We start from the raw sequence: 66,156 nt of genomic DNA, 5'->3' as shown, positions 1-66,156 counted from the left end.
CCCCCCCCCCCCCCCCCCCCCTCGCCCACTCTCTTTCTTTTTCTCTGTATATCTCTGTCTCGCTTTCTCTCTTTACGCTTTGGGCCAGAGATTACGCTCGTAATTTATATACGCGGGCTAACGCCCTTGGTGTCTGGGATTTTTGTTACACGATGCCCCTCGATCGCTCGAGCGGAAAGTAAGACGAGTTTTAAAAGAGCAATTTATCGTCGATTTCACCGGAAACATACAGAGTCAATAATTTCGACGTTATTTCGCATAAAATAGAATACCACTTTATAAATCCTAAAGTCTATTACACTGCCTTTATGAATTGCGTCGCCTGCAGCGGCGTCCTTGAATCGCCAGGCATTTCGATACTATCGGATAAACAAGTACAACGGAAATGGAGATAAGTAACGGGTAATAGCAGTTTATTCGCGATTATTGTTATCACTTTTACGCGCGTCACAACGCAAGGTTTATTCGTAATGAGCGGCTGCGTTTCGCAACATCATTTCTGCGAAGAGACTGGTAATTGTCCTGTGACTGGCCGCGCGCAATTAGATGTATCGATATATAACGAGCAACGCACATAATCGTGTGTTTTATAATATATAATTAGTTATCCTTATTAGCTTTATTTCTCCTAGAGCGGTTACTTATATAATTGTTAACTTTACATCTTAAATATCATAAATGCAGACTATGATACTACGTGGACTTATTGTGACGTAGACTTTGGAACAGATTTTCTTATGAATAGCAAATACTGACAATTTTTACAAGTATATACAATTAAGAGGTTCATCGTGACAAAAAAGAAATGTCTTTCCTTAAAATATATATGAAATACTTTCAATTAATAATTTCAATTTAAAAAAAAGTGGAGAATATATATGTATATATAAATATATTTAAAAAATGGAATATAAGGTACAATGTAATTAATAACAATTTTGACATTTAACTGACTAATCTTTTTTGAGTCATTTTTGTTGAAAGTATTGGCTAAACAGTAAGAAACAATACGTTGCGCACTGATAACAGAATCACAGAGAAACGCGAGATACGAAAGGCGGCGAAGACGCGAGAAGCAAGAAGACGATAGCGGAAGAAGAAAAGAGAAGGGAGGTGAGAAGAAGAAGCGAGAGACAGGGCGAAGCTTAAGGGCCTGGTCGGACCCACCGCCGTGTTCCGCGAGGCTCGTAATTACGCGGCAAGGCCGCCGCGAAAGAGAGGCGTCAAAATCGCCCTACGGTCCTCTCTCCTTTCCCTCGCCCTTCTCGCTCGGCCTCGCGTGATCCTTCGGCTTGGCGGCCATTATCGAAATTGATATTTTATTGATGGCCCGCACCATAATCCACAGGGCCTTTATTGAGTTATTTCCCGATAATTACGAATCAATAACGATAATTTAACGGTGTCCGAACGTTAGAGCCCGCCATCCAGCCCCTTTTGCTCTCTCTTCATTCACCTTTCTTCTTCTTCGTCTTCTTCTTTCTTTTACTGTTGCTGTTGCCTCTCGTCGTTTTTCCTTTATTTCCGTCTGCTCTCGCATTGCGCACGCGACGTAAAACACGTATCTCAAAATATCTTCGACAATTAATCTGGTAATTTCGCCTTTAAATCCTCTCTCTTTTCTAGAAAACGTTTACCTTATACATACGTAATCTCTTTAATTATATTATGTTTAGTAAATAACGATACTTTTCAATCCAATTAGATGAAAAAATAACAATTTTCAACTGATGCTACAGCAAAATCTGTCTATTCTTTGCCTAAAGAAACTTTTGATTAGCTAGTCAAAAATTATAATATACTACAGTTTAAGTCAATTCCATCAAGAGCCAAAAGCCTGTGATTTTGTACGAGATCCTTTTTAGATACTTTAACTTAAAATGCTTCTTTCCGTACACGTTCACCATTAAGTTTTATAGAACACAACAAAAGTCTCTTTTGATGCCAACATTAACTTTAACACTAATGTTTATTATTGACAATAAAAGAAATTTTTTTAAATCCCAAAATTAGGAAGAATTTGTTCTGTTTACGTCGTTCAGGATTAACCGTGAAATTTCAGGTAGTATTCTATACGACGAAAGAATAGCACCAGTGCGACGTATCGATGAGAAAACCGCCGCATCGAGAAACCGCAGGTGCTTCCTCTGCGCTTCTAGCCGATAGGGAATGTTTATTATAGCAGCCGGTGGAAACGCCCTCTCTCCTCTCGAACGCGTTGGTGCTCATAAACGGGCCCGTTTTACGATCCTCCCGGTGGTTTTTCGCTGCGCTTTTTGCTTCATGCCGGGTCTTGCGGAAGGTTATCCGTATAAGAGGGGAGCACAGAGGATGAAGGGGATGAGGGGCCGCGCGATGGAACACCTACCGCGATAATTACGTGACATTTTGTTTTGCGACCACAAGGGATTTTTTCCTCGCCTCCGTTCCGGCCTCATGGCGGACCCGTTGGTCCTTCTCCATGAAAGAGATCTTAGCCTCAGGTTTCGAATCGTTTCGTGTCTGACGAAGGGCAAGCGGCGAGATTGGGGCGTGAATGCAAATGAATTTATAGTATTGAAATCACGGTGGGAAAAATTTACGAACGGCGAGTTGTAATTTGCATGCTAACAGGATGCGTCGAATCTGCTGAGAGTTAATTCGATAGAATTAAGTGGAGAGATGGAATCAGAAAGTACATTCTGATAAAATCGCTGTGAGGATAAAATAGCACAGCTTTTGTAAAGTTAAACGAAGTTACTCAATAGAAAAGATATTTATATATATTCTCTTTGTTTACACGTGTAACTTATATTTATATGTACGATTTTTAACTGTCACCTATGTCTTTTATACAATCCTAATTAAATGCTTGCCTAAATGCGATCCTCGATTTGAATGATCAAACATTTTATCTGACGACGAAACTGTTACTAATTCATTCGAAGAATCATGAGAAATAATTTTGCTGAATTTTGGTACAATTAACGAGTGAGTCACGAGCAAATTTGGTGTACAATGCTAACAGAGATCGGTTATTGACGCACAGTTTTAACAGTCTTTAAAGTTGTTTTTCCAGGCAGCCGAGCGTGTCCCGCACGCTCAATTGAGAAGCGTCAGCGATGGCGACAGCAACATCGACAGGAGCACCAGCAACCGTCGACCGGCGACACTGATGCTAATTGCCGCAGCTAACTAACCGCTCACTTAGCACGCATCGATGATACGTCACTACGTTCAACGATGCGTGCATTCTATAAATGTACAAGAACAATAGAACGAAAAAAGTAATCCATAGATTGTATCAATTTTTAATATTATTGGAAGGAATAATATATTACGATCACGTATAATTTCTTCTATTTCTATTATAATGTACATTATATTCACTTATCAATTTGTTAATAATTGACGGACGTTTACCTCAAAAATCAGACTTTAACATCAGATATATAATAATTCCTGATTTTTGCTCTGCACTTTGTAGGTCATTGCAGATATAAATAAAAAATAAGAGTTACTGTTAGAATTAGATAAAGATTTCATAATCAGATAAGTTATTATATATTCGCAGATAAATTACAGGTAATTGAAATCACAGTTAAGTATATATTTCTTATTTCCTTAAACTACGATAAGCATCTCGAAGATTAAATCCTGCGATGATTTTCTACTCTTGTAATTAATGAAGCTTGCCACTGATTCGTTACTGGATTAACATCTTGATCTCTAAAACATAGACTCTATCATATATACATCGAGAATCCGCAATAAATATACCGAGATTCCAAGACTCGACCTGATCAATCCGGCTATTAATAATCCACTCGTCGAATCCTTAAGGAAATATCACAAATTACTAGTATATTATATCGTATATCATTGAGCTCACTGTTTACGGTTAATTAGCGCCAATTATAACCACAAATACCCTTTCACTGTTTTGAACTTCTTCCGCTTTCGCTTTTTCTGACCTTAGTTATATCTAGATAAAACTTCTTTAAATTCAAAGAATTTCTATAAGCGATTTTATGACATAATCAACTATAAAATTTAATTTTTTTTAATTTAAAATAACAGTAAAATTTCGGAATAACGGAATTACTTTACATAGTTTCTTAGAAATCTAATTCTTAATTGAAATTTAGAATATATACATATATAAATATATACTATCAATAAAAATTTATAAGACACAAACTTTTTGATATATAAAAATTATTTGATACACGGAAAAAGGATAATTTAGCTAAAGTATCTAAACATTTAGCTAGATATAAATTTGAAAATAATATCATTGAATCGTCACAATAATTATTTAGAACGCTTAAACATTACTGCAAAAATGTTATATTCTAGCCACCAGTTTGATCGTCCTATACATCATTATTTTGATAGTCTAAACAATATATTATTTTAAAATCTATATCTAACAGCTAAATGTTTAGATACTTTAGCAAATTCTCGTTTACCATGTAAAATGAAAGAATTATATAAAAAATCTTACAGTAAAGAAAGCATGCATCCAATAAACTGGTCGCAAAGATGACAATGTTTTTCAATATGCTCATTAATTAACAACACGTCGTAATAAGTCGCCGTGTGAGATTTACGATCGCTCCCCGATCGACTTTCATCTGCGGAGCCACGCTATGGCGAGATCGTCCTACCACGTGGGTGGTAGTTGACTATGTGCGCGCGTGCGTATGTTACATTATGTTACTGTCCGCGTATGTAATGGCGACGCGACGCGGCCATTCCGTATAGCAGCGCGATGATTCAGGACCTTCCTGCGCAGCGTCCCGTCGGCTAAATGCTTGCATCCATATTGCGGTCATCGTGGGTGGACGCGCGACATGAACGAGAGGACGACGGGACAAGTGCAGGACATGCCGCGCCCATCCCTGTCGACCCTCATGAAACGACCATTTAAGGAACGAGATGGAGGGGTTAATTAATATCGCATTCCGCGAGATTGAGCTGTCGCCTCGGACTGTCGTTGCTGCTCTGGGCACAGAGAATAATCATTTCTATGAGGTATGGTGAACACTTTCAGTAACATTTAACAGTTCTAATGCAGCACTGAAGTCGAGCTCATCATGTAATATCAATATTGTATTTTTTATAATTAGAAACATCTTGTGAATTTATAAAAAAGATAATGTTCTCCAATATTACATCAGTAATATACTCTGACGAGATCATTAAAAATCTAAAATGCATCACTATAATTTCTGAATTTATATTTGCAAATGTTGCAACATATTAAAGCTTCACAAAGGAATCATATAGTCACGAATAAGCAGAGTGGATACACTAGGATACCAAGAAATCGAAGGGATTGTCATCGGACCTGACGCGGCATTGTCCATGCACGTTAGTCTCATGTAGAAGTGCTCATTGTAATTATTCTCATATTAATGTCTGTTATACTATCATCCCGCATCGTCATGACATGGAGACATCGCGGCTGATAAATGGTTAATCACGACCACGAGAAACTGCTATCAGGCTCATTGATCGTCGTGCATGTACAATCCGCGGGGGTGCACAGTCAACTCCGACGAGCGTCTCAATCAGAAAGACAACCAAATGCGATCGGATAATCTAAGATAGGAGAAAGAAAGAAATAAAGAAAGAAGGAGAGAGAGAGAGAAAAAAAAGAAAAAATAAGAGACGATAGGGGATCGTGAATTACGTCCGAGTTTCATCGAGACGAAGTTCTCGAGGATCGATAGCCGATCGCGAGCCTAAACGCCGATCTCAGATCGAGTCTTGCCGATAAGAGATCGATCTTTCCCCCTCAGCCACCGGCGGGACGATGGTGGGCCCGTTCACCAAAACGGCTTCATTAGGGCTCAGCATCTTTCGAATGCCCCACGCAAGGATGTCCACTATACGCTCTCGTTACTGTCGACCGGTTGTACTCACGTTAGCAAACGTCACGTGAACGTTGTACAACGAATGTATCGACTCATGCTGTCTTAAAAAATGATGATGGTAGCGAGTGATATAATACCGAACAGAATATTTTCCGCTTCGATATAGTATCTTTAAAGTTCTTATGAACAAGAACTTTAATCATTTATATTCGTTTCGTGATCGTGTTAAATTTACGTTAACGTTTAAAAAACATGTCTCCAATATTATGTAATTATAATTCACAAATATTGCATGAAGATTAAAAGTTCGTTTTATCTTGTAATATAAATATATATAAATTATATATGTATGTATATGTAGTAGTCATTTATGCGCTTGGAATCTTATATGCATAATCATGTTTTATGGATTCTTAGAATAATAATTAAAAAGGAAACTTTTAGACTAATTCTAAGCAAAATCGTAAGACCTGTAACTTATTCTCGTAAGATTTGTAAGAACTTACGACTGAAATGCTTAACTGTTTCTTGCTAGTCGTGTAAAATTTACGAGAAAGATAGATATTTACGAATGATCATACGTTTTAAAATATGCATGGAGAATTACAATTTTAATTATAACTTCTTCCAAGTTTTACGAGAACAAATTACGAGCCTTACGATTCTGCTTGAATTGACTTATTAAATTATGTTATACATGTATACATCTCAACTCCTTAAATTATTATTATTTTTATTATTATATTGTATAGTCGTGTAATGCACAATATTAAAATAAAAAAGCATTACAAAGAAATATGTAATGCTGCTGAATACATATGTGTGTGTGTTCTATTATAAATTATACAAAATTATATAGTATAATAAATAAAATTTAATTATCCTATATTTCTTTATTAGATATGTAGATATACCTGATCTATATCTCCTGAATTACAAAAAACTACACGTGAAAACGTACCCCAGAAAATGAAGTCGTCGAACGAGCAGTAGCCGAGTGCGAAGAAATGACATAATTCCCCCAGGACCAAAAGCGCGCGAACGGTATATGAGAGAAAAATAAAGGAAAAAGAAGAGACACAGAAGGAAAAAGAAAGAAAAGAGAAAGAAGAGAGACGGAGCTGGGCCTAGAGGCCCCGATAGCTCTCTTTATCTCATGCTCGCATCGTTCCATCGTCGCCCCACCTTAATTCACAGCCAAGCTGAGCCATAACTCGCGTTTTACCTCGCGGTGTTTATGTACTTTTAATAATGCCTGATATCTCGTGGATAGGCGCTGCTCACTCGCCCGCACTGCCCCCTCCGCGGTACATCCCCCGGCGCTGCGCCGTGCACCCCGCTGCGAGTCGATGTGTGGTCGTAATACAGACCGGACCGACAAACTTTGGGCCTGTGCGGACGAAGAATCGATATTGTCTCGCGATTACAGCGTTCCTCTCTTTCGCATTTATATCCTACTTAGCACGTTTGAAAAACACGCACGGCGTCAACTATCACGTATAGAATATTATTACAGCAGAAATACACCACGTAGAATAGAATGTATTGTAGATTGTTATACACTTTTTTTTTTTAAATTCTTTGGAAGTCTTACTCTAAAGAATAGAAATTGATTTAAACGTCATACAGTTCTGAATGAAAAAAAAAATCAAATCTAATTTTTCAGCTTGATCTTTTGGTGGTATCCTTTAATATCTTTCACACGATGAAATTAGGATCACCAAGCTTGAACTTTCAAATCTGATTTTGTTCAGAGCTGTACCATGTTTAAAATTTTGTATTACCTCATCCCATTCCATTCCATTTTAATTAAAACATCCGACATCTACGCAGTTTCTTTTGTGTAAGACTTACAATGTTAATTTTTTTTATCACATACATCGATTAAGAACACATCGATGATTTTTGAGGGCAGCAATAGTTTTCCTGTCATGATGAATTCTCTCCGCCCACGTTCCCACCCTATCATGCATTCCCTCGGGCAACCCCGTCTCTCTTCCCACCCACTCTGGCACATGTTAACAGGACTTTAAAGTTTTATTAATAAGGATAAATCAGAGGCGCCCTGCGGATGAAGTTGTCTGTGCCGCGGTCCAGCGCGTATAATCTGGCATCGGGTACACGAGAAGGGTCAAGGGGGGCGCGACATGAGAGCGCGGAAGAGGGGCACGAACATGTCGGTTTACGACCATTGCCCACAATGTCGTGCGCGCTTGCAACGTGCAGCGCATAAAGATATTTATCGTCCTGCCTCGCGTATATGCGCCGGAGACGCGTCGTGCCGACTCGCCTCGCTCTTGGGTCGCTTCTTTTTTAAACACCCCTTACGAGCATCTCGCGCGGTGTCTCAAAGACCATACAGTGTACATTGTCGACTCTAGGTTTCCAAACAGTTTTCAAGCGATTAAAAAAATAAAAGGTAGGAGCTCTCTTACAGTTTAATCTTCACTAATAAAGAACGAGTAATGTGAAACACCTTATTCTTCATAATCAAGTTTTGATTAAGATGTACACGTCGATTTCAACTTGAATTTAAATCTTTGAGATATAATTAATAAAATTGGAACTTATTTTGACATTAATATACAATAAGATACTTAATGTCAAATTAAAAATCATGATAAATTAAAGAACATCCGAATGTACATCACAATTATCAAAAATCTCTAAATAATTGATTTATGAAAAATTCCGGACGCATGTTAGAAATTAATGCGCACTTAAAGCTATCGTATATCTAGAAATCGATGTAAAGTGTATTTAAATGAAAGTACAAGTATATAAACCACACGAGTTAAACTAGGAAATTCTCAATACATTTTATTGAGCATTTTATCATTCGAGATATATATATTTCACTTTTTACTCAGAGATTAGATCAGTGTTAGTATATAGCTTTAACGAAGCGCTAGTGCGTCCAATCGAATTCGCTATTAGGCAGCGAGTTCCAAAGTAATAAAAGTCGACTTTATTAGACAACCAATCCTATTAAGAGACAAAAATGTAAAAACTTAACAACAGGCAAGCAAAAACAAGTCTCAGTAATATAATCCATTCTCCAGCACATGAGGACGCATTCAATGCTCGCGATGTCCCAAAGGTGTACCGGTCGTAATATAAAAGATTATGCTAATACTTTGTTAAAAAGGAGGGTCCCTAGCTTCGTCGCTGACAGTTTCGCGTATGTCATTTTCGACAGGTTCATGACTATCCCGAAATTTCGCTAATTATCTACGTGAAGGGGCCCCACGTTAAGAGGCCCAGGTCATTCAAAAGACGCGACGCAATCTCGTCACAAAGGACGATACCTTACGCTCGACTTTTACGTCATATAGTCGCGTACCTCGCGGATATTGAGGGCCTTAATTAACGATTCCCGGATGGGGCATGAAAGCGGTGTGTTCGACCGGTCTGGCCCCGGCCGCCGAGTAAAATAGAAAATCTCGCACGGCGTGTCGAGTCCAATTAGCGTAACATACGCGGGATATTGATAGCATGGCACATTTAATGCTCGTAGAACCTACCTATTGCGTCGTATCGGTTTACTACTCGCTAAGAGAACATTAAGTCGTGTTTAGCAGCATAATAACCTTTCGGTTATTAGAGCGTGGCTATTAACTATACAAGCAACTCTAATCCGTGCGTTCCTCTATCTGAATATTGCCTAAATAAAATATTAAAACAAAGTTTAAAGTCTTTTGCATTGCATAATTTGGTACAACTTGCTAATATAAAGGAAAAACAAGTACCGTATGGCGATTACATGTTGTCGAACAAGAATCAATTTGTATAAAACGCGTAATTTAATTCGATAAATAAATGATCGGTCTAATAATTGTGAATATTATCTTATAATATAAATTATATGTTGTCGAGCTATGTCAAGCTTATATTTATAAATAATACAATAATTTATATCATGTTATAATTTATTACAAATATTGATAAAGTAATTGCTTGAAAGCAAAATATATTGGTTGGTTAATCCACGTATATCATATGTATAAGTAGCTGTATCTCTGGCAGATTCAACGTCAGCTGCACGCTTCGCATAAAATGTGCAACTGCAGGTGCACTTATGCATGACTCTAACTTTAAGATCGCTGCTTACCTTCACGTAACGATTTTACAAGAGTGCTATACGATAAAATGGCATTCTCGATTCACGACACTGTAATTTTTACAAATATAAAGTATATAATATTATGTGCCTTGCGACTCTGCGGCTCTCCTTGAACTAATTGAAAAATGTTATCTCAAAGTAAGAATTTGTCTGCTAATTTTGTTTTAATAAAACACTGTTCGTACATTTATCTACCATTAATTATACACTTTCACTAACCTAGATAATTATTTACTTTAAAGTAGGTATTCTAATAAATCTTTTCTGATTTCTATGTACGAAATTAAAAACGGCTCTCTCCTTTTCTCAGCTTCCTCCATCTTTCCCTAACTTGTCGTTTAATTTATTATTTATTTCAAAAATAATTTTAGAATTGATAATAATTGCTGATATTAGTTAAAAACATTAATTAGCAATTATTTATAAACAATTTATCTCCGATGTGTAGAAAATTTAATAACACTGTATTTATAATAAAAATTTTTTCAGTATTTTTTTATCTCGCAATTGATTATGTATTATTAAAATAATATACGTATAAAACACTAATTATGATTTTACATTCGTTAAATAAAAACATGATGACAGTTCTGTTTTCATAAGCCTAAGGCTCGACTTGTAATGCCTTAGGATCGATGATGCGATAGGCGTTATCACTGCATTATCATTCTTTGCACTTCCGCAGTTGCGGGTGCACCGTCCTACTACGAGAATTAGCCTAATCTGTCTGGAGAACGCGGAAGGTCGCCTGGAGGAAGCGCTAAGTGCTCCTAAACGCTACTCTAACGAGCGCAAATTGCTGTTTACGTAGCATTGCTGCATATAGAATATACCAAGACTCTTGTGCATCGAAAGTAAACGTTTTATAAAAGAAGCATTACAACGTTAATAAATGTTTTCAAAATAATATCGGATCTGTATCATTTTATTATATTACACTATAAAAAGTACGGTGTTTAAAATGTTTACGTTTAAAACACATTTTTGCAAAAACAAACGTTCAGTGATAAAAGATATTTCAATTTTAAACGTTTCAATGTTTTAAATCACAACACATAGTGTTTTGATTATTGAAAAAGTTTAAAACAAAAACGTCTTTCAGTTTTTAAAAAATGGAGAGACAAGAATAAAACATTTTAATATCTTATAAAATTAAACATTTTTTGTATAGTATAATAATTATACCTAAAATAAAACCTTCATATCATACAATATATTCGATCGAGTGAAATTCATTTATCTGTATTTTTAGCTATCTTGTATTTCAAGACCATCAGAGATCCAGCCATACATTTCCTTTCTCAATTACTGTGATGTAGAGAAATATGTATACATATATAAAGCGTACATTGCCATTTAATTTGCAAATCCTTTTTGCTGAAAAATCTTATCGTCCCGTACAGTAAAGGAAAATTACTCGCCCTGTCGAAAGACGCTGCAACTTCTCTCTCACCGCGCGTCACTCGTTTCTTTCTTCTTCGCTGATTTGCCCGAAGATAGAGGGAGCAAAGAAGAAAAAAGCGCAGGTAGATAATTACGCAAGACCAGTGTATATCGGTGACGTCGAAATTCCGAGAAGCTAAAGAAACCATAAAGATTTCAATGACCTCCTCCAACCATAATCGGTATTCCTTCGAGGTGTGCTTCTGGCACTCCTCGAAGAAGCAGGAAGAAGAAAGAGGGAGAGATACGGGAAACGCGAAGGCGAGGGAGAACACAAAATGGACATCGGAAGATCATCCCTGGGGAGAGCAAAAACGAAGAAGCGCAGCGGCGAAGGACATTGTAGGTAATATCGGAGTGAAATCGCAACGACGCGACGCGACGCAGCGGAAGAAGGTGGATCCACAAGGAGGACCTGTCGCGAGAAAGAAGGCCCCGCGCGACGTACCCGGTGGCCCGCACACTCGGTAGAAACGGCGCAGCGGCTTAAGGCCCGTGGAATTATCCTCCTGTAAACACCTACCTAATTAAGATTGGAACATTTTAACGTCCCGCTCGGGGACCCCAATAAACCGCCTAACGTATGGCCAGTTTGTTAGGCGCTTATGGGATCGTTTAATTAATATTGGCGTCGGAGCAGCGCGCCCGGCTCGAAACGGCTGACGACCACCTCCGGCGCCTCGGTATCTTTGCCCCCGTACACTTGCAGTTTTGCGACTTGCACGTGTAATCTCGCGTACAACGTCCGATTCGATTCGTTCGCGCGTGTGTGTGCGTTCGCGATGGGCGCCTCGGGTCCGGGTATATTAGTCCTGGGACTGATGGTCATTTGCTGTGTCGCGACGGTACACGCTCGATGGTATCCTTATCGGACCCTCGTCCTCTGCACGAGTGCATTCTGTTTGCTTCGCGCGAGCACGCAAACACTTAATCGATCGCGGGAATATTCGCGCGCGGTTATATGCACGTTTTTTCAGTTTAGCTTTCGAACGAATCATATATAATTTTTTAATAGAAATTTTTTTTATATCAGATTTCTAATTATTAAGTATTTTTAGAGTTTTATTCCATTGTATTATTTTACCGAAAGAAAGCTGTTTACAACATGATAATGTGTGTTCTTTTTTTTCATATCTTAATATAAATGTTCATAATCTCTTTATATCATCGCAATGTGACGAAGCGTCTAACAATAAGATCTATTCATAGACGCTTCTAATATATAAGAATAGATGTGCAATTCTATAAAACTGTCATCTCCGTTTAGAAAGAGTGACATAGCTTAAGAATATTTACTGTCATAGTTTCTTTATTCTTCTATAATTATGAATTTACTACTAAGAACGGGAGCATTTTTAAATTAACTAATAATTAAAGATACTCTGGCTAAAAATAAACGAACCAGAAGATTCTAATTATATCACAATCAGAATTTCAATTATCTCAACTAGAATTCTAGTAGAGTTAATAAAAAAATTCTAATTCGTCCATTTTAACTAGAATTCCATTTATACATACATCTGAACTTTATTATGTTTTTGCATATATTGTGTGTATAATATACTCATATATTTCAATAAAAAGTAAGTGCATAAAAAATGTAACGTATATATTATCTGCATTTTAAAGTCTCAAATGTAGTTTCGAATCACATAATATAATATATAATCATTGGATTCGCGTTGTAAGTCTTTAACGTTGCCTCCGTATTACATCCAGTAAACGAACATTCACGAAAGATGCGACGGAGCTGTTGCTGCATCTAGCCAAGAGGCGCGAGGAAGGATACAAACGGACGCTCGTTGTCGTGGAAATTTATCATCGGCTCCCAGAGAGACGTGGAACGAGCGAGTGCTCGCGCATTAAGCGCACGCTCGCGGGAGGGTTGCTCGAGTGAGGCATGAGGCCTCGGAGAGAAGAAAATAGAGTCAGTACGGCGTGTTCCCGTAGTACGACGTGTTCTTGCGCGAGCGAAGAGGGCGGCCAGGGCCGATTAATCACGGTCGCATTTTGCGGTTTTGTCGCGCGTCACGACCCACGTGCGTTCCGCGGGCTCCATTGTTCCGCGCCTAATCGTTCCGGGAACGGTGTCGGACAGTCGTACGCCGTGGGAGAGTTCCCGTCGTACGTAAAACTCGCACGCGCGCGCGCGTATGTGCGTTTTGCGAGAGCCCATCTTCCACACTCCATCTGAAGTGCGGTCTCGAGTCCGGTTCACTTAAGAGCTACAACTTCAACTTAATATATTTGTTTTCTGGTTTTCTCTGTCTACATCAGGTAGAACGCGATAAGCAAAAAATACCAAACTAGACTTAATTAATCCAGACCTTAATTAGCGCAATTTTAAAAGTCTCACGATTCCATCTTAATTTTTATGAAATATCTCTTAAAAGAAGGATAAAATAATTTTCACATATTAACTCCCCTCTATATAATTATCGCGGTGATTTTCTTAATGCCTGGTATATTAAATAAATCAATAAAATTATTGTATATCATATAAAATTATATCATTTCATTTCGTCCTCTCTGATAGTTGATGGTAAAACCAAGACCAAAACCGCATTCTCACACCGTTCCTGATGATCCAATGTTTTCATCAGCGCGTAATAACCGGTGTACCGCGTTTTTTTCCTAAAATTGAATTACCGGGAGGCCTCTCCTCTTTCTCTGGAGGAGTCTCCGTTCTCGGCCTCGGGGAGACAAGGATCAGAAATACGGAAGGAGGGGACGGTGAGGGCAAGGTGGAGATTCTAAAAATGGCGTCGCGGACTGACGGCACACGGTAACTCCAGGGCCAATTTCGAGGGGCCATTTTTCCCCCGAAGGGGAACGTCGACGGCAGCCGAAAATTACCCCGCTCGGACCACCCAGTCGTCCCGCGGCAGACCAATCTCCTGGCCATGGGCTAATCGAGTCCAGACAGTCCCCCTTGGTGGGGCTAATTGCGCCTCACCACTTTCGTACCTCCGAGAGATCGACCTCTCTATTAAGAGACTTTTATCCGGACGCGCTCGCACGCCGCGCCGTGCCGCGTCACGTATTAAATTGGAGGGTGTAAGCTCGCCTCTCTAAGAGTCTTTTCTTTAAAGAGGGTTTTTTTTAGGAGGGGGAGGGAAGAGTAGCCTGTGTGGGAATGTATGGAACCGTTGGTGGTAAATCGCCGTTGATCAAGTAATCTTGGACGTTCGTGATATTATGCAGGAAACGTCCTGTAAATATCCAGTTAGATTGCGATTTAAAGAATGCTGTATATAATGCATAAAAATATATATTTTAATAAATTATATACACAAAAAAAACTTTAATTAAAATTTTAAAAAATCACAAATTAAATAAAATATTCTTCCAAAAAGGAAATCCATGAGTTTCATAAGCTGTTTCCTGCTAAAATTATTTATTGTTTTGAATATTCAATTAAAATAAACATCGAAAAAACAATCATTATCAATATTTAATGCTTATTAATTTAGCTCAATATTAATCGCAAGTATTCTTCTATAATACACATTTATGAATTAAAAATATATAAAAATATGAAGTCTGTTAATTCTCAAAAATTTACAATCAGGCAAACTGTCGCGCCAGCAGACTGGAAAATATAAAAATGAAATAAAACAAGGGAAAGAAATTTTTTCAGTTTATGGCTTCCGCTATCGCCGAGAAACGATGGATGCACGCGATATGGCGCGAGCCTTCGGTAACCTTTATGGTTATGCGAAATTCCTCTTGATGGTGGCCGTAAAACTATTTTACAAAAAATGGCAGTAGTCCTTTTTACTGCCCGTGTGACTGTCGTGTATAAACCTGAATTACAGGTAAAAGCCCGTGTTCTACACGGCGCCTTGATATACGAGGCCTCCTAATTCTCGGTGTTTCCTTAATTTATCCCTATTATCACATCTCCAAGCACGAAGGGACAAAAAATTCCTCGTCGTGTGAGAACGTGTCAAACATCTTTCGAGATTAATCTTTTAGCACTCTTTTTTTATTCCAAGTTTGAACAAAAATTTTGGAGTATCCTATTCAAACAATAATCACCATTAAAATAAGAAAGAATGAAAGAAAAGTAAACTAAGTGAATATTTAACGTCAACAATAAAACTATAATGTGCAAACAGAATAATTTTATATAATGCAAATCTTTACAAACTTTTATTACTTTCGCAAATTGTCTTCTATATACATTTAAATAAAAATAGTTATTATTTAGGTATTTGTTAGATATTTTATATACTGAAATAATCACATATTATTATCGTATACCTATACACAATATATTATTTTTAAATAAAAAAATGTATAATACTTACCTGTTACCTCAGTAATGTGAAGGAGATCACATAGAGAATAATTCATTTGAAATAAACTTGGGTTGAATAAACTGGAATTTAAAATACAATTGTTTATATATTTGTTCTTTTCATCCTAAGATAACTCGTCACTGCAGATGAATTGATCAATCTTAATAATAACAAACGAGATTCATCCGTGAGTATAATTTTATCTGTACCTAAATAGATCAGTCTTATATACACAAACGAGAAAAATAAGCTCTGTAACGAGGTATAGCTTAAAAATTTATAAGTATTTATCCAAAAATCGAGAAAATGCGTATATCTCAATAGACGCGCAGTAAATATTGATCGATCGAATCGTAACGTATGGCACAAGCTTATGTCACGCGAAGGGAAAGCAGTGTAATTAGATACGCGTGAAACGAAAGCAAAGTCCCGAGTTCTTTCTTGGATATAATAAAATAGAAAGTTTGTACAAAAATTCAATTCGATACCATTGAATTATTTCCGATGCTCTAAAATCGAATTTATCACTTGGGACTTCGCTCAAAGTCGCAGCGATTTAAGCAGAAAAGCAGGCATTGCTATATGAATAACGGTGCGACAACTTTGACAAATATGCGTTACGTAAATTCATTACGTTATCTTATGTATATCTTAATATGTATTACGAGCACTGGAGATACGTGGAAAGCCCGAAACATGATCGCCTTGCGCAGAGAGAAAGCGTAGGCGATATTAATAACAACTATACATGGAGTCGATTCTACATACCAGAAAGTCCATCAGGCTTTGTCAGAGCGACGTGTTTTTATCAAAAGATATACAAAAACGCATAAAAACTAGATTTCCATTATTATATTTTTCTCAACAATACTTATTGTTAAGATAATTCAAACGTATAATATTTTGTTAAGAAAAACATTTTTATACATATGATGTAACGTAAATTCTTTGTATTATATTATCAGCTTAAAGAAAATAGCAATCTCATATCGCGCATAACAAAAGTCTAGAAGGCGACAAGCATCTAGAACCGGCCCTGATTACAACAATAAAAATCTCTTACCACAATCTATACAGCCAGCGTTGATAATTGCCACGCTTTGTGTCAAATATAAAAATAAATATACGCGTTCAAAATATCTAGTTTTACAATCATAGATATATAGTCAACGATATATATTCTTTCGTAAAACACGATAAATCCCATCTAGCTATATTCGCGACTCGCGTCTGACTTGGCTCGCGCATGCACTACTGACATCCTTAATCCCACTTCTCGCGTTTACACACGTCACGCACAATAAATCTCTTCAGAAATCTTACATTCGTATTTCTCGCTAGCCTAGATTTAATCCAGCCCTGTGTGATCACGATAAATTGTAAATCACATATCGTCTGAATATTCGTCCATGAATATTCACGATCAAATCATATTCTATTATAGAAATTGATATATTACAAATGCTATTACGTAATAGGGCATTATCACGAACGTGTCGGAAGAAAGAAACGATTGAGTCAACCACTGATAGTGATGGCAACGATAGAAGTGGAAAAGTTTCAATCGCGCTAAACATCGACACTAAACTATCTCAGAACACAATGAATGCTAATAAAAGCTAACCGTTTTTCGGCAATTATTAAAAAAACAAACGAGAGAAGGTTCGAGGAACCTAATACTCCTCTCATTATTAAAAATGTATTTTAACACCACAATTCTCTACTAAATTCTATAGAACTTTTAAAACTCTACGAAACTCTTCAATTTACAATCTTCTAGTCCATCGTTATGGCACACGTCAATAGGACTTGCGCAAAGAATATAATCATTCCACTCGGCATTGTCTCCTTAACTTTCACTCTAATCCACTAACACATACAAGACAAACCATCGCACTAACTTGATTCTCGACACTGTCATATATCGATATAAGTTTTTCATTTACGTCGACACTAGCGACAAGTGTTGACAGTCTTCTTGACGAGACACGTATTGCACGTGACCTCGCAACACCACCGGAACCTGCACTGACAATTAACCTTCTCCTTGACGATTCTGGTGTCATAGCCTCTACCGCAGCAGAGGAGCTCACAGCCCTCGACTCCAGGACTAGTCGAATTACATTGACGACCTGTCGTACCTAAGGAGCCAGTCTTCCTATTCGGCTTGCAGAAATCCGGCGAATCTTCGCTGTAGATCAAGTCGAATCTACCGGGCGGCTTGATCGTGGGACCCTCAGTAATAAAACTGTGGCCGTCGTTGCTGGGAATGACTTTGGCCGCGCCGTCAAAGGATTCCTTCAGGCGGTTGCCAACTTCCCGAAACGGCGGCATCTTGCGCCAACAAGTGCGCACCGTACAGGAGCCAGACAGCCCGTGGCACTTGCATTCGGTCCTCATGAAGTTGCGTACGGCCTAAGGAGCGAATGTACATAGCGCATCGGGTAGAAACATATGTACCTATGTTATCTTTCTAACAAAGGCTGTTGATTTTTACATTCTAACAAAGATATACAGAAATCAAGCCCAAATATATTAAAGACTCAATAATTAAAACAAGTATTGACTGCAGCGTCCTCATTAAGACAAAGCCTATTAACTATAATGATATTAAAACATTTAATTTTGTTAAAACAATGTTTACTAAAATCTTGAAGATAAACGTTATTGAGAACAATGAAATTGGAAGACAATTGATTTGGATTTAAAATGCAAAGTATTTCGAAGATTATCTTATACATAACAGAACACGGTTCTTCCGGTGTTGAATAATTGTGCGCAAGATTGATTGCAAAATTAATTTTAATTATCACGTATGTGATGAAAACATGACGATAAAATCAATTAAATGAAAACGCATGCATGTATCAAAAATTAGAAATATAAACAGAGAATAAATATAAAAATAACTTACCAGACGACCAGCGTCGTTATTGTGAAGCTTTACCAACGTTTTAATATCGCTTCTTTTACGATACGGAGCATCCATGAATTCCCGGGATTTTTTAAAGCCAAAGTTTACGTTATCGCCGCATCCTCCCCATTCCCAGTCTCCTTCCGTCGGCAAACTTTTCTTTGCTTCGACCGTACGAGCAAATTTAGCTAGACGATTACCTGCGAAAATCGTTTCCTCCTATTTTTAAAATGTTAATCGCGAGGAATATGATATAATTCGGAATTTTTGACGTTTAAAATAATTTTAATTTACGCACATTTATATTTCAATTTTGAAGAACTTACGAAAGTAATGTCACGCTAGTATTACGATTTTTCTCAAAATAGGTATAAATGCACCTTTTAATTTATGTAAAAAAAAAAAAAAGTAATAATAACTTCAGTATTAATGGATTTTTAAAAGCCTATAAATTACTGTAAATTCCGATGCGAAATTAATGGGAAATCGATACGCGGATTAAATCACAAAGAAAGACTGAGAGAGAGTAAGCTTTTACCCTTCGACGTCATCTTATCGCAGGAGCATTCCACGAGGTCACCCATAGTGCAGGCTCTGGTAACCGCATAAGTAACTCCAGCGGCGGTGATGGCGTTCACGAAACCCGTCTCTCGCGTATCTGCAGGCACATGGAGGGGAATCCGAGATCAATTAATGGACTATTACCGTGGTAGCGTGGTCCGCAACGTAAATCACCGATCGCGAAACAAGAAGAGGCGCGTCCGGCGCACATATGTGCGCGGTAAGCGAGTGGTAATAAAAAAATCAGCAAGAATCTTCCCGGTCGCAGGGAGTCTCAAACGAAGGAGGATGTCGGAAGATAACGTCGGCAAGGGTTAGGCGAGGAAAGTTGAAGAAGGTCGCGCGCAATCAGATTGCCCGAGAAACAAATCGGATTACGCGTCAGCCGGCGAATAAGACAATTTAGAACCTTCTTACATACGTGCGTGCCGGAGAGAGAGAGAGAGGAAGACTCTTGAAATACATTAATTAATGATATCGTTCCACACAACATCTGCCTAAAAATACTTGACTCGATAAAATAATTTCGTGACATTCTTCTGATAAAATTTATCACTTCTTTATATAGTTTTCATAGTATGTGAGATATATACTTAATCTTTCATATGTATATATACTAATAAAAATATACATATTTGCAATAATATTTTTAATGTATATGTAATTGGTTGTTTATCTATTTAATACATGCAGTATGTGACATACATATATAATAAGTAAATGATAGAGAGAGAGAGAGAGAAAGTGGTAATAATCTAAATTATTACTTAGCGGATTACTTCCCGATTAGACTTCGGTTTTAGAAATTTTTAAGTAATATCTTAATAAAAACACATCTTATATAGAGGTTGTATAATCTAGTTGGTTGAATAATCTAGACTACTTAATTTGTGAAGGCAGATCTGTAATTACGACAATATTCAATCGCGAATAGTTTTATTGAAAACTGCCAATTCATATAGTTGCTAGATCTTTGTGCATCGTTACCTGAGTGTTAAATATGGAATGGACTAGCGATAGAAGGTATAATTTAACATTAGATACAGTATGCATGCAATAATATAATTACTTATAGAGCAACGTATATAGGAAGTCGGTATATGTCAATTAATCGATAGAATGATGCATGATTAACGCTTCTTTAGTTTTTTCTAGATATGGAGAGAGAGAGAGAGAGAGAGAGAGAAATTGCTATTTGTAACTACGAACATTTACAACACATTTCAATAGTGTCTTGATTTCACTGAATTTCTAATGATTATATAGACTATTAAAAAATCACCTAACTCTAAAGTTGAGTTTGTTTGTTATATATATGTGTGTGTGTGTGTGTGTGTGTGTGTGTGTGTGTGTGTGTGTATACTGGTTAAAAATATAATATAATTTTAATACATACCTTATACACATATTAAAATTATTATACTATATCTTTATAACCAGCGTTTGACTATATTTTCACTAAATTTAACTTTGCGCGATAAAAAGTGCAATAACCGATTATTACCCTCAATATATCTTTCCTAAGAAAAAAATTTATTTTAAATTCATTAAAAAATTTGTCTTTATAGAATTAAGATTAGTGATTTTAGAACGCCCCATATATGTATATATATATATATATATATATATATAAAACAAATTTTCTAAGCTTCTTTCAATCATTTTACCTCGAATCCGTACACAACCCTCGTCTAAAAATATCGAATTGCAAATTCTATCTGGTAGTTTCATGAGATGTGGGTGGTGCCGATTGCCAATAGGCCATACGAAAAGTTCAGCTCGCCAGTATAAAAGGGGTATCGTCAATGTTGAAGGTCTTAGGAGTAAACGCCCATCGGTCCCATAATTTGGGCTCACGCTTGTCTGACTGCAATAGGTGTACGACGGCGACTCGCGGAGACTCACGCCCGGGTCGTCTGGTGCAATTCCTCGTGATGTGTGTGTGTGTGTGTGTGTGTGTGTGTATTCGGTTTCACTTGTCATGTCTGCACTCAATCATTAAGCGGACAATGCACACAACGCGGAATTTCCCCTTTTCAAAACGGAAGATCGCCACCGCCCCGGCCGCGGTCGGTCATTGTCTCTTATACAGTCTTTACAAGCATCCGGTTTTTGCAAAACCAGAGGCTGTCTTTCTCTTTCCGCGTTCTCTCCAAATGTATTTTATTTCTTTAATTTTTAGAGAAATAATTTTGTAAACTATTCTAAATAATAATATTTTTCTTATGTACTGTAATTAATATATTACAATTAATGTATGCATATTATAATAATTATGTGTTTAAAGATTAATTTATATTTTATCTTGATAATTATAAACAAGCGAATGTATAAATTGTTCGTTAATTATATTCTGAAATCATTCAAGTTTCTGTATAATTACACACCCAACGTTTTCATATAAATACACCAACCAATAAGAAATAAAATCCATAACGGTCAAAGCTGGGTCTTTAATTCCATTATTTCCTATTGGTTGTGTATCACGGTCCAACAAGATTCTTGTTGTCTTCATAATAATTTTATAATATACTGCAAATATCATTAAGATCTAAAAAACGAAATAATTTTTAATTTTTTAAATATTCAATTACATATCAATACGTAAACATCGTATTGATATACATATAATGGAAGCCAAAGGCAAAATCCAAAAGGAATCCGTCTCCTCGTTAAACTGACGATATCGTCATTCATTTTATCTTATTGCGAAATGCCGGTCGAGAAAACCAAGATCGTCTTGTGTCGATCTTTGCGTCGATATGATCTCTGCCGATACCAACACGCCGGAATTAACTCATAACGTGGAATGCCCGCCCAATTACGGATTCCATCGAAAAGGGGAAGAACAGAATCGGTAGCTATCGTGAATATCGAGCAGCGAAGCATCGGCAATGCAAAATCACGCCGCGAGATCGCATCTCATCCTTTTCAGAAACTTGATGCGCGATCTTCTGTCAATTATCCCAATATAAACAGTGATGTCGATAATATAGGCGTTGTGTGCCGCCAGAGAATAATAATATATATATTGTTATCTTTTTACTATTTTATTTTTACATCTCATTTTTATTATGTCGTGCTTTTATCGTACATTTTATAGATTTATGTTAATCTAATAAAAATTTCTTACGTAAAATCTGTTAAAATCTTTAGATTTCTAAACCAAATGATACGCTTTATAATCCAATATTGTCATAAAACAATAAAATAAGGAAAGAAACTCGAACAAAAAAGAAAAAATGAGCATATATGTATCGAGGGTAGAAAGCCGAAGGGAAACGCGGAGATGAGGCACAAGAGGTCTGGGTGGTGGGCCCCACTGTGACGCCAGGGAGGGGTTATACGCGTTAAGCCTGGTTCTCTGTGGTTCCCATGGATTCCAGGCGGGTATCTTCAGCGCGGATCGACAGCGCGGACGGAACAGGAGGACGCAGGCCAAGGAAAGAGAGGAGGCTGCCTGCCATCGCTCGCGTATCTTCTGATGCATCGCCTCACCTTTCAGTGCGTATTTAAACGATACGATAGTTTTATACGAGCGATCTGATATCGGAGCTTCGAGAGCGGGAGAGAGGCCCAGCTAGCTCTCCTCTCTTGGCTCCCGGCGTGGTCGCATTCACCGCTTCTTCGTTCACGAGCGGAGATCGATCGCTCGCTCTATCTCCGACTCCAACCTTCGCCCGAACCGACGCATCGGCCCTTTAACATGACGGAAGCATCGAACTCTTTCGAGCTCACACGGCCGGATCGTTTACGAGAGTCCCGTAAACTGCTCTTTTTTTCGCAGCCTCCGGACCTCGAGGCGCCATTAAGAAATCGGTTCTGAATCTGAATAACTCTAAAGAAAAAAAAATACTTGCCAAAATCACGACTGACAGCAGAAATTATTTATTTTCAACATCAGGAAAATTATTGTAATTTGTTAAATTACCGCGCATTAATTATACTTTAGACATCTGATCCACATTTCTGAATAACATTAATTGAAGAGCAATACTAATCCGCATTTTGTACAAACTGAGAAAATAACTTTAAACAGATGGAAACAATAGACTAATCCACAGTGGAATAATCCACATTTTTTATAACTTTATGCAGTAAACAATTTTTTCACAAAAAGGAGAAAAAAGAAATAAAGAAAAAGAGGGAATTCTTGATTCTAATAATAAATTTCCAATTTCAGTCATTTTCAGCAATCGGTCTTAAAATTATGCTTTGTACTACTACTACTATAGTTATAGCTTTGCTGAGTAATCTATGTGTAACCATATTTTATCTTTATATATATTTACATATAATGATTTTAATGTTTTGACTGAGGCAGACCTCGGTCGTATTTAACAAAAATTTTTGTGGAAATACAATTGATTACAATTACATACGGTCAAAGGCCGTTCAATTTCGCATCTTGTAATATTTTCCATTGTCGAATAACAATCCGTCTGAGTATTTTGATGATCGCTTCGGTGCTCGGAGAATGCCGGAGGTGCAGAGGAACGGCAGATAATATAAATCACTTCGAATCAATTAAACACGAGGGATCGCGAGCCGATGATCTCGCGATGCCGTGCCGCCAGCTGCACCTGTGGGCCCTTCGTCTCGGGTCGTCCGGACGGTTCAGCCAATTATCAGCATTCCAGGGCATTATCCTCAGAGCGGGACTTACGCCGTGTTTAATTGCAAGAGGTCGTCTTCTTCTTTTTCAACCCCTTCGTGTCTTCTTTAGCTCCCCCTTGCAATATTCTCTTCTTCTCTCGTTCTCATCATTCCAGATGAGGAAATAACTCAGCCGACAATAAAATGCAACCGCATAGCGGATCATTTTATTTCCTGAACTCGGAGAACATTTTTCCGCGAGTTTTCATCGTTTTCTTTAAACGTATAATCATTTTAAATTTCCTCATATCATGTTGGTTTCGTAAAAGAGTAAAGATAGTAACACGAGTAACGTCACAAAGTATAATAAACGTAATAATAAATCAAAAGAAATTAAATGTTAATAATTTAATATAGCATTAAAATTTGAAACATACAAATAATTGTAATAGTTTTGCTGTTTATTTGCGACACGCGTAATATCGCGATAACAAATATGTAAACATCGTTTTTCGAGACGCAATGATCGGTATGCACTTTCCAGCTTTATAAACCTCTCGTAATGCTAATAACGACGGGCGTACCCAAACCTTTTAATGAGGGATCAAAACAGCGCACAGAGATCCCGTTTATAGGTAAAAAGAGATTGCACCGCCTGTCTCGTGACACGCGTTGCATCAGCGTTGCCACCTGACGTACGCATAAATACATGTACACGGTGTATCAGCGTTCGGCGTTCTTTCAATATTGCTGCATCAAAGCAAAGAATGTCGCGAATGAACGTTCCACTTACCGCGGACATATACATGTCATGCCGTCGAAATGATCGTAATACATTTGCTCGTAAATTATGTAACGTCGGTCGTGGATCGCGTAATGTCCTCGTACTACGCACCGCATGCTTTTATGCTTATAGATACTTATGCGGAATTTCAATGTGGCTCAGTAAGTGATCTTGAAAGAACGATAAACTAATAGTAACAATACCTGGTAATAAATATGCTAAGATGAATTATAATTCGACAACGAATTCATGGTGGCGTTGAAATAATGTGTATGTGTGTGTGTGTGTGTCGTATTTTAAGGAATACAATAAATATAATAACTCCTTGCGTGAAATACAAAAAATACAATAAAAAAAAGATCAAATTACAGCAAATCTTATTTAAAGAAAAATAAGATTTTAAAAATAAATCCCTGCTCTGTAAAATTTAAACGAAAACTCATTCTTTATTTCCTAGATGATTTATAATCCAGTATGGTAATCCTCCAAGGAAAATTCTAAAGAACTTAATTCTAATTTAAATTACAAATACTTTACCGACTTTGTACTTTAAATTTTCCATTGAAAAATAATTAAATAAATTAATTTGTAATATAATTTAAAAAATAAGATTGTTTCAATGTATCTTTTATAGAACGTTTAAAAATTAAAAACCCCATAATAATATATTCTTTATATGGCGTATTAATGCATACCCTACCAATATCTAATATACATATATTTATAGAATACGCAAAAGTAATTGCATATATATATATAATAGCTGAACACGTGCATTTTTGCATAGGGTTAACAAATCCCTTGTAAATCTCGCAGTGATTAATCGATCGGATTATGCAAGCAATTTGCGACGATGCGTCGGACCGCCATTGTAGGAATTACGTCGCTGTTGTGCTCGATCGACGCACGTAGATGCTATCGATCGTTCTCAATGCTACAACGGGGTGATTTGTTTAGCAGTGAAACAATCTATCGAGCCGATTCATGCACCGATTCATGTGCAGTAGATCGTACTTAGTATTGATCTTCGTTTAAGTACACGTTCGCCTTTCTTACTTACAATTTGTCCTTAACACATTTATCGTAGTTTTTTCGAAATAAAAAAAAATTAATTTAAGAAATATCTTGAGGACAAGTTAATAAAATTATAGAGAAATTTTTCTTAATATTTGCAATTAATAGAAATATTATACCTTGCACCACTATATATCTATTTATTTTAGATATTTGATTATTTAATCTAATATATATCTAAACATTAAAGAGTCGCTAATTAAAAGAGAGAAAAAATATGGCATATTCTTTTAACATAATGTTAATGTAGAATATTCTCATTTACGATATCTTTATTTATAGAATAGCTTTTGCCATATTTCCTACATATGTGTGCATCATTTTCGTACCGCGTAATATCGTAAAAGTACGATGTACCAGAGGGCAATGCAGAAGAAGAAAAAGAAAAGGACGGGGGAAGAGGAAAGGAAATAACATTAGACGCGCGGGATGTAGGCGAACACGGGAAAGGAAAAGACGGACAACGTTAAAGCAAGACGAAGCAGGTTAAAGCGAAAAGAGCAGCGCGAACGACGATAAATCTCGACGGGCATCCGTAAATAAAGTTGAGAATATTCAATGAGAGAAGAAGATAGCGCGCGCGTAGGGCCGCAAGGCGAGTGCATTTGCAGCGGGGAGGAGGACAGGAGGATGCGAGAAGCGCGCACGAGATCGGCTCGCTCGCGCGAGTACCAGATCTTCGCTGGCCCGCTTCTTCGACTCTCCGAGATCGTACCAGGGGAGAAAATCTTTCCAATAAATACCGCGTGGAACGGACGCATGAATGCCGGCAAAAATCGCCGAATGACCAATTGCGGCGGGAGCTCCTCAGGCGCGTTCACCTTTTCCCCGAGATTCCAGCGGATTTTTGAGAGCTGCCGTACCATATCACCGCTGGATTCTCCGCTCTTGCAGGAATTCCTCTCGCTCCATCTCTTTCCTGCACCCACCGTTCTCGTCAAGCGTTCTAAGTTGCATTCGTTGTGGTGCACCAAGCACGCCTCATCGCCGCACGAGATATCGCGGTAATTACGAGATATCAGGAGTAAATCGAGAAAAACGACGCTGGATCATGATATTATTTCATTTATCATCTCCCTTTTAGCACATAGCAAGAACAGAACTGTTCGAATTGTATGCTTTTTAAACGTATTTTTTATCGATTTTATATATGTATATATATATATATATATATATATATATTTGATCGCTCTTTGCATATTCATATTTGCCAATTTTATTTTAATTAATCAAACTATTTTCTTTATTTTTTTTTTTTAAAGAACAGTTAAAGTTTTCTTTTAAATTACAACCCAATTTTATGTGTCAAAGATGTTCCATAAAATATAAAAATTTGCATATCGTACATCATAGATATATTTTATGAGTATAACACGAGAGAGAATTGTGCGGGGAGAAAGCATTTATTCGTCGTCTCGTCGGTAAAACTCGCGAAGGAACGCACCAAAGTTTGACAAAAACCCATAAGATACGACGAGAGGAAGGCAATATAAAGACGACAACAGCACCTCCTACCTCGGTTTACCCGTTCCCCTCTCGACGCCGTGGAATCGACGAAGCATTCAAATGTCAGGCCGACGAAGTCTAACGGAGTAACAGATCTGTCCTGGACCCGCGGTGTACTTTTTTTTTCGTCGGTTATCTCTCTTCTGTCCTGCTACCTCCCGTCTTCTACACCCTCTCGCGCATCCGGAACAAAGTTAAACGTACGGTAGTCGAGATACAATAAACGTACGGGACACTAAACTGTTTGCTGTTGTCAATCCTTTGTGGAGACGACACCGGTCCGGGCGTTCTCGCAGTGCGGTGCAGTGCGCTCATTGCTCTTTCGAGTACAGTTCTTATAAAGAGTATATTCTTATAAATCGCGCGAAAAATTCATTCTTGCTTCTACCGTTCATTGATAACAGTTACAAAATAAAAAATTCGCGATTAAATTAGTAAATAAATACAGCTCGTATAGTAATATCGTTATTTTTATAAATATCAATTAAATTAATTTTTTCCCTCACATTTAGATCGATTAAAAATTAATTTCAATCAATAGAGATAAGTTGTACTGTGCAATATATGTTAATTGATGGACTTTTTTTATACGCACGCAGAGTCACGCCTCATGTATTTCGTTCCGTTTATAGTTTCGTTCACCTGCAGTGCACACTGTTCACATGCAGTTAACATCGAAGCTAATAGTGTTAATAAAATGACGCAGGCTTTCGTCCTCTCACTAAGGAACGAAGTAAAGAAGTCGAGACTTCTTTTCTCTTTTTGTATTTATTTCTCTCGGGATACCACACGATATGATGTCTGTCAGGTATGAGGTATCTCTTTAGTCATGGATAATTTCCTTCCTACCAGTTTCTACAACCGCTGGAAGCGAGAAAAATCAGGCTTTTCCTACGTACGACACGCTTCCATGATCGACGCTCATGACTGCACCATTGTTCCTCTTGTCACGAGAGTGCCACTGCTACTGTGCTTGATGAATGATTCATGCGAACCAACTCGCTCCGGGCCAACATCCGGCGTGCTAATAATATTTCGTGCATATCTTCGACAATATTGTTTGAGAGCCAAAGGCAAGGAAACCCTCCCCCCCCCCCCATGGCGATATATTCCTGAGAAGTAGCACTGCGGGTGATGGTTACTATGTGAGCGATGTGTTCTCGATGGATGTAGCTTGTAGTCACGTCGATTGCTTTTGATTCACTGACCCTGCTTAGGATTAGAGAACTAAGGTCAGTGTACTGCCCTAACGTGACTACAGCTCGTCCTTAAAACGGACGTTTACATATTTTCTGATTTTAATGTTAACTGTTACGAGACATTCCTTTACGTTTAAATAAGAAACAAAGCACGTGAAATATTTGACATTTGTCAGATAATATCTGTAACTATTTAAAAATTCACAATATTTTGAATAAATTATTGTATTTCGTATTCATTATTAGTATTTCAATATTAATACTTATGAAACAATTTTTTTCAATTGTTGAAAATAAATTTTATCAATTTTCTATATATTTATTGTTAAACGTTCAACATTTTATTAGTAATAACTGGTAAATATCGTGAACGAGTAAAGATTCACAAGGTACGAAACAAATTCGCCAAGTCCAAACGACGCACAGGACAAATATCTTTTAAAGGCCTTTTAGTAGGTGTTTGACACGTACACGTGACGTTATTTAATTTCCGTACGTGCGAGATGGGAAACAGGAGAGGCGCGAAAACGGGCTGAGAATCCTATATGGAGCGCATTAGTTAGCGCCACATTCGCGAGACGACGAAAACACTTAGCGTTATGCCGCTAAATCAGTTTCAGTCCTTCTGATTATCGCTGCTTCGTGTTCGCGTGAATTTCAACGTACGGTCTTAACCCGTTTAAGGGACAAGTCAGGGCCACGTAAAAGTACTCAACAATATTCGCGCATAAATATTAATTTCAATGAATCGACGGAAAGCATATAATCGAACGTTGTATAAAATTTTTAAAAAATGACTAATGAATTAAATAAAAATTAGTATTTATAACAATGTTGAAGAAGCGTCATCTTCGTGGAACTCGGCATTCCCCAAATTTGATATTTCACGCCCTCACGCGTTTCCTCGTGCTTCACACATTTCTGTGTTTTATAAAGACTCATCCGAAGATCGTAAAATAGGATGAGCCGAAGATTTTATGAGCGATATTAGCGGGATCGCCGGCGCCCTCACTGTCGAATAATTAGTCCCCGATTTAGTAGAGATTCCACTAAACTTGTTGCCCCTCTATCCTATTAAGGATAACCTCAGCCAATCCTGTTGTGTACGATTCGAAAAGCGACTGCCAGACCACCGTCGTGGAGAAACTGCGGTAACACTTTTTATTACGTGAACTGTTCTTTTTATTTTCATCGAGTGTGTTAACGGGTCAAGAAATCTTCTCATCTTTTCTTACTCTTCTCTTCGTTGTCTCTTCATTGTTAATAATTTTTTGTCGCTCAAGAGAGGCTATACATAAATTATGCACGTATAACAATTGTATGTAAGCATTGCATTCCAACAACAAAAGTAAATAATGTGCAAAATAATTTTTCAGGTAAACGGTTTTCACTATGACATTGAAAAACATATGCGTCCTGAGAAGTTTTAATTTGCAGAGAGATAAATAATTTTGCGACCGTTCCGCTCTCACGGAAGAAAAGCATCGCGAACAAACAAAGGCACGAACTCGGGTTTATTAATGCTCCAAGGTGATCATCCTCGTTAGAGAGTTGGGAAACACACACACATACACCGCAAAGAAAAGAAACGTCTCTCTAAAGTAATCTTAAGATCGCAAAGCATATGATCAATCGCGATAAAACAAAGTCGCCATGAGAGCGATCAATCTAATTGTAACGATGAATCAACGTGATGTAGCTAATTGCAACAGCTCTATCTTCGAATCTGCGACTTATAATGGCTGGGAGAAAGTTCTTTCGAGAAAGCCATAATGCGACCCGTTAACCTCGGGCCTTCTTCTCAATGAAAGAACAAAATCATTACGTTGTGACCCTAGCCATCCCTCTTCCCCTTCCACTATCCGTTCAGAGAGAAAAGATAAGAAGAGAAAGAAGAGAGAGGAGACAATTTGTTGATTCGAGGAGGCGACCACTTAGACGACCGTTTTCTTCGTCACTCCGTGAATTCCGTGGAATCTCGGGATGAATGAAGAAAACCACTCTCTTAATTTAGTCGAAGCCCATCGATTCGACGATCGTACCTGCCGGAGGGGATCTGTGCGCGCGGGGCAGCACAATAAATTCCTTCCTCCTCCGCTTCCCTTTACTCCAAAGGTAGCTCTTTCTACGGGTTTTTGACGCCCGTGTTCGTCTTATCGCGACACGCGGCACCCCTCAATTAAGAGGTGCTGCTCGTCCACGAATGTTATACCAGGCTCTGAGGGCCCCCGGGGTCCCCGGGACCACACAGCGGGAGCTACCTGCTGAGCCTAAACTATCGGCCGAATCGCGCCCATAAAAATTAAACGTCGCCAGATAAATAAACGTCAATCGAGAATTAAGATAGGCGCCGCCGGTAGCGTGGATCCTCATGCGCTTTTTCCCTCCCCCAACTCACCCGTTAGGAATTTTTCCCCAGAGATGCATCCGAGAATGGACGATAGATAAGCAAACCTCTGATGTATCATCAGTTGAATTTTCGGCTTGGAAAAAAAACCTACAAGCATCTGTCTCTGCGAGTTACTAAACATTATCGAATGATCATACTTGATCTCAAATACGTGATGTAATCGGGCAATTTCATCTATTTTAAGATAAAGGTCGTCTCGAGACACAGTTATAACTTCTAAACCGAAACTAGAAGAGTAATATTTGCATTAATATTAAATTGATAAGCAACTTAATATTAATGTACCTATAAATAAACATCTTGGAAAACTGTATAATATAATTTGATGTTACAATAAGCATCTTAAAAACTAAAATAATTATAAATAATTTTTAGCACGCGAAAAAGTTCTACTTTTATAAAAAAAAGACTTATAAAATATGAATAAAAAATATTCATATAATAATACGTTACTACTTTTATAATATTCATTTTATTTTTAAAATGCTTCGGTTATTTATAATTAGATACTATATCTTATTGCGTATTATATTTTTAATTGTGTTTAATTCAAATAAAAAGTAAGAACCGGCTGAAAGTTTCCACTACCAGAGCTTCCACTATTGTTTCGTTTTTTAATTTCTTGACAAAGAAAAGTAGAATATTTATTTCTTATATATAACTTATCTTTTCTAAACTTCTGAAAAGAAAAGAATAGCTCGAACAGCTAGGATTCAGTAGCCAAACTCCACGTGTTCCTTAAAATCTTTTTGGTTAAAACGGGTGGCCTAGAAAGTCGTATATTTCTTCCACCTAGATTCCTAACCGCGATCTGTCTTCAGCTTGTAGCAGATAATAGTCACGTGTATCAATAGACCCTATTCACGATGTCGCAAAAGCGAGATTTCTAAGAAATAGTATAATGTGTTATGTTAAAGATTAAAAATGACAGATTAATAATAATTTATTCTTTTTTCTTTAATAGTAGGCACAATCTTTGCATGTAATTTAAAGATTTGTTTAAAGTATTACACTGATTGGTTCGTATATATTTTAAATAAAAACAATTGTCAATTGTTTTTATTTCAAAAAGTTTCTAATTTTTTATCCAAGAGATAAAAATGTAGCCCTTCGACAAAAAATCCAATAAATTTCTTCTTTTAAATCAAATAATCAAATAAAGAAATAACGGCCGTAAAAAAAAAGTAGATATCATAATTATAATACTCTAATAACAGTAATTTAAAATTATGATTTAGTAATTTAAATAACAATTGTGTACAGTATAATAACAACAATATTTTTTTCTCTAACAACAATAATTCAATAAGATTACAATATAATACGGAAGTATATAGAAATACATAGAGTCGCTACAAAGCAGTCCAATAAAAACGGTATAACGGTTACATGGGACTTCCTAAGGTAAGCTGTCCGCGAACGGAGTCACAGATAAATGATGACGACGAGAATTGTCACCCGGAACGACCGGTTAACACATTGCCACCCCTGTCATCGATCCGCATCGTCCAATAATGCGTTTTGTAGACAAGATTTATGTACCTGCTGTCCAACCTTTTCCCGACAGAGGTCTACCATTATTTGGGTGTAATTTCTAACTTCACGAATGCTTTTCAACACAAAGCGATTTTTATTTGACAAACTGATTTGTCGCCTACTTTTCTTATTTCTATTGTCACATTTTCATTATTATTATTAGTTTTGTGAATAAATTATATGTATTTACACATCTTTTTATGTGATAATAAATAACGAATATATATAAATCCTGTAGGATGCTTGGATTTCTGAAATACCCAAAAATAAATGAACGTACCGATGAGCGCGATGTCTATTCGCTTAATTAAACTATCGCTTTATTTATTCGGGCCGACGAGCTGTCTCGTTAATAATATACTATCTCCCGCATCTTTCACAAGTGAATGCCGATCGTCAGGCATCCCTGACGGTGTCGTGCTTAATACGATCATCGATCGCCAGGCGTGGATTCCACGCGTGTCCGCATTTAGCGTATTACCTGAGAGATGATCCTGCATCAAATCACGATCGATAGGATTGACGGCGATCTTTAGATCGTGAGAGAGCAAGTAAAAGAAAGGGAAGGGTGAAAGTGGGAGACAAAATCGAAAGATTAGCCGCGGTCCATCGTAGCAGAAAGGCTTTAATTAAAGGAACATATTGCCACTAATATTCGACGGACGGTGTCAATCTGTCAAGCTACTATAAGACACCGATCTGAACAGGCTGGAGACCAGCATAGCACGGACTATTGAACACGCTGTCTTCGATTTGGTTGTCGTGACCAATCACCCGAAATTAATATATCGGATGACTAACGGAGTAAGCGAACCACGCGAACAGTTTCGTCTTTCATCGAATTCAGATTTACCGCGCACAGATAAAGGTTTATATTTGATTAAGTGTAAAAACCGAACGATTGACTGTTAATATGATTACGCGATCAAGATGAAATTCGTTCGTGACTGTTTGCCAATTCCCTTCTTTCCGCGACGAGATAAACGCATCTATTGTGTGCTTATGCAAGATCAATGAAAATGGTATTCTTCGATGAAAGTAGATATTATAATTATTATATTATTTGATATAATTTAATATACTAGCACATTCCTTGCGCGCGCTACGCGCGCGATGGTCTATTATACTCTTTTTAAATATCATGAATTATGTTTCTTTGAAACTTGTTTTGAAATCAATAACTCCTCTAATTCCTCCTACTAATACAAAATTTCCCTGAAATTTGAAAACCTTTAGAATTTCATTATTGTTTTCGATCGCCACATTAATTCTACCATTTTGATAAACAATATTTAGTTTATTTTTTTATTCACCGCTCTAAGAATGTTCACAATCCGAATTTTTTGCTCATCGTTTACGTCGAAAAATTCGACCTGCAGTGTGGCTGTGCTGACTCGCGTACAAGAGTAAAGTACATTAAAGCAATCAATTACAGGGATCATTTTGGTATCAAAATGTTTCTAGAATTATTTGCTCTAAGAATATCCAGAATCCGATTTTTTTGCTCATCGTTTACGTCGAAGGATTCGATCCACAGTGTGGCTGTGCTGACTTAAGACTAAAGTTGGCACAGCCACAAAGAAAAATAGCAGCAAATGAAAAATCAAGTACATATTCTTGACGGGCTTTTTTTTGCTAATTTAAATTCTACTTCAAAAACACTAAAACCAAAATCCCCCGTACATTCCATCCGCCAGATTAACGAAACAGATTTTAGAAAACTGAATCGAAACGCCATTTTGAACTTTCAATTTTTAAATACGGATTCGTAACGAACGTCCCCAAAAACCACCTGTAACCAAATTTCAACAAAATCGAAGAATCTTAAGGATTTCCGTAACATTTCCGTCTGCCATATTGGATCAACTATTTCAAACTTCTAATTTTTGAGTAAAGATTCGTATCGAACGCCCCCTAAATCACCAATATACCAAATTTCACCAAAATTGAAAAATCTTTAGGATTTCCGTAACATTTCCGTCCGCCATATTAGATCAGCTATTTCGATCTTTCAATTTTTGAGTACAGATTCGGAACGAACGCCCCCTAAATCACCAATAAACCTAATTTCACCAAAATCAAACAATCTTTCAAACAATCTGATTTCCGTTACTTTTCCGTCCGTCATATTGGATCCACTATTTCAAATTTTCAATTTTTGTGTACAGATTCGAAATAATCGACCCCGAAAATCCCCGAATACGAAACCACATCAAAATCAGAGAATTCCAACAGCCTCAACGAAAAGAGGCTTCAAAAAAGCGTGACACGCCAATTTTTAAATATGATGACGATAATATAATTATAAATTTATACAAGTACTCTTCTACATGAGAAAAGCGCTAAGTAAATTTTTATCAAGATAAAAAAACCTTTAAAGATAATAAAAAATACAAAATATAAAATCTTTTTATAATGTTATGAAAATAAAAATAACTGAAAATGAAGAATTCTGACATCTCGATAAAGAACTTAACACAAAGATATTTTCCTCGTTTATCATATATATGATGTTTACTTTCATTTAGAAATATTCTATTAAAAATAATTGTATTCTATAAAATTACGAAATCTATAAAATATATTATAAAGCGCTGCATTAAAGTCACACGAATAATAATTTTCAACAAGGTAAACTTCTTTTTTTATTTCAGTAATTACGTAATTTTTTTTGCGTACATTGCTGACAAAAAAACAAGGAAATAATACATAAAGAATCAATTTTTTAATAGATAATAATGACACGAACGCGGATATGACATAAACGGTCTATAATAACATAAAAATCGTGAAACTTCGATTTCTCAACATTCCGACCAATTAAGTATTCTTGTTGGCAATACCGGTGACATTATAATTATTATCATATTACTACACGTTATTATTTGCTGTGACACTTTGCAGTTTGATTTCATAGTTGTATACGTGTCAAAGTAGTCCCAACATTAAAGAGAGCAGTTATTATCTTTTTTCTAGAGTCACCGAGACACTATATATATTTAGAATCTCCCATTAAGGTTAATTTAAAAATAATTACCACTTATTCGTCCGTAACGTATCCTAACTCGAGAAAAGGGCATACTCAAATAGTAACATATAAAAAAACACTATGTCCCTCTCCAAACTGTACATACAATAAAATAAAATGCATCATAAAGAATTTGAACAAAAAATATGTGTTATATAAAGAATAGACAGAAAAATCGACATCTTCCTTTTCTTTAAAGATAAATCTATCTTAAACTGCATCTTTTTAAATATTTTCATTTATCCCAATAAACTCTATGTATAATAAATCGAATTTAGAGACATGTAAGCGTAACAATATAAAAAAAAGTTTTATCATTTTTCATTGAATAATAATCAATTATCCTAAATGGAAACGTAAAAATACCAAGGCCATTGTTGTACATCGTGCTTTACAATCGTTAATACACTCGTATCGGTATATAGAGTGGTCAACGTCATGCTCCACACGCGGAGGGACTCCTTAAAGGCCTCGCACGTAGAAAGATCCTTAAAGGTCCTAAAGGGGTAGCCCATTCTGGAGGTGTGCCGATCGGGTACCGGCATTTAATCGTAACAAATCGCCCTCAGGCCCTGTAGGGAAGTGTGTAATCGACATCCGGTTCGCCTAATGTCGAACGAGTAGCGCCCTGTAATCTGCCGCTAGCGTGTGCATTGTCGTGCGCGGGTCCCCTTCTCGCTCCTGAAAGAGGCACCATAGGACCGGAGATCCCTTTCTCGACGAGAGACCAGGGCCCGGGATAGCGTCTGCTCGACCTTGCGACCATGAATCGCGAATAATGCGACCGAATTCACGAATTTACGGAATCAAGTATCCGACGTGCGCAAAGGATTCATTCGAATATCTTTAAATGCCCTTCGTTAATTATAAAATGTGAAAAAAATCGCTTATTTCTAAATTTAAATCCATTTGAACATGGAAAAAGTTATTAAAGATATATGGTCCCTAATACGTTGAAATAGTCCATTACACATTAGATGTATCAAATAATAAACTAAGAGTAATATAAATTATTCAACCTCAATTTCTAATTACTTCTAAAATTAATTATTATTATATCTTAATGAAACTTACCGCGGAGCAGAATCTTCTTGAGAGATCTCCTAACGGTCGTACAGTTCCACCTTCGATTTCGGAATTGGTATTGACATTCCCTAGTACCCACTTGAACACCCTTCGCGATTTCTTTCAACAAAGATGGCTCCTTACGACAAATGTCAGCTAGCTTCCCCTTTAAACGTCTTGTTTTCTTACAGACCAGCATCGGATCCATCACCAGCTGGCTTCCTACGGTCCTGTGTATCAAAAATTAAAATATATGATTAAATATATCATATTATTATATATATATTATTATATATCAATTTTTTAAATTTTCCAAAGGGCGCGTGGGTTTGATTGTGTCGGGAACACGGCCCACTATCATTTTCCCAAGAGATTTGGTAAAGTTAGATCGTAGAAGAATGGGGCATAAATTTGCAGTTATTAATTTCGAGGAGTACCAGTTGCGCTATTCTCATGGTTTTGAGATCAAATATTATCACAAATACGTACACGCACATACATACACATAATCACACTCACACTTATGCGCGCGAGCGCGAACTTTGTTTTACAAATACATGAGATAGCATTAGATATAGTAGGATCTGTAAAGCTGGCACAACATTCTGTCGATATCAAAAAAATTACAACAGTTCCAGTAGCACTTTTCATAGTTCTACAGTTCTACCTAGAAATAAAAAATAGTTCCGCAGTTTTAATATGAAAAAAATTAAAATTGAAAATATGGCGTGCTAACTACGCGAAACTGGCACGTCAGATTTCCTCTAAAGTACGAGAAAAAAATTAATATTTGCACTTTTAGCAACAGTTCCCGATAGTTCTACTAAAAACCAACTAAGATATGCATTTTCAAAATAAAATAACAATATTTAACAATTTTTATACATCCTATATATACAAAATGGCATAAAACTTCTAGAAAAAGTGACGTGCTGACTATTTCTATCAGTTTCAACGGAAGTTCTCGTTAGTTCTCACAGAGTTCTATGCAATGCAATCATTTATAAGCAGAGTTCCGGCGTATATTTGTTATCATATATATTTGACCTCAAATCGCGCTACCTGTATTCCTCAAAATTCATAACTATAAATTGATTCCCCATTTTTGTACGATTTAACTTTGCCAAATCCCTTGGGGAAATGGTAGTGGGCCGTGCCCCCGACATAACTAAACCCACGCGACCTTTGGAAAATTTTTGTGGTCACACAGTGTTATAAATAGATTCAATTGTAGCGTGAGCTTACAGTTCTATTATAAAAATGAATATTAATGAGTAACGTGTATGCTTGTCAGGATGTTACGTTAAACTGTCCTCGGCGAGCTCGCGTCTCTGCCTCGTCTCTTTCCCCGCACCGAGGAGGCATAAACGGATAGCCAATAATAATAAGCAATCACACGACCCCGAGGGCTCAATCACATTTCACGGGCAAACCGCGACGGTTATAAAATTCGGGAATCTTCCGCGCGCGAGTTTCCCCTTTTTTCCTCTCCTCTTTCTCAAGCAAACAGACGCTCGCGTTCCTGCACGAACGATCACTCGAACGGACTTTACATACAACGGCAGAAAACGCCTACACAATATAAATTTGTTATACCTCTTAGAGTGAATTGTTACTCTAAAGAGCGAAATCTCACTAGATTGAAAATTGAGCCACTCTGTTTCAAGACTGACTGAATTCTTTTCACTTTTTAAAGTAAAATTTCACTCCAAGGGATTTAGAGAGCAAAAAATTATTAATAAATGAAAATATTGTTATAAATGTATATACATATATATCTCTTGCATCGTTTAAATTTAATAATTTATCAACGATAAGATTATATAATAGATAAATATTGATATAAATAAAAAATTTATATGTAATTACACATGATATACATATTTGTTCTTGAAAATGACAAAAAATAGCAACAATCTAAACGCTTCCGTGTTTAATTAATTTATCTGCGCTCAATACTCAAGGTAACGATATAATCGTGCGAACCGCGAGGAACTCGGAGCAACGTCGTTCCCTCAAGACACGCGTTAGAGAGGGAAACGGTTAGAATAATTTACGGAAGCTACAAATCCCGCGGCCGAGTTGCTGGTTATTTAGCTACGCAATATCTTTCCGCGCGCAATGTGGAAAAAGGAACGCTCTCGTGTGAATGTGAGATTAAGCGGCAGCTCTCCTTTTCCGTGACGCTTATCCATTCCTTCTAAAACCCGTAGAATCTCGGTGGTTCTATAAGCACGAGTGTTATGTCTCGACGCAGCCCTGATCCTCGCGATTAATCGCTCGTGTTTGGATCAGAATTTATTTCTCTTTAAGCACACCGTTGTGCCTCATAAATCAGTCGGTGCTTCGCTATTTACAGAGAATTCGGATTTACCCCATTAACATCGTCTGAACACGGAAGATTTGTCATTCTCAACGAATTCTTTAATACTACCAATTTTTCATGTTCGCTACGCAAATAATCAGATCGTACTATGCAACAAGTTATAATAGTTACATAATAGAGTAATAAATTAACAAGGGGAAAGCGCTAAAGCTTTAAATACGTTTTATTCGATTGTGGTTACTAAAGTGGCGGTATCAGCTTGATACACGTAATTTACTAACGACGAGTGAATTATAGTAATTGTATTGATGCCGTGCAATTGCGGTCGACACAACGTGAAATTATTGTGCCAATGAAAGTTACTGTTTCTCTTCTCTTTTCTTCTTCTCCGGTATGCTTCACGCGTACATATACTAAACATCTCTCACATTTAGTGATACCTAACGCATAAAACTTTATTATAAAAAATCAATGATCGAATGGTCGAAATCAGATCAAATGAATGAAATGACGAAAAGATGACAAAAGTGACAGTAAACTAAGATCATGTGATGGAATTCCGTGAAGGTATGGTGAAATTTTGTGAGAGAAAAAAAAATGAGATTTGCAATACCGCATCATAAGAGAATAAACGACGGGCAAAAATCGCCGAAGTAGATGAAGAAGATATAAGAACAACGATAGTACATCACGAATAGTAGGACAATTGAATCCGCGCCGGACACGCTAACACCATTACGATAATTAAAGCTGCGGCATATTAAACATCGTGGCGACGTAATCCTATGAATGAAAAAGAAAGACACATAGCAAGAAGAAAGAAATGTTATGGAGGTACAGGAAGACCCTATAGAAACGGAAAGAACGAACGAGTATGCCGAGAGGGTGTAAAGAGGGAGGAGAGAGCAGAGAGGAGACAGCTTGATGATTGCGCCGGGGGTAGAAAAAAAAGAAGAAGAATAAAGCGAAATGGATTCTGAGTGAACTACGAGCGGTGGGAACTACGAAGTTGAGAAAGACGACTCGGAGGCAGAAAGGTACCAGAAGAAGGACGTAGGGGAAAAGGACGAAGTGGAAGAAGCGCGGACCCGCGAAGGGCACGAAGACGGAAAGGTAAAAAGAGAAACGGTAGGGGCCCAGGAAGGGTTACGGAGGGAAGAGGGAGAAATGGAGAAGAAGAAGAAGAAAGAGGACAGTCCGGGCGACCTTCGTTACGAAACGTTAATTAAGATCATTAGTTCTGCGTCGGTAGGATGCCAGGGCGCGTACACGACGGCCTCTCGGGAATGCAACGACCTTAATGGCAATAATTCCGTTAAGGACGGTTGCTCGCGCGCCCATGTACATCGCCACGGCGTTCGTTCCCGATGTGCCTCCATTCCCTCCTTCCCCGCTTTTCGTTCTGCACGAACAGGAATAAGAAGCTCCGCGGGAGTAGTACGGACATGGAGAGTCGTGCACGAGAGTGACATCGTCATTTGGGCGAGGAGGATTCCACCTCGAGTGGCGACTATAACCGAGAATGACGACGACAAGAACGGAGATGATACGCGAGATGATACGCGGACGGGAATTCACGAGAAATCCCTCGATCGAGAGATCGTGGGATGATTTCGCGCGTGAGAGAGGTAGAAGGAGATATGAGCGGGGTAGAGGAAGAAAAGGGGAAAAAAGGAGAGCAGCGTCGCTCTCGTTGGAGCAAAATATGGCGCATGTAATGTCTCGCGGGACGATCAGGTCCACTGACAGAGTACAAGCCGCAGGAACTTCGATTCGTCGATATTCCTGTTAAGGCCCTTGGTCCCGATAGAGTCTGACGGACGACAAGCGCCGAAGCTTCTTCAATCTGTTACGAGGGTTCTCCGAAGAAAACGGTATCCTGTCTTCGTAACGAAAACGCCGTTCGTATAAAACATATTGCATTATATATAGCATCAAGGAGAATGTTCTCATCAAGAGGTATTTCTCCATTTATTAAATATCACTATTACTATATTCTGTATCTTTGTGAAAATATTTTGCATCTTCCAGTCCTTGAATACTTTCCTAATTGTTTCTCATACAATCTTAAATATATCTTTCGGGTTAACTATTGATTAAAAAGATTGGAAGATGCGACTTTACGCATATTTCCTACTTCTCTTAGATCGCGACCAGCTGTCAGAAACTGCGAAATCTTCCTGGAATTAACGCATATACTATTTCTCGACTTGGCATCAATCTACGCGAGAATGCAACGAAACCATACCAAGCGCAAGATAATAGACGAGCGACATAGATATAGCTATATATTCCGAGAAGTTGCAGTATGCGAAACTACACGAGAAGTTAAACATTATATCAAGTGTAGGTTATTGTCGTGGTTCAAAAGTCTTACATTGTGTGAATTTTATGAGAGAGAGGAAATAAAAATGCCGGTCGGAAAGATGGTAAACATTTATGCGTATACAAGTACTTTTATACACAAGTACTCAAATAAATTGTCAGATTATCGTGCCTTATGTAAATCTCGAAAACTGTGCCTTACATATTTTATTTTTAGTAGTAATATACCGATAAGTGACTTTACACCGTAAATGTAAATTAAATCTCTGACTCTTAATGATATAATATTCATATTCAAATATTTATTACTACGCGACCATAAACTGTATTACCGTGAATTTTTTTATAGCGCTATTACGATATACTATAATTAATTACAAGATTTCCGTCACAACATATGGTTTAAAAAATTTAATAACAGTATTGGTTGAAAACTGAATCACAAATCACACTGTAAGTTAAAATAACATCCAATGCACTTCGCTAATTCGTCATGATTTATTCTAATCTCATTGCGCTTATAATTCGCACTGGTAGTTTTCGTTGAAAAAGCGTCACATGTACAAATAAAGGCGGAGGCAACTCTTCTCAGAGTTTACCCGACCTTTTGACTTCAAAGACCGTTTCCTAGTGGCCACGCGCTTCTCACCCCGTTAGTCAAATAAACGGTAGAACCGCTGTGCGTGGATACTAAAAGACCAATCCCCGAGGCGGATAATAAAGTTATGGCGTTATTGCAAACACGCTTTTGACGAGCGCCGCTTACGCGAACATTTCGCACTCACGTCTATTAATATCGCCAGAGGCAAGTTAATGGGAATTGGAGTGGTCAGGAACTACGTTGCCATTCGTCTTCCATCTGTCGATTGCGATTTCGTACCTTTCTACAGACTTAACATATGCCAATTTTATTCGCTCATTCGAGATGAGAGAAAGAGAGAGAGAGAGATTAGTAAAATATAAATAATTCTAAAGGAATTAAATCAATAAGAATTATGAAATAAAAACATCGAAGGTTAAAAAAATAGTTATAAGTAAGCAGTTGTATTTCACATATAATTCTGTTAAAAATACATCCTACAATTAGACGAGTAATAAATCAATGTAGTAAATAATAAAAATAATTTTACTAAAATATTATTTTCTGATCTGTATCTATACTCACTTTAAATTCTTTAGAATAGAATCTCACTCCAAAGAGTGAAAATTGAGGTAGTCTTAAAAAAGAGCTTAATATTTTTAATTTTTAAGATTAAAATTTCACACTTCAGAGTGAGATTCATTCATTCTAAAAGTTTTAAAGAATGGATTTTAGATACTACCACAAATCCGTTTTTCCTGCGTAAATATAAATTTTTTGTCTATATACGAGTAAACTTTTCCTGTCGGCGCATATAAGTATGCAATTATGAGAACTTATTACGCAGCGGCATAATATATCGCCCCGGAATATATAGCGATCACATTTATAGATGACCACATCGCTAACTCATTGTTTGTTAAATTAACAAAATTCAACGTACCGAATATATATGCGCAACGATCTTTAACAGTCCCGTCACTCGCTTGTGCGTCTTTTCTTACAAGGCAGCCCTCACAAAAAGGCCTCTCGGGATCCGCTACTAGACGAAAAAACGAGAGAAGACTCGGTTTAATCGACGACAATCGAGCCAGCGGAACGTTCGAGGGGGGAGGGGGGAGAGAAGAGGATCTCGACTAGAATCGAGGAGATCGGCCCCACCTCGTGTACGCGGAGGCAAGAAAAGAACTCGAGGATGGACACGTCGTCGCGAACGAAAAGCGTGGAGAGGCCGGTTAGGGCGGTCGACTTATTTATTGCCTCATTAGACGCCCTCACTTTGCTCGAAGGCAGCTCCACGCTGTCTGCTCAGATAGACAGTGACGAGAGAGCAACGTTGCTGGCCTCTTTCGGCCGGCCGGTTTGCAGAACGAGCGACGAATGGAGAGGCAGGCGGAGAAATAAGGGATTCGCGAGAGGAAGAGAGAACACGTCTTATAGAGAACAAACGAGAAGAAGAAAAGAGATCGCTTCAACGAGAAAGTCCGCGTAAAGAAGCAAGAGAAGATAGAAGAAGGAGAAAACGAGTTGATAGAGGCCCACTGGCAGATTCCTCGAATACTTTGCACAGTTCAAATGAAAGTGTATGAAATAGAAAGATGCTATAAAGAAAATTGGAAATTTCGCTATCAAGATATATCAAATAACATTCATTAAAGGAAGAATTTCTACTTAAAATCATTTTCAAATAAGATTACATATATAAAAATTATTTTCTCCACGCAAAAAATGGAGTAAATTCTACTGCAAGCATCTTTGATATTAAAAAACATAATGCATCTGAAACGTGATGCAGAAGCCAGGAGAGGGGCAACAATTTATAAAAGAATTAATAGCGAGCGGAAGTAGAAAGTCACAACAACTCGTGGCTGCTAAATATGCGCATTCAATCTAAATCATTCTCTTGTTGCTCGACGACGTGAAACAGACAGCGGCGTCGGGCCATGCAGATGACGAAAAGGACTACGACGGAACGAAACCACTCTATCACTGAGCTTACATATGCCAAAGTGGTTCCTGGCGCGTGCTCATTTTACATGCTCGTTTCATTCCGTTCTCTCGATTTTAACTCGCTTTTATCGCGATCGTTATCTTGTCGATCAAAAAATGACCGCTAAAAAATTAATCTTAGCGATAAATATATACCTTTAAGCTTACATTTTCCCCAAAAATAAAGCTATGACATTCTTTGAATATTTTGGACACTTATTTTGTTTGTGCAAGTTATAATATGTTTTGTCTCAAATTTCCATATCTGCTACAAACAACGTTATATACTTCTTCTTTCGTTAAATAGTCTTTCTCATAATTAAATTATATTGATTAGATCCTTAATATGAGTTATTTTATTAGAATAGTATACGACATTATTAAGTTTGCAATAGTTATAGACGAAGAAGGACCAAAGAAGTGTGGAGCTAGAACTTCCATATGGTAGCATGGAATCGTGAATCCAACAAGAATCACGAATGAAAAAAGGAGCAAGTTGATTCAGCCTGAGAATGTCCCGAACAAATTGATGGCAAGGGTCATCGAGACCAGGTTACATTTTTGATAGTCTCTTTTTGTGAATCTCAAAGAATCTGTGCTCCGTTTAAACCTGGACGCTGAATCGAGCGTCCAGAGAAGAGAAAAAAGACACGCGGTCTCGCCACCATATTGTGCGAATTTTTAATCAGCTTCTTCAGACTCGAGGACTCGGAATTCATGCGCGAGCTTGCGTCTACCGTAATGAATTATGCGTGGTATGCGTTTGCCATAATAAAACCGATATTGGGTTCTGACCGATAAAGTTCGAGTAATCTGTGATAGTGACGGGGTCTTAAAATTCCGTACATAGCAGATGCGCTCTGCACGCGCCACTAAAACAATTTCAAATTCTTCTTCTGGCATGCCTAGGCATTCAGAGATTCTCTCTCTCTCTCTCTCTCTCTCTCTCCCTCCCCCCCTCTCTTTCTCTGTTTCTAACATTCCATCAAAATTGATCGTGGCCCACATCCTGAAAAATACCCGATATGTCGAGTACGCATTACAGAAATATTAATTACGTCATTTGAATTGATCAAATATTAATAATAAATACAACATTGAGAAAATATAACGTACCAATAATAAAATAAAATCTACCTTTCGTGGGGGGAACTAATTATCCTTTAACAAATATTTTATTCGATCAAATATACTCATAATAAACATAATTTAGAAACGTATAGCAAAAATTTCCGAATGTCTAACAAAAATAACGATTTTTATCCAATTATATCTCTCATTCAGAGACAATACAATAAATAAATGGATGAAAAAAATAATATAAATGAGAAAAGAATGACTGAGGGCTAAAATTGAAAAAGGGTTACGTACTCATTCACGCCCGACATAAAGTCGCATTAACACCGTATTATTGGCGCAGCGAAACCATGACCAATCCGGTACTCCATAGGGGGAACGTAAATCATTTATAGGCACGGTAGTACACGAACGACAGTAACAGAGCAAGACCGAGAGAAGCTCGGGAAGGTCAAGGCGAGGAATACAACGAGAGAGAAAGAGAGGACGTCGACAAAGGAAGAGAAAGAAAAAAGGAAGGAAAAAAAAGGAAATGGTAGAAATAAACAAAAGCGATAGCGCGAAAGAAGGAGAGAAATTATTACGAGCATTGTGCGTGGCCCGCACGTGGTGCGTGTTGTTGCGTTACGCCATGCTGCATTTCGCGCAAAGAGAGGAGCCAGTGTGCAAGCACGAAGGCTGGAGGGCGAGGGGCCTCATTTCCTAACCGCGGACACCCGTCGTTAACCACCCCGTTTCTGATATCCGTGTCATTGCCGGCTCACTGCCGTTATTATGCTCACCGTATTTTGACCCAGCAATGATTGACACGCCCCGCATCGTGACAAATCGAGCATTTCTTTAGCGTGCCGCTTGCCAAAAGAAAATCAAGTCTATGACGTTAGGAAGGGCAAACTATGAACCGTTTTAAAACAAGTGGGTTTAATAAAAATTTCTATTTAATATATGCAATATTGATTATATTTTTATATTTAGTGTATCGCATCAATTATTTCGTATAAACTTTCTAATATATACTAAGAACGTATACCATGATATTTTACTAATTGTACTAATACATTTATTATAATAGTATTATCGTATCAATATAGATAGTCCTGAATATGTCCTAAATATTTTGGGACATATACATGTGTAGAATATATTTAGGATATTATAAGTATTAATTGTAAGCTAAAAATCTTAGAACACCCTTAGCGCTAGTAAATAAACGTCTAAGAATGTCCTAAACACTTTCGTAGCATTCTAATCTGAAGTTCTAAAGATGTCTATCTACACTCTACAGATAGACATCTAAATTTTAAATTCGAGAAGTGATATCGTATCTATAGCGGTAGACAATTACAATTCTTGAGATTGTTGGGATCTATTTTCAAATTTTTCTAATATTCTAAGTGTCTAAGTCCACCGCTAGATACGATATCACTTCTCGAATTAAAAATTTAGTAAAAATCTGTATATAACCAAGTTTATGTAAGTTTAGATGCAAAGAAATTTGCATCCGTTTCAATTAAAATCACTGGAAACGTTGCGGTATTATAAAAGCGTCGACAAAACCATAATTAGAGTACCAGATTCTCGCTATTATCACCCGCAAACGTTTTACGATTCATCTTACTGCGACGAATTTATGGCGAGTGTCACCATAAACCGACGGAAACGGTCGTAATTATAGGATAACCGACGAGCGGTTTTGCTTATTACAACCACCGTTAAATGACCGCTCGACACTCCTGGAAGCGAATCCTTTCTACAAAGACATATTCGTCATGGTTTTTTTTTTATTTTTAATACCAAGCGTAATATTAACTCTCAATGAATAAAATAATTAGTGAAGATTAATTCATTTCTACTAAATAAATAATATAATATATTTTTAATGTTAACAAAAATAACACTCTCTTACTGAAAAGTGCAGTGCTCGTTGAAATGTTGTTCTACATGTATGAATGTATTAATTTGGCATGCACAGCGCATATGAATACGTGCGTTATGCACCTATCGTATTTCCATCTTGCAAAGTACCGGAACGCGGCCGCCTCGGTCGCGAATGATCGAGCGTATTCGTGACTGGAAAAAGTTCGAGGTACTATATTTAATTCAGAAATCTCATGCAGCAAGCGAACGCATATCAAGCATATGTGGAATAGGGAGATGAAAAGGGGATGAATTATGCGTGTTTACGTTGGCACTGTATGACCGCAACGAACCTTTTTTGAATATAAGAATCGAGAATTTTATCATTCATACAGGAAATATTTCGCGTGGCAAGAAAAATTGTGATATTCATTCATTCAAAATCACAATCATATATCTATAAATGTCCTCGCTCTATAAATTTCGTATTTATTACAAAAAAATTATGTAAATATCATATCTGAGTTTCTGACCTGAGAGAGAGAGAGAGAAATTGTATATTTAATTGAATAGTTACAAATCCATAAAATGAAAAACATCATCAATTTATGGTATTTTAGATCCTGCTTGGCATGTTCTGAGAATAAAACTCGTACCTATGATTAAGACCGCTTTAGCACCAGCGTCACTGCTCATGTATCGACACGATCAGCTACATACATCGTATAATTATAGTAATCAAGAATTATTACGCGCTATCCGGACTCTAATAATACTCATATTAGAAGCGTGTCATAAAATATGCCTTTCCGCGCAAGACGTATCGTAAATTATTATAGATAGAATATAAAAATATTAAATTGGTTTTAATTTAATCTAATTTAACAGTTCCAACACTAATATCCATCTACGTTCGCGAAGCTCCGTTGGTAAATGATAAATTACTATTTGCAAGCTACCGAACTATTATCAATGTGTTAATAAACGATTTTGCATTCTTCGTATACTTATACATACACACACATATGTATGTATGTATATATGTGTTTATACATATATACATACATATTTATATTATATATAAATTATATTAATTACGAGGGTGATTTAATAAGGAACTTGGTTCGCATAATAATAGAGAACGACAACGATATCTATAATACGTGGTTATAAAATGTCCTTCCTATGGATGAATATTGTATGATCACAAGTCATTCTAACAGTAATTTGTTGTTTGACAGTTGCTTAAACAAAAGTGTTTATTTATTGATCATTTATTATTTATTAAGTGTAAATTGTTATCTTTAATATCAAACTAAGTTACTTATCAAAGCACCCTCATATATAAATAAAATAAGAAAATATAATATATTTAAATATGCCTTCTCGAATTTTTTATATTAAGTACAATTTATTGGAAATTTTAATATTATAAAAATCAATTTATTTCATACTTGAACTTTAAAAAGCTGAAAATTAAAGTTTGTAAAAGTTTAAACGAAGTTCAAATATCAGTAATTTAATGAATCTATATATACATTTACTTTAGCTAATGCTAGTCACTGTAGAATAGATGTGTAGGTATTTGTGCGTATAATATACCATATATAATTAACCATTGTATTATATATTTTTTAAAAACCTTATTAGATTCATGAATTTATTCAATGTACGTCAATTCATGTATATTTAATATAATTATTTAATATCTCGGGAGCTCAGTTTAATTTAATTTTTATATCATTGATATACAAGCTTACCTAATTGCATACACAAGCTGGATTCTTTTTAAATAAATAAATCCACCTGCCGTTTGCAATCTACAGTTCATAAGTTTGCTGATCACCGATGCATACACGATCTAAGCGCATGCGTGCTCACGCACGCGATGAGCGCGGTCTTATGATTATGAATATACAGCAGGTGAGAGAGAACGAGAGAGAATGGTCCAGGTGGGAGCGTGGGGGAGCGGATCGAGTTGTCCAACCAGCGGGATGGTAGCCGCGGACTGCCCACCGCGGCCCATTGGCCGGGTTCGCGAGCCCGCTATCGTATTATCGCCGAGACGTTGCCGTTACGATACATCGGCGGCCGACCGATCTATCGCTCGTTCTCGGATCTGTCTGCGTGCCACGCACCTGCGATCGATCGCGCGCGACTATCCGCCGCTCGATCGCGTCGCTCGCGGAGACGAAGTAACGCGTGAAGGCGCGCGCGGAGCGGGTACTTATTAATGCGAAACGCGTGACGCCCACCTCGTATGAAAATCGAAATGGTCCGTGGCGTAATTGGTAATTATGGTAATCCTCGGGGGGTAATTTCATGGAAAGTTCGTAAAAATTTAACGGAACTCGTGCAGAGATCGATAGATTAACGGTGAGGAAAAATCACGAAACTATAATGATAAACTGCGCAATCATCGGCTAGATAAGCAATGTATCTGAAATATTATTAATCTGAAAATATAGAGTTAAACAAAACATAGCTGTGGGCAAAGGCTTTTCCACAAAAAAATTGCTTCAACGCGCTCAATTTGTGTAACGATTAGCCTTTTCATATCAAATGCTATTTTCCTCTTTGTAAATATGTTACAAACGATCAATCGACTAATATATCTTAAAATACATTCAATTATACCGATCTTATAGAGATCTCTATATAATTCTAATATATACAAAATAATTATTATGCCTCGGCCTAGAACTTGCACTTCTTCCCTCTTCAGAAAATAAAACGTATATGCAACAGTTAGCTACTCTTGATAGTTGAACGAAAACGTTATCGTGACTCATACAATAAATCTTAAATTAAGTTGATACCACAGAAGCTGAAAAGTACTATCTGATAATTTCACGACCCAGGGTATTGTTCTTCCACATTACCTACACGAAAATCAGCATATATCGCGTTCAGCACTTCGAAGAAGTGCACGAGTCGTCCAGGGACATACGATTGCTGTGTAGGAACGTGGATACATCCAACTCCGTATATATCCTGAGAGGGAAGAAACGCAGGCAACGGCTGCCGGAGGACGACGAGGGCGACGGAAGACGAGGAGGACGAGGGGGCTCCTGCCGACTTACAAATTATACGCTCTCAACGAGATTTACGGGTGACGCTTTGAGCGAGACCATTGTCCATCCTCGCTCACTTCTTTACCTCTTTACTCCTCCACTTGGTCGTCTTTGTCCCTTCGTGAATCGCCCGTCCTCTTTCGGTTCCTCCGCAAGTCCCTTCGTTCCCAGAGGACCGCATGAGAAGGACGAAAGGACGCAGCAGCGCGCGTGTAGAAGGGAACGAGAGGAAGATAGAGCAGTATTCGTCGCGAAAAAACCGAGGAATGCCGATCGACGAAAGGGAATCCGGTTCCAATCGGATAATCGGAGCTCCGGGTCCTCGCGGGCCCTACCGAGGATTCGCGAGAAGGACGTAATGCGCGACTCGATGACGAACGGTCGTACGAGCGACTGATTTATGATACCCGCAATATTTTTGGAGCAGGGATTACATTCCGCGGGAATAAGGATCGCAGAAATGACGTTTCGTCGATTCTGTAGAAATATATTTATGCGGATACCCGTCATTTAATTTAAAGAATTTAGAGAATTTAAGTTAATGCGCTTAATAGTACGCCAATAAATTCATACCAAGGCCAATGCGTGCTAATTGATAAATACCCACTCTGAAATGAAATGACAAAAAATTTATACACTGTACACTCGCAATACTCATTATCGCAATAAGCACATAATATTCAATAAGTTATTTTTAATAATGTCGAAATATCATGACACACAGAGAAATAAACCCCTCAACTCGTAGATATAATCTTATAAGCCCAGTGTGCAATATATTGCTCTAATAGATTTATAGATTGAATTTTGTAGCGGTAGTATGCGTCGCGATAACTACTGAAGTGGATAAAACGGTGCGACACGTGTCTTCATGCGCGATATTAGCCGCAGATTAACTCGCAGATGATGAACGAAGCACGCAGAAAGAAAGAGCGGAGAGTTTCCAGTCTGACCGTTAAGTACCTGTTATCGAAACACAAACCGTCATCCTCCTAATATATTTATCAAACATGCCGTGAACGACGGCTGCGACAGGTAAGCGAGCCAGAAAGCAACAAGGTGCGGACTCGCAGTATCGTCAGGATACAGAAATCCGCCTTAAATCGGAAACAAATATTTAACCAGTCTCAAGAGGGGCTTTATCCTCATTCCTGCAAGTAAGCTTTCCTCGTTCCGTTATAAATGTATACTCACAAAAATATTTCATTTATAATTATAAAGAAAATCTATTTTACTAGAATATGTATATATTATATATAAAATATGATTAATTTAAATAATCGCTCTTAACTCTTTGGTGTCACCTTCGTTTTCTCACGTATCTGCCAGAGTAGGTAAGAATTGTGAAAAATATTGCGTAAAAATAAATGTATTTTATATTATAATATCTTTTTTCAATCAAAATACCAAATATCAAGTAATATATCGATAACAAGTAACTGTAGGTATGTATCTTCATTAATAAACTGGTTGTAGCATAGCAAAGTAAAAGAAAGTATATTCGAGTATAATATATACTAGGAGTGGCACCAAAGTTAATTGAGTAATAATTAATTTTATAATGGATTCCAGTATATAATTGAATTAATTTCATCTTGATATATGCATAAAGTTCACGCTACGCTAGATAGATACGATACAGCGTCCGTCTCCGGATGCTGTAATCCCGAGTGACACGGGCACGATAACGTTCTATCACCATGCAAACATTTACATAACAAAGTGAAGTACACAGCAAAATGTCAGGCTACCGAGTAATTTATTATTACTCGTCGAGATAATTAGGATTCAACCGTAGCTACTGAATGTATCACGTGAATCGCTTTACGATAATTATTACATTCGATTTTAATATTTCCCCTATTCAGTACCTATTACTCTCTCTAATATAGTATTATATTTCTTCTATCAACCGACGTAATCAGTGCAGTTTAAAATAAATTAAAATAGAATAGCTTAATAAGTAATGAAAATAAGTTTTCTTGCACCGAGGAAAACTTCTGGTTGAAAACGGAGAGCGATTCTGATTAGGTATATCAATCAAAATTTCTAGTTGTAGAAATAACCAGGTGTTCAATTATGAAATATGACCGGAATTCTGATTGATGTAGTCAGAATTTACTGGTTCGTTCCTTTTCCAGAAATTGTTCTCGATGTAAAGTAAAAAATAAAGAGATATTTAGAGAAGCGTTTTGCGTCGTCAATAATGAGCGATTTACGTAGTACAAAATGAAGTCATAAATCTCTCTCTCTCTCTCTCTCTCTCTCTCTCATAACGGAGTTTGCTTATAAGAGCACGGATAACTACCAAAGGAGGATTTATAGCGCCATTACTCATCTTACGTGCGTGTAACGCGCGACGTAATTGATAACCCAGATGACGCACCTCGAAACTGGAGCACTCGTTAGTTCTTCACGTTCACCAAGTATTGGCGTTAAAATGCAATCAAAGCGACAATCTCATACCCATGTAAGCGTAATATCATAGCAGCGCTTGTGTCATGGTTAGATACAAGTACACGATCGAGAATACAGTAATCAGTATTAGCGTTAAATACAAGAGCGATAATTTGTTAAAAAAGATCGTCAAAATACGAAAGCTTAGTTACGTGTAATAAACAAATATTTATACCTTAAAAGTATAAGCGATTAAGTGGAGTAAAGAGAAGAAAATTATGACGAATAATCTATGATAATACTAATGAAATGGTAAAAAAAAATTCACGCTTATGTTTGCTCGTTAATAAATAAGATTGAAGTTATGGTAAAAAATATTTGCTCTATATTCCCATTTTCTTATCTAAACATGGGATAGACTATTATGTTGTATATATAACTTATGTCTTTTTAACCCTCGTTTTTATGGCCATCACGTGTAACGGCGTCAAGGACATGACAGGCTCTTCTCTCTTTATCTCATTTTTGGGAGACTTCGACGAGGGAAGCAAAAACGCGTTTGTTATTCCTATCGCGAAGACAACCTTCACTGCTGGTTAAGATATAATCATTAAGATAATTACATTAAAAATATTACAGTGAGAAACATTTTGAACTCTTAAATCCTACAGAAGCTTGCTAAAGTCTATTTACTAGATGTGGTAAAATTCTGATTCGTGTACCATGTGTGTGTGTGTGTGTGTGTGTGTGTGTGTGTGTGTGTGTAACATATAACTTGTCTGCGTGTGTTGTGTAACATATAACTTGTATTTAAATATGATTTTTCACATTAATTAAAGATATTACTTATAATCTTCAAATAAACAAGTAGAACATTCTCTCTCTTCCTCTCCTCTCCTTCCCTTTCCCTCCCTCTGTCACATTTAAATGCAACTTCTATATGATATACAATATTTATATCCACTGCTACGACAACGATTACTTTTTTAAGAAAAAGAATAATTGAAAAGGCAGTAAGGAAATAGAAACTTTGAAGCAAAGGTTATGGCAAAGAAAACTCAAACAGTAAGACGTAAGCAAGCAAACCAACATTTTAGATTTGCTACTTACTTATGTTATTGCTTTAAGAACGTTTCTACTGTGATTGGCTTATTCACTTATTATAATAATTATGTCTTACTGATTTACGGTTTTTTTTTTGTGTGTATATTTATCTTTTCTATATAATCTATATAGGTCTCGCTATTAATTTCATATAAATCCAATGTGAACAATCTTGTTAAAATTTAGCAACGCGTTTTTCACAGCAAAACAGATCATATCACGGAGGAAAATTGTCACTCACCAGAAAGAGCCGGTGATGGGGGTGACGAGGAGGAGGCAGATCGCCACGAGAACGGGGCGCATCTCCATCCCCTTCGCCCTCGAATAACACCCTCGAATCGATCACCAATTACGTTTCCTTTGTCCACTCTGCGCACTGACGGTCGATGAAATAGCCAGGTTGCGACGGTGGTATTCGTGAGCGCACCGGTGTCTGGCTGCAAAGTCGACCGCGAACCGCCGCGAGTTCACCAGCACGTATTCTTCAGTTCCAAATGCACCTCGTGGCCAAAGATTGGCACGCAAACTGTACGCACTGTCCCCTCTACCGCGCAACTCCCTTATCGTGTGGTCCAGCAAAACTCGACATTGCAACGTAGATCATCGCACACAAAATACTGCTGATTCTTTTTGGAACCCTCATTTATTCAGATTATTTCTGTGATAGAGTATGTTTTTTCAGGATCGATACTGAAACGTTGAAGAACGATGATCATTGTTTGCGGATTTACTTGCAAAATCGTTCGTCCTTGATCATTTGTCGAAGAATTATTCTTGATGTTGCGTTTCATGTTTTGCAAAGCGAAGATGCCGAGATTACGCAGCCATGACGATCGCGGTAAACACTTGATCTTCATGATCGGATCGCACTGAAAATGCTTGAGGGCGATCGGAGTTATCCTTCGTTGGAAGAGACATGTCTTTGAGACCGCGAAAAAGAAGGTCGCGATTCAAGAGAGACCCGGAAGAGGAGCACTGACTTCCGGTCCCTTGGACCACTTGCTCCCCTCTTTTTCCCCCTCCCCAGTCACTCTCTATCCTTCTCATGCACCCGCTGGCTCCCTCTTCCTTCTCCTCTCTATCTGTCAAGGTACCTTATGTTTCTCTTCTTTCTCCTCTCTTTCTTTACTTCCGTCTGCTCTTTTTCTTTCCAAAAGTGTCAACTGTGTAAGATACAGATGAAGCGTAGTAAAGTTCTCTTTTCTTGATACGTGGGCAAAAACGCGTCGCGTTCCTGCCAGAACTACGTCACCACAATCTTTGAGTGTTGCCTTATCCCCACCAATAAAATTCTGGGGAGTAGAGAAGAGCTGCCCCCACCAATATACTCCGTTTTCTTCTTCCTCTTCTTCTTCTTCCTCTTCTTCACCAGCACCAGCACCACCACCACAACAACCATCACCATCGCCGTCGTCGCGAGACCATCGCCACCGACGTCCGCGATGGGTGCATCTTCGATTTCGCCGTCGCGAAAAACGTGATCTTCGGGAAGGTGACCATCCCCCACGAAGATACTGAAGATTCTTCGAGTAGATTAACGGATCGATCAGAAAGAGTAGATTCGCGAATTTCGTGTAACACGTGCAAAATTATAAGCGAGAACGAGAACGAGAGGGAACCGACAGAAAGACAGAAATAACGGAAACAAGAGGGGGAAAGAGGGTGGAAAACCTGTGAGAAAGTCTAGCGTAAGTGGAAAAATCTCCAGATGGTAGGGGAGACAGCGAGGTTCAGCCGTCTGCGATCGCTGGCGAGGCTCCTGGCCGGAGCGAACCGTACGAGACTGTTGCGGACTAGGCAGGTGAGCGCCGCTCGGCGGCAACGAGACGCAACCGAGCCCCTCTTTTCCTCTTTTAACTCGCCTACGGAACCCGTCGACACGAGGAGGCCCGGTCGTCGGATCCTCTCTGCTCGCGCCGCGCTGCCTAGGATCCCACGGAGGGAGGCGCGATCACGTCTCGGACTCGAACGCGCGATGTCAAGGTGATAGACGCGATGCTGCGCGATGAATAATAGCGGTCAGAAATCATTAACAGGTCGCAATGAGATAGCACGGTCTTTAGGACTTTAAAAAATGATGCACTGTGTTTGCTGCGCGTATAACATATTTTTATCGCATGATAAAGTATGTCGAATCTAAAGATTGAAACTTCTAGAAAAAGAGCTTTATATTATGAATTTGGGTGAAGTGAAATATGTTGAGTTGGAATCACAGTCCTAAAATTGAATTCAAATGTATCAAAACACCTCGATCTGACTTGACAATAGGTCAAAATATGTAACGTAATTTTTTTGTATATTATTTTTGTATCTTTGATATATTGAAGTCTATTCTACAATTGCAGTTATAAGAATTGACCAATCACGGTCGAATTTGAGAAGAATATTCGACTGTGACTGATCAATTTTTACAACTACAATCTATACTTATGCAATTGTAAAATAGGTATTACACATCATAGTTTCCGTGCTTTTTTTATCCTTCTCTATTAAGTATTTTAATTGTGTTGAAAGTTCTTATTACTTCTTATTAAAATATCTCAGCTATTGATACAGCCTAAATGTTGGCGATTACGTTTTTTTTAGAAATGTAGTAACCCACACTTTACCCAAGAGACATTCTGAGAATATCTTTAGAATATATTCTTTGTGAGACTGTGATCTGTATGGGAATATTTTGCACAAAAAATTATTTTATAATATTTATTTGCACTAATAAACTAAGAAATATGGAATTTTATCATATTTCCCTAAGCTAATCGTAACAAAATTCAAGCGGGAAAATTGCTACTATGATTTTCCTACCTCGAAAAAAATTAAGAACTTTATTGAAAGATTATCCGGAGATCTCGATTTGATGCTCAAATATACCTCTTATCCCTCTACTACCCTATCCACTCATTTTCGTAATAAGAAGTTTGTTGTGTCCTGTCAAGTGAATTTCACCCGACTATCCCATCTTCTCATCGCTCTTTACCAATAGTAACGCGACAAAGAAACTCTTTTACCGGATGATGAGTTTTCAGGTTGAGAAGCGCCACAAGAAAAGCAGGTATCGGTGATGATCCTGACATTTTCCGTGTCGCCTTCACGAGATACACGGGTGCGGCTCATGTGTGCAACTCGACGCGAGAGATCCGATCTCCCCTCGTGGCCCTACCAATACGAATGCGAAGCAAGTAAGAACTAATAACGGGGCCCCAGTAAGTCCCATTCTGATGCTTTGTGAAGGCGAGCTCTCCGCTCGGTAGCCGTCTCATGCCTCGTCTCCCTTCGTCCCGCCACCTCGTCACGACTGGTCCTTTCGCGTCTCTCCCTCGCTTCTTCCTCCTTTCGACCAGCGTCCTGCTCCTACCTTGCCTCCTCCCACCATATCATGGCTTCGGTACACGCTGTGGGCACCATCGTAGAGGGCTATTGAGGGCTTAAGCTGTCGGCGTGTGGCTCGCTACATCCTTTTCATCTCCGCCGCCACGACAAAGCCGCGAGTGCTCGCGGCCGCAGCCTTTACCAGTTCCCGAGTAGTTCGTCGTTTCAGAGAGTGTATATCGGAGTGCTCCGAATTCTATTACACCAGAACGACCTAGTAATAGATGCAGCTTCTGCCACTAACAGCGTTCTATTTCGGTAGCAGCGTTTAGCCTTTTAACAGTCGTCATTACGTGGAACGTACAGTAATTATAGTCCTGAAGAATACATTTACAGTCGTGCCATACATGACGATATTTAACAATCTATACAGCTAGTCTTTGCGTCTGCGCAACAATAGTTACATCCAGCTAATAGATCAATTAAATTGGAGAATTTCGCTGATTTAAATCCCGCGGATCCTCATTTATAATAAAAATACGTGATCTTTAAAAAATAAATAATAATTGACTTTAAGAAACTCGTGCATGTAATAAAATCAAAAAAAGCTTAATTATAATTAAGAGCCCTTAATTAATCATTTCCGATTAATTAAGGGCTCTTCTATCGACTATACAGATTATAGCATTGATCGGAACGATTGGTCTAATTGTTGGATCCGCTCAATGGAGTTTGTTCATGAAGTCGCGGGTCAATTACTTCGTTAACCGAATAGTTTTACGAGCAACAGTTCTAGATGTCACGATCATTTCCCGTTATTTCTCAGAATAATAGTTGAAACAACAAACTGCAAATTAGTTCGTTCAAACAGACGATAACGGTGTTTTCGCAGAAGAAAATGCATCGCTGATAATGAGAATTAAAATAGATTATACTACATTAAAAGTACAGCTATATTATTAAATATATAACGATAGTATTTGTATTTTAAATGTAATATTAGTGTGTGAATATATATATATAACTCTCTTTCTAATATTATATTTAAAATATATTATATGTATAGGAATAACAAATATTGCTCAAATAAATCATAAAACAACTTTGCATAAAATAAATTATCTTTCTAACCTTCATAAATATTATTAATGTCGATGAACAATTATATCTTTCAGAAAAATCTTCATTCAAATAAATTTCTTGAAGAAAATTAATGTTGCTATAGCGCTGTAATTCTTTTCTTTGCCTATCTCTGTAAGGATTTCTGTTTCTGAGCACACAATCTCCAGGAATGAGGCAGTCATTGATGGGATCTCAGTGATAGAGACGAAGGCGATAATAGCGGCGATGAAAGAGGGAAAAAATAAAGGACGGCCGAGAAGCAAAAATATTGCAGGAAGAGTCGACAGCAGAAGAAGTCGTCTCGTGTGGTCATATCATAACCTGCGGGCCAAGCAGTGTGAGTGGTTTTAAGCAGCGATGAAAGAGAGGGGGAATATCTCAGAGTATGGTTCAAGAAGGGCAAGACGGGGAAAGGAGAAGTTCAGCGGGGGTCCGTATTACAGCTCATTTAGCAGCGGGGTCCTGTGCCCCTTTCTTCGGCGCCCTGAGAGATCCACTTGGTCCAGAACAGGTCCGTGGACCTACGGCAAAGATGAGCCCGTTTCGTTCCCATAGAATCGGACCTCCTGGCACTTATAACCTTCTACCGCTAAGTAGCACATCTCTTCATATTTAGATACTTCATTCGGACACGATGTCGTACAGAAGATACGATATCTAACTCATCAAGCTACAGACAATTCTACATAATCCTGGCAATCCTGCATTATGTAAACCCGTTTCTCGAAAAAAACCACTCATATTTAACTAATTCTCAAGCTAATACCGTAAAGATATACCGTTGTAAGATATACCGAAAAAGGAGTCAATATAAATAAATAAAAAAAAAAGTACGCGTATAAATATTGGCAGAACGTAACGATCAGTTCTTACTCGCGGATCCTATAAGGTCTCGCGTTTTCGCACCTCACATCTGTCATTTACACGAAGGAGAAATTTTGAGTGACCAACCGCTACGAAGAAGCGTAGGAAGAGAAGAAAGGGAAGTTGGAACGTATACCGGGGCGGGAGGGTGAAACGGGTGTTACCGACTCGTGACCAACACAGACGCGAAATAGCCAGTAATTTATGGGTGAGACTAATTACCGGGGAATGCAGCTCCTTCGACTCTCCTCTGTTCCTAAGACCGCAACTGCACCAGACCAGTTTTCAGAGACGAGGAGAGCCACCTCTCTTATCCCGCCACCTTTTTCATCCTCTTTCTCTATCATCCAAATTCGTTCTCCTTGCCCGCCGGACCTCTTGTACTCCCTCTGCGAGCGTTTATGCGCTTGAACTTGCATATTAATTCCGCGATTTCCGATTAGTCCATGCGTGCTAATTATATCCATCGATTCTGCGAAATAATCTATTTGTTCCTATATATTTACGTAGAAAAAAATAAAATGTATATACATAGATGTGTTTTTGAATGTGTGTGTGTGTGTGTCATATGCTCCCGAAATTGTAAACATTTAATCTAATAAAAATGTCAATTTGCGAAGGATTTTCAATATATTGTAAAACTATAATATTCTGCTTTAACGATTATAATAAAATTAGGTTAATCAATTTGAATTTAATAATTTTAATTACACAAGAATAATTTCACTTATCGAACGATAAAGTATTAAAGTGATAACGTGATCCATGAAATTAAGAACCGAGATCTAGAATAATGAGAGAAGAGGACAATAGCGTTCTCACAGGATTAAGTGTTAGAACAATACCCACGATCGTCATCGGGCATCATTTGTACATTAGTCCGATCCGACAATTTGAGCTGTACTCAATGCACCCGGGGGTGCAACGATTCCTTCTCGTTAAATGCCATTATCCGTTTCACCCGGACACCCGGTCGCCGCATGAGTCGTGAATTCCTAAGAACCTGCTCGAACATGCTGCCGTTGCTTGTCGAAACGGTAGAGGCGTAGCAGCGTGTTAGAGGGAGGAACAGATTCTTTTATTATGACGAGAGTATAGAGGAAAGAAGAGAGAAAGGGAGAAAGAGACATGGAAAAAAGGATGAGACACACTAATGTACACGCGCGATGAGCGTGCCTCAACAAAGCTGCAGAATGTTCCACGGCATGATTTTTTTCAGCCCTGGCTCTCGGTATCCTCGCTGTTCTGCATGCCATTCGACCGATGGCACGCCTGGCATTTGCAGCAAGTAATAGGAATGGATCATTATAACGACCGAAGTCACGGGTGTCTGGTAATCAATTCGGCTAATTGACTGCGCGAGAATGGCAAGAGTTTTCGCCTAGCTACTAATGACTTTGCGGAATGGATTTCGTGACAACGATCTCGGATCTTAAATTCTCGAAACAAAATATTGCATTAGCTGCGGTGTCGATTCCGATAATTTCTGTATTATTGAATTAAGTTTATATTAGTTTAATTAATTATAATTTTAATTTTTACAGAATGGGAAACCCACTATAATGGCACTGAAACAATATATATGTATATAGATCATATTTTGAAGCAAGGAATATAATGAAATAATCATAACAATAATGATAACAAACCTCTCTTATTGGAAAAGCTATAAGTTTCTAGAAAATAAAATCTTTTAATTTTAAATTTGTGATTATAAGTGAAAATGAAAATTAAACAATTATAAAAGAAAGATACATCACATGTAACAAATGTAATAAAAAACAGATTGTTGAAGTATGGTTTTTAAATAGATATCTAAATATAAAACTTAAAATGTGACAAAGATTTAGAAACTTTTTGAAACATTAAAAATATATTAATAGTATTAAAAACAAAATGTTTATTATATCTGAGAGAGAAAATGTGATTATGTATAATTACTGTTCAACATATCTAACGTATATGTAATTACTTATTTCTTCCTTCTGTACGAAAAAAATTTCTGAAACATGTTCTAAAATCACAGGGATCATAGATCTTTTATATTAATTTCGCGTGTCACAACTTTGAGCAATCAAAGAATCATCCGTGAAATCTTGGAAGTAGTAGTCTTGGTCCTAATCATGCGAATCTATGAACGACAAGGCGAACGAGGCGAATCAGAATGAGGATAAGGAAGAGATGGTGAAGGGAGATGTCCGTAGACATTTTTTGTCATGAATTTCGTAAGGCCGCGTCCAGACGGTTGAACTGAGGCTCGTGACCGAGTAGTGGACCCGGGAGCTACACGGTTGGGACCGATGGCGTGTCATCGGTCCCACGACAAAGAAAGAGCGGGACGAAGTGAATCCGCCCGTTTTTCTGCATCATGACGTCTCGCCGATTTATTGCGCTCCACTCTATCATCTACATTCCAATATCCTTTCAAATCTTTGCACTCGTCGATTTACGTTAAGACGTACGATCTCTGGTTAACATTCTTTTTTGGAGATATCTTTTAAAGTGAAAAACATGCGTAGAGTGTTACACTCGAAGTTACTTAACCCAGTCAACGCAATCAAGTATTACGCGCCTAGTCGAGACGTTACCGGAGATCGAGACTCTTTTCTCGCGCGATGTCGGAGCTATTACCCGCCTCATCTAAGTTTTTTCCTAATTATCAAAGGCCACCAGTGGCACGTAGTTGCGAAACAACATTCATCTAGCATCGTTAATACGCGGTAGATACCAATCGGCAGCCCATTTCTGCGGTTAATAAGCACGCTCTTACCAAGATGGAAACCGATTCAAACGATCGCCAATGGGCGTTTATTACAGCTCGGCGCATTTTGCGATCAAAGTGGGTAAACAGATGCCCGAGTAAACGCGCTGTAGCAATTATACGGCACTTACGCGTCTCTCGAGGCCTGGTCTCGAGATATACTACGTGGTATAGTTTCTCCGTTTCTCTTTCTCCATTTCTTTCTACCTTGCCGTCAGAAATCTTCTTCACATTTACTTTCGTATGTCGTCTCTTTTTCTCTTCTTTCCTTCGATGCCAGTTTCCACAATGGTAATTACGGCTTGCTCGTAAATTTCACAAAAGTTAAAACGCAATAGTGAATCGCACACGTGCTCGCTTTCTATTTTCCATAGGATTTCCTACTTAACGTGTACGAACAAACATAGAGATACATTTTATCTCTGGTAAAAGTTCGGAGAAAACACGGAGATATGATAATCCGGTTGACCCGATCGAGTTAGATGACTTCGTGTGTGCAACCATGTTCTCCACTTATTCCGTGATCACTTTCATCTCTCTTTCTCTCTCAGTCTCCTTGATATTATTGTCGTGATTGAGTTCTCGATTCTCATATATCTATATATTCCAGTACATCATAAATAATTCACTGGCATGCGAATATGGAATTTTTATATATCTTCTTATTTACCTTTATATCGATAAAAGTATATTGTATATTTACACAAAATGAAATCAAAACGATTATTTAATTATTTCATTTTCAAACAGTGTATTAAATTAAAAAGACTATACATATTTGAAATAAAATAATTAAAGCAGAGCTTCGAGCTAAGCGAAATTGTAATGCTATGTCAAAATGAATAATAAATGCTAATTAAAATTACATATATAATATATTCGTCAACGATTACACTTATATATATATTTGTGTTTTGATATAAAATAATTGTTTTAAAATAATGAAATCCAAGCCATATAGAAAGATTTAATATTGAAAAATTTTAATAAATTATACTATAAGTAGAAAAAAGCTTTTATTTTTTTAAATTAACTTTTTATCGTGATTTTCTGTTTACTAAATCAGAAAAAAAACCGTCTGTACGATGTGTAATGTTATAAGCGTGAGAATATTTTCAGATGTTGATATCTTTGACTATTCTATACTGCACATGCGACATGCATACTAATCGGCTTTATGTCAAGTATCTACGCGTCGCATCTACATCACAACTATTTCGTATATATATATATATATATATATATCACAACTTGTCGACTAAAATAAATCCAGTGCGATCTGTTCCGTCCGTATCTCCGTACGATTTTTAACAATAAATGTTGTCGCAATGCATTTAGTTTCTCTCCTGGATAGATGATAATCTATTGATACCTACTGATCGCGATGGCAGTGCATACCCGCATTTGCAACACGTGACTCGCGCACAACTATTTTCATAACTTAATAAATCACCAATTGATATATGTATTGATGTTAACGAAAGGTGAACCATGTATCGCGAGTAACGGAAAAGACAACATGAGGCATACAACAGTCGCAAAACTTTCGAAAGCTTCATATCTTATTTATGCAATCAATAAGAATATCACAAATGCCATAATAATTAAACGTTACGATTAAAAATACTATTTTTGTGAAATAAAGATCTAGTTCAATATATTTGCAAAAGATAATAATATAATTTGGAAATAATTTGTAACAGGATAAAAAAAAAAGCGCAAGCTAATTAATTGATATATATGATATATATTAAAAAAGCCTATTCAATTACTGTCACATTTAATCATCCTATCCCTTTAGAACATAATATAATATTTTGACAACAATTTCTTCGGTGTGACGTCTTTGATATGTAGGTACGCCGCGTTTGTCCGAGATTGAAGATATTTTCAAATCAGCCAATATTAGCGAACGATTAACGCGGAACATGGAAATTCCTGTCATCCGCGTCCTGCGAAATCGAAGGACGAACCTGTTTGTGCCTCGCTAGAAGCTTAAAATGTGTCTCGAGCCCATCAAAAGCGGGCCTGGGCCCGAGCCGGCGTTATAATTTGAGGCGGTTTCAGGGAGGTCCTGGGCCCGAGGCCCAAGCGGGTCCAGTTCAATGAAGTCATCAGCTAGCTCGGCCTGTGTGCGGCGCTCTGTTATTATGCCGCGGTACCGCGGCACCATGCTCGCTCCTTCCTTCCTCCTTCGCAACAACTTCGTCGATTTCTTTGAATCCCACGTTTATGGATTTCGCACAGATACCATTTTCAATCTTCGAATTACGAAAATCGAAATAATGGCAGGAGGCCTCAATCAATCAAACGTATAACTTTCGTAAAAGGAGTTAAAATTAGATAGTACAAAGTTACGTGAAATTTATGGATTATAAATCATAAGTAAAGTATAGATACGCAAATCTGTTAACACTTATGGTTTAATATTTATGGATACATACCAACTCTGAATTTCGAAATTTGTAACAGCAGTAGGCATATCAAAGTAAAAAAAAATAACAATGTAAATTATATAAATTACATTTATTAAATCGAGATATCTTGAATGTTATTTTGCTGTATCAATTATAGAATATAATATAAATACAAGATATTGCAGGTGTTTAATCGTTAACAATACGTGAGAAATGCACAAGCACTTGACCTAAGTAAACTAGAAACATTTCTACTCTACGAGAGAGGAACGCGTATCTCCAAATGATCAGCTGCAGCGATAACCTACGTCAATATATTTGGCCTAAGTAACAGCAAACTGTTCTCTCGGGTGGTAAAGGAAATGTAAAGAGAAAAGAGAGACGCAATATACGACAGGTAGTTCGTTATTAAAAATTCCTGCAGTGCGAGTCACGGATATTAGTCTCGATAACAGAGCCGATAACGACACGAGCGAAGTATGCGGAAGCGACGATTAGGACCGTAAAGCGATTGGAAACCTGAAGGAAATGTAGGTAAATACAGGCAGGTTCCCCAACGACAGGTTGGAGGCTGGCAATGAGAGAGAGATAAGCTTTCCAGAAGGGTAAATATATATACACGAACTATACGAATTTTAATCTCATGGGCGGCAGTAAGGCCCGACGAGGGGTTTCTTTTACAATCGGGATCGGGGTCCAATTAGATTCGAAGTTCTTAATCCGTTTATCAGCTACGCCGTGATGCACAACTCGCTTTCATCGGAACGGATAAAAGGGGCTCTGAACTCAGTGGCGAGAATAAGGTAGGATGGCGATTACACCGGTTGTGCAGTCGGCATTGCTGAAGAAAATAAACTCTGAGCAATTTTACAATGACACAGATAATCCATAGATATATGATTTATAATTTGAATATAAATCATAAGCGGAATATTTTTATCTGTAAATTATACTTGATTATATATAGTTATTATTCCGTATGTTGTGTCTTTTTTAGATTATATTTTATTTTATTAAAGAAAAGAAATATAAAATTCCTATCCATTCATGATTCAACAAGTAATACATTTTCTAACAGTATTTGCATTTACTTGATTTTAATAATCTATAAAAATAAAAAATTATAAAATATATATTCATGACAGCAATAAGTATGCAAATATTATAGTCGCTTAGTAAGCCACACAAATTCCTTTCATCACCTGATCTAACAGTAAGGACAGTCAGCTACAAACTAATCCGGGGGTTACATCGCGTTGAACAAGAAAAAAGGTCCTCACAGAGGAGATAAAAAATCTGAAAAAAGCCTGAAAGAAAAGGGCAAACAATTAAATGCTGATGCAAACACCGTAACGACTGCGTTATTCTCTCGCTGAGGGCTTTGTGGCGGGCGCGTTCGGTAAACCGAAACACAGGGGACCCGTGGGCCCCATTACCCCTCTAAACGATTCCTTTTTTCCTTTCCCCCGGTCCGAGGACCGGCTAGCTGCTAGCCACCTACTCGCTCGACTCTGCCACGAATGAATCTACGAGGCGAATCGCTGAATGCCGACGTGAAGCGCGCGATGGTAGCGTTGAAGCTTCCACTAATGACGCGCTGCATCCCTGGACAATACGGACATAGTTGCGTCAGCAACAACGTGTTTTTACGCCGCGGGCCCGACATAGGTCCCCCCACGCAGGCGTCGAGAGAGAAGCTTCCATAGTACATTATTAATGATCGGTAACGATAGGTATTAATCGTGAGCGATATTGAACGGGCACAGGGTTAACTTGAAACATCGTATCTTCAATATATTACAAATTTCAGTCACTGACCTATCATTATAATTTCTTAAGAATTTAATTAGCAAATTATTGTAAGACGTGCTACCATTTATAATAAAAAGATAAATATAATCATAACTAAAATTAATTGAATACGAATACGAGAAATGATTTTTAAGACCATTATATCGCTAGGTCTTAATGAAGTAAAAAAAATTTCAAATATTGTTATTCGTTGAAGAAAGGAGCAATTGCGTGATCCAAGTGATTGTTGAAAACATGCGAGTGTGGTTTATATTTTACCGCAAAAGATCAAAAACTTCAAACCGGAGCTGGAAATATTTTCGTAAGCATTCACGATTTGTTTTGAGATGGAAGCACATTAGTTTCACGAAAGACAGTCAAAACCCAGCAACATTTCAAGACACGCGAGGTTAAAGGTAGAAAACGACGAACAGGAAGAAGAGCGAGGGAAGAAGAAAGAACGGAAAGATCTCTTACTCATCGCGAGGACTCGGCTGCCTCCCTCATCGGCGAGCCCGTTGCACCGTGGGGGCCTCCGGCACGGCATTCGTGTGGATATTAGGGCGATTGTCGTGCCTGATTCGGTACGGTCTTGAAATAAGGCCCCCGCGGGCTGACAGCGGCAAGGGGCCCCTCGTACAAAGCCGGGTAACGGGGCCCACCCTTCGACTCTTCTGCACGAGGAGTTCCTCCCCCTCCCCTTCACTCTGACACCTCCAAACAGCCTAATCTCTCTCTCTCTCTCTCTCTCTCTCTCTC

General features: G+C 37.8%; 1 protein-coding gene across 1 annotated transcript; it reads right to left on the bottom strand.

Moving 5' to 3' along the window:
* Window positions 1–17,684: 17,684 nt before the first annotated feature.
* LOC108775082 (protein Wnt-6) lies at window positions 17,685–53,442 on the bottom strand. The gene is made up of 5 exons (XM_018541361.1): window positions 53,375–53,442; window positions 36,414–36,634; window positions 19,184–19,303; window positions 18,646–18,845; window positions 17,685–18,146 (listed from the first exon to the last, which is right to left on the bottom strand). Exons 1-5 carry the CDS (start codon window positions 53,440–53,442, stop codon window positions 17,685–17,687), a joined length of 1,071 nt encoding a protein of 356 aa, XP_018396863.1.
* Window positions 53,443–66,156: the final 12,714 nt, after the last annotated feature.

The sequence above is a fragment of the Cyphomyrmex costatus genome, unplaced genomic scaffold (assembly GCF_001594065.2).
Source record: "Cyphomyrmex costatus isolate MS0001 unplaced genomic scaffold, Ccosl1.0 scaffold281, whole genome shotgun sequence".
Taxonomy (NCBI): Eukaryota; Metazoa; Arthropoda; class Insecta; order Hymenoptera; family Formicidae; genus Cyphomyrmex; species Cyphomyrmex costatus.
This window is presented reverse-complemented; position numbering and strand designations above follow the sequence as displayed.

Bases quoted from the DNA above. Each gene is read 5' to 3' on its own strand.
- LOC108775082 (XM_018541361.1), bottom strand. From the start codon at position 53,442: ATGGAGATGCGCCCCGTTCTCGTGGCGATCTGCCTCCTCCTCGTCACC. The intron at 19,304-36,413 runs GTAAGTTTCATT...ATGTGCCTGCAG, and splicing joins CAAGAAGATTCTGCTCCGCG to ATACGCGAGAGACGGGTTTC. The intron at 18,846-19,183 runs GTAAAAGCTTAC...CGATTTTCGCAG, and splicing joins CGATAAGATGACGTCGAAGG to GTAATCGTCTAGCTAAATTT.